Raw genomic sequence first — 72089 nt, forward strand, 5'->3', positions numbered from 1 at the left:
GAAAAATGATTTCCAGAAATCATTTTTCGGGTTTCCAAACACAACCTAAGTGAATATAATGGCTTGTACCACTTGATAAGCTCCAAGCGCATTGCAGCTAGGCCTCATGAGTGTGAAATAAATCCTTCGAGCCCGCACGGGCTTAGCTTAGTGATTTAGTAGACAATATTTAAGAAAAGAGACTAAGGTTCAAAACACGATAGCGACAGTGAAGGATTATTATGTTTATGGACAGATTCCTTATGCACACCGTTATTTGACTATTTATCTGCTGAGCCACTGAGTTACCATTTGTACTTGCGCATTGCACGTACGCCTTCTTTCGCCTTAGCACTATGAGTGCATGCCTCATCTTTAAATGTTCCCCGCCCACATTGCCATGGCACCTTCCTTGGCAATCATTGTTGCGTGGACTACGAAACACATAAAGTAAAATATGTAAATTATTCTAACACATAAAATACATTATTATAACTCATAAAATACATTATTTTATTTCATTATTCTAACACATATAAAGTACATTATTCTAACTCATAAAATATATTATCTTATTCTAAAATGTTCATTATATTCTAATACGCACACGGAGCAATAAATTTTTATTAACATCAAAATGACGTTAATTAGACCGCGATCCACACATCACAAAATAATTTGCCCTTCCTGGCACTACCTTAGTGCCCTGCACGCCCTTCTATAGTCTTAGAGCATGTTTTGTTGGATGGAAATATTTTTCAAGGAAATCAATTTCTTAAATTTTGAGGAAAATGATATTTTTCTATTTGGTTCATGAGATTCATTTCTCAAACGAAGTACAATTCATCGGATTTGAGGAAAAAGTTTTCTTTGTTAAAGATAGGTATTTTGTTTGTCATTTTTCTTTGTTCTTTTGGTAGGACAATTTTGCCTTCATTAAGTTTTCTTAATTACCATCATCATCATCATCATCATCATCATCATCATCATCATCATCATCATCATCATCATCATCATCATCATCATCATCATCATCATCATCATCATCATTATTTTACACATTTAAATAGTAAACATTATATATAAAAATAATATATCACATACATAGAAATAATGTGTCATATGTATAAAAATAATGTACTCAATGTATAGTCCACACAATTATATTGTACGAATCATGGCCTACTTAATAGTATTGTACGAATCTAAGTAAATCATAACAACGTCGACAACTTTTATATTTCTCAAACAATGACAAGAAAGCTATTGAAACAAGTAACCATTATGATGAAAGTAGTCAACCACAATACTCAAGATGATAAACAAGTTATGTACTACAAATTGGCAAGCTATATATGACAATTAAAGAAAAAAACAAAAAAAATTAATTATCAAAACAAAAACTGAATGTGGATGCATCCCCGGCCTACAACCCCATACTATAATCTTTAAATCATGATAAGAAATAAATTAAAGTTAAAATATTCTAAAAAGTATATAAATGTACAGTGTGAGACAAACCCGGTAATGTAAACTATGATGGCTAAACATCAAAATTGTGCTAAACATTGGCAAGGTTGACCATTAGTGAAGCAAACCATGGAGTGTGAAAAATATCTTGAGAAATAGAAAACAATGAACAGCCCAACAATCTATAAAGAATGAAAGAAGTTTTGAAAAAGTGTATATGATATCTTTTAGCGTGTAAATTAAAGATGAATAAAAAAAAAAAAAAAGAGTCAAATATTGACATAAACGTCTAACAATCAACAAATCCACTAATTCGACGAAGTTACAACTGCTATTTTGAGAAAATGGATAACTCTCAATGGACTTGAAATGTCTTTACTAGTAGCCTAACATCAGGAAAAGGCACCAGTTAAGTAGTTAACTGATGGTGTCAATATTAAAGGCAAAAGAAATAAAAAAAATGTCAAAAAAGAGAGAAAATGGTTTGTAAAAACAAACTTATAAGAAGGTGAAACACATCCTATGTACTAGTTAAATTAGTAAGCTAGTGAGTTGATCACAATAGTAGCAACCCATATATATGTAAACGTAGCCAAATTTAATATATAGCTCTTGTAGCTCAGTTGGTTAGAGCACCCGTTTAGTAAGCGGGAGGTCTTGAGTTCGACTCTCAACAAGAGCATTTCATCATCCCTAATAACACACTTTATATTTTTCTGGACATGAACAATAAGCACTTGGACCCTAGCCTCACACGTGTGCGATTAATAAAAGTATTTTATTTGATTAAAGTTATCGCTTGCTGACAATTAATCTACGCCAAAAATGTTGTTGACATGCATGCTGCCCCTTCAGACTGGATCTGCTCATCTGCAGTATGACTGTTAATGTTTGGTCGCCTTTGGATGTTTTCTAAAAGTTGTGTTGTCAATTCGAAGAAACAACGAAACGTAAAAGAAAAAAACTCACTCCTAATTTCTCTCACACAAGTTGGATCTTTCCCTTTGTGTGCGTGCAGTGGGACAAGGCAAGTGCCTTTAAAACCATTTTCTTTTCAATTTCTACAAAATAACCAAAAAAAAAAAAAAAAAAAAATAGAGCTTTTTTGTCAAAGACAAAAATTTATGTGAGACCGCCTCACGAATTCTTGTTCGTGAGACTGATCGGATAATATTTATACTAGCAAATGTAATACTAAATCAAGAACAAAATGTTTATTATAATATTACTTATATGAGAAAATGTAATACTTTTGAAAAAAAATGTAATACTTTTATAAGTGCAACATTACTTAATATAATACTTTTGATTAAAAAAATAATATTTTTACATCAAATATAAAAGTATTATATTTGTCCTCAAAAGTATTACATTTTCTCTTATAAGTAATAACAATTTGCATATTAACTCGACCCGACCTATCTCACGGATAGATTCGTAAGACAGCTCCACACAAGTGTGACCCTTTGTCAATATTTTTGTCCAACAAAGAAAGAGAAGGGGAGGGTAAAGGAGGGCAAAAAAAGAAAAGGAAATACTTTTTTTTTAAAGTTAATAAATTGATTAACGCAAGTACTCACATTGTGAACTAGTAGGTCTTTTTTTTTTTTAATTTTTTTTTAACAAGACTCACGAAAAACTCATTTCTTGGAACACATTTTCTTCTCTCGATCTCTTTCTTTCTTTTCCCACCAATTCACACTCTCCCCTCACATATACCAAAAAATATAAGAAAAAACATTGTTGCGGATGTTCTTAACATGTATCATAATTTTTAAAGAATAATGATAATTTTACCATCTAAATTTTCTTAATATGTAAATATAAATTACCAAATGTTTAAGTAGTATAGTTGGCTGCCCCTCTAAACTTGAAATCAAATGTGATGGATTCAAGCAACATTGTTATTTATTTAAGTTTCTCAAATTAAACCCTCTATAAGACAAATGTTAAAAAAAAAAAAAAAAAAAAAAAAAAAAAAAAAAAAACAGCTTTTTCAACCCTGAACAAGCCAAATGGTTTTTTAGTCATGACAAATAGTTTTTTATAAGTCTACTTTTTTATGAATCATTTAATTAGTGTATTCTATAAGTTTATATTATACTTCATCATATTTAAATTAAATTTGAAAAAAATAAAATTGATTTAACTAGAAGAAAAAGTAATTTTTTTTAGTCATGACTAATGTTTTTCTAAGTCTACTATTTATGAATCATTTAGTTAATGTTGTCCATAAGTTTATATTATAATTCATCATATTCAAATTAATTAAGAAAAACTTAAAGTTGAGTTGATCTAAATAGAAGAAAAGGTATCTATGAATATACTATCAATAAAGACTGTATGTGGTGCACCAAAATAATAATATGTGATTTATAATGTCTTTTCTATTCAAACTATTTAATCTAATTGATTATGTTTCGCATTTTGTCATAAATATTTTATAGCATTTCAAAGTGTTTTAAAATTTTGCCAATTTCGTAGTCCATAACCACTTTCTGAACCAATAACACCTCCATTGAGACTCAAACTCACAACCTTCCGTATGGGAGTCCAATCCGGGTGTCATCTGTGTACATGGTGTTTGGCACTTATAAATTAATTAGTTTACCTCAAATAAGTTAATAAAAGAGTTTAAAGTTAAATCGGTTTAATTTACATTCTCAAGCTACGTACTAATCCTAGATTTTTCTCTCTAGCGCCAAGTCTAGGGTTTCTCATCATTCTAGGGTTTTCCTAGGGTTCCGGCAGTCTTTTACGGCAATTTTTGCGGGTTTCCGATCGACACACACGGCAGGCGACGGTTTTTTCCGGCCTGTTAACAGAGAAGGATGGAGGCGACAGCAGTAGGTGGTGAGATCGCTGGCTTGGTGGAGCAGTGGAACGAACTCGTCCTGGAGGAGGAAGAAGCTACGCTGGTTCCGGCCGAGGAGGAGGAGGATGAGGCGGAGCAAGCCGTAGAGGAGGACGAGACTTGGGTGTTGATCGGCCGTTTTCTGACGGAGAAGGCGATCAAAGTTGAATTCATGCGCCAGGTGCTTGCTTCCGTTTGGCAACCGGTGCGGGGAGTTCAAATAACTGAGGTTCAACCGAGATTGTTCATGTTTGTCTTCTATCACTATACAGATATGCAGTATGTGTTGGAGGGTGGTCCTTGGGCATTCCAGAATCACACACTAGTATGTAGACAGCTTCCGCAGGGCGCAGTGCCGACCGAGGTGTCTCTTGACACCGTGGAGTTGTGGGTCCAATGCTATGACATACCGTTTGGATATACAACGGACAAAATCCTGGAGTAGATCGGGAATTTTTTGGGGGTTTTCGTTAGATTGGATGATCGGTACCTAGATGCACCATGGATAACGTATTACCGAATAAGAGTTGCAATCCCGGTAGACAAGCCGATTAAACGAAGGATGAGAATGATGAAACGGGATAAGACGTATTGTTGGATTAATTTCAGGTATGAAAGGCTGCACACTTTTTGTTTTTATTGTGGAATGATGGGGCATTCTTATAGATTTTGCCTAAAAGCCCGGAATGCTACGGTGCCGGTGGAACAATTTCCGTACAATGATGAGTTGAGGGCGGGGGGTGTGCGTGGTCCGAGGGAGGTTGGGGATTCATGGTTGGTCCCATTGGGGGGTAAACCGAAAGGGGATGTGGGTGTGACGGTGGAAAGAGGAAGGAGGGGCGGGGTGGGTGTTGGCGGGTTAGAGAAGGAGAGGGGGGTGGACGAAGCAGTGCATGCAGTGGCTAAAAGGAGGAGAGGGATGGATGGGGATGGGAGTGGACGTGGGGTGAATGAGGGAGTAGGGGAAGACGTTGCAATGATGGATGCTCAAAAAAACTTGATGATGGCGGGTGCTGCAGTGCAGACCCGCCCGACCCAATGAGTACGTTGAGTTGGAACTGCCGTGGCTTGGGTAATCCACGGACAGTTCGGGAAATTGAGGACATAGTGTCCCGTAAGAAACCCGATTTTGTATTTCTGATGGAAACCAAGGTTAACCGGGATCATGCTGAGCGACTCCGGATTAAGCTTGGGTTCGATGGTTTATTTAATGTTGATAATTCCGGATTGAGTGGAGGTTTGGCATTGTTGTGGAGGACAAATAATACAGCAAGATTATTAAGTTATTCAGATAATTATGTAGACGTGGAGGTGAGTATGCCCGGGTTTGAAAAATGGAGAATGACAGGTTTCTACGGCTTTTCAAAGCGTCCGCAGAGAAGGGAATCGTGGGACCTTATTCGTACACTAGCGAACAAATCTGATCTACCGTGGGTTATGATAGGAGATTTTAACGATCTCTTATTTCAATATGAGAAACGGGGAGGTAATCCGCACCCTGATGCTTTATTACGGGGTTTTGGTGAGACTATTGAGGAGTGTGGATTGGCGCAGTTACCCATGACAGGATATCCTTTTACTTGGCAGAAGGGGAAGGGTACACCAAATTGGATAGAGGAGCGGTTGGATAAGGTTTTATCCACACAAGGATGGAGGGATCTGGTGCCTGATGCTAGTGTGCATAATATATTGACCCGGAAGTCAGACCATTCTACTCTTTTCCTTGGGATTCTCAATCTTCGGGAAAGGAGAGGTGGCCGAGGAAGGGGTTTTAGATTTGAGATGGCATGGTTGCATGATGAAGGTTGTAGGGGTGTGGTAGAAAAAGCATGGGAAGAAGGAAGGAGTAGGGGGCTGCAGGAATGTGTCACGTTTTGTGGGGAACGGTTAACACGCTGGGGTGGAGACCGTTTTCACAAATTCGGGGAGAGAATACTGAACTTAAAAAAGGACCAGATGCGGCTGAGAGGGCGAATGGATCCGGGATCTCTAGCTGAATTTCAAAGGATAGAGGACAATCTGACTAGTATTGAGTTGCAGGAGGATACGTATTGGAGGCAGAGGGCCAAGCAGCATTGGCTCAAGAACGCAGACGCGAACACCAAATTTTATCACAGGTATGCTTCTCACCGAAAGAAAAAGAATTCTATTATGAAAATTATGGATACTAATGGGGATTGGATTGAGGGAGATGCCATGAGGAATAGTATCTTGCATTATTATCGTGATATCTTCGACTCGAGTTCTCCTAGTATTAACGACAATTTCTTTGAGAGTATACAACCGCGAGTGACTGCCGCGCATAATGAAAGCCTGTTGCGCCCTTTTGAGGAAAGTGAAGTTAAATCTGCGTTGTTTTCAATGTTTCCTGATATGGCGCCAGGGCCGGACGGGATGAACCCTGGATTTTATCAGCATTTCTGGGATGTGGTGGGTACTGATGTTTCTACTTATATTGTCAACTGTCTAAATACTAGCTCGTTTCCTAGTAAGTTGAATGAGACAAATATTGTACTGATCCCGAAGAAGAAAACCCCAGAGATGATTTCTGATTATAGGCCAATTGCATTGAGTAATGTGGTGTACAGAATTATGGCTAAAATAATTACAGCTAGAATGAAGCCTTTGATGGAGAATATCATATCTGAGTCACAAAGTGCATTCATAACTAGGAGATTGATTACAGATAATATATTGATAGCTGCGGAAGTAGGTCATTACTTGAACAGGAAGCAATGTGGACTTATGGGTTGGGGGGCTTTAAAGCTGGATATGGCCAAAGCCTACGACCGTATGGAATGGTCCTTTCTACAAGGAATGTTAATGGCCTTAGGGTTTGATGGCAAATGGGTGGAATTACTGATGACATGTGTAACCACGGTATCTTATAATGTGCTGGTAAATGGGTCACGGAGTGAACAGATAGTCCCGACTCGTGGTCTAAGACAAGGTGATCCCCTGTCACCATATTTGTTCATAATTTGTGCTGAAGGGCTTTCACTATTATTGCAGCAGGCACAGGCAAGAGGAGAAATACATGGGTGTAGGGTTGCTAGAGGAGCACCTCCCATTACCCACCTATTTTTTGCCGATGATAGTTTACTGTTTTTTAAGGCAAATGTACAGGAGGCAGAAGTAATTAAACGATGTTTATCGGAGTATGAGAAGATGTCTGGTCAGGCAGTAAATTACCATAAGTCGAATATTTGTTACAGTAAAAATACACGGGGAGAGATAAGGGACGAGGTTGCCAATATATTAGGGGTGGTGCAGGCTCAGAATTTTGGGAAGTATTTAGGACTTCCATCGTTTGTGGGCAGGAATAGGAGGGCGGCATTTTCTTATATTGAGGATAAGATAAGACAGAGAATCAGCTCATGGAATAAAAAATTGTTGTCACAAGCAGGGAAGGAAGTTTTATTGAAAAGCGTAGCCCAATCTATGCCTACCTTTTCATTGAGCGTTTTTTTGCTACCTATGACTTTATGCACTGCTATTGAGCGAACCATGAATCGATATTGGTGGAGATCCAAGAATGACCAGGGTATACATTGGAAGGCATGGGATAAATTATGTATTCCAAAGAAGTATGGAGGTTTGGGGTTTAAAGACTTGCATGCCTTTAATCTTGCTATGTTGGGGAAGCAAGGGTGGCGTTTTCTGACACAACCACAATCACTAGTTTCGAGAGTGTATAAGGCCAGGTACTATCCCAATAATTCTTTCTATGATGCATGCTTGGGTAATAACCCAAGTTTTTGTTGGCGAAGTATTTTAGCAGCTCAGGAGTTAATTTGTGGGGGTGTCCGGAGAAGAATTGGTAATGGTAGAACAACTTTAATTTGGGACCACCCATGGTTACATGATGAAAACCACCCGAGAATAGAAACGGAAAGACCACCCCTATTGGCACAGGCAAAGGTGATGGGTCTAATGGATCAACAAACAGGAACCTGGGATCCGGATATTCTCACGGATATTTTCATATTGGAGGATGTAGAAAGAATTAAAAAAATACCTGTGTCACCTGATTATGATGATTTGTGGTACTGGTATGGGGATCCAAATGGTGAATATTCAGTCAAGGATGGGTATAGGAAACTAGTCGGTGATTACTCCCAACCACTAGGGACCTTTGATAAATGGAAGGTTTTATGGAAACTCAAGATCCCCCCAAAGTGGAATACATTTATATGGAAAGCTCTGAATAATATTTTACCCACCACAAACAATCTACTTATAAGGAGAGTGGATATTGATCCAACATGTGCTATGTGTGGAACTGCACATGAGGATATTGTGCATTCTTTGATCACATGTGGCTATACAACAAACATTTGGGCACAATCTCACCTTCCAATCCCCAATAGTGTCACAAATGTTTTCAGTGATTGATTTAATGATTTGATGAATATTTTAGATGATAATGAGATTATTTATGCAGTGGCCATTCTATACTACACTTGGCGTGCGAGGAATGGGGCTGTTTGGGACGCATGTTTACCCAGGCCTCAGAAAATATTAGCAATGGCGTCTTCAACTGTACACTCTTGGAAGGTTGCGCACCCCACACATGCACAACCACAGACCAATATGGCCGTAGCGGAGCAAGGTGGAATGCCGACCATAATGCCGCCAACGACAGGGAACGACACTGCTGTGCCGGCAGTGCACGGACTGCCACAAAGCAGTGCTGTGATGCGGCCAGAAGAACAACCAATCGCCTCAGACGTGGAGCCTCTCATGTGCTACTTCGACGCGGCATACAACCCACAAACGAACAAGGCGGCGGCCGGTGCTATTATTCTAGATACGCAAGGAAGATATATTTCCGCAATGACCACCCCTTTGTCAGATTGTTTTACACCACTAATGGCAGAGGCTCTAGCGTGCAAAGAAGTTTTGTCATGGTTGAGGGATCGCGGTATAAACTCTATCCAGCTCTTCACGGATTGTTTAGTACTACAACAATATCTATCATCTTCGACTCGATCATCGCGGTCTTACTTGGGCAACACCATTGATAGCTGCAGGACTAGTATGTTGACTTTTGACAATTGTTTAATTCGTTATGTTCCTAGATTAGAGAATTATTTAGCTCATACTTTAGCATCTTTTGCCTTTACTCAGACAACTGTTATGTATTCGGACTCTAGTCCACCAGCTGCTATTTCTGCATATTTCGAATAAATGCCGTACAGGCTCCTTTCAAAAAAAAAAAAGTTAATAAAAGAGTTTATGTAGTAATTACATAAAAATCAATAGGTAGAAGTGCTAAATAGGTTCATCTACTACCCACAAGTGTTCAATTCAAACCTTGGACTAAAATTTGATCTAATTTAACACATTAACTCTCAAAATTTCTTTCCCAAGCACTTTGTGCTCAGATGACATGTAGTGACCTCTCCCATGTGGGAGGTCATGAGATTGAACCTCAGTGGAGGTGTTTTTGACTCTTTGTACTTAATTAGGTTGAGAAAGTACAATGTTGGTCATGAGATTGAACCTCAGTGGAGGTGTTTTTGACTCTTTGTACTTAATTAGGTTGAGAAAGTACAATGTAATAGAGTCAGTAGCAAAAAAACTCTCAAAATTTCTTTCACTTAGCATGTTTTCAGGTTTCCCCTAGGCAACCCTTTCACAATGCTGACTTGGAATTAAAATGCTGACTTGGAATTAAATAAAAATAACTTTGCTGACTTGGTAATTTGTCAGGAACCTTTATTGTTGACTTTTAAACCCAATCACCCATTGTTGACTCTTCTTTTTTTTTTTTTTTTTTTTTTTTTCCAACAAACGGCACCATGGATCTTCTAGGTTATGAGCTGTTCAAGAACACAGGGAAAACAATGACTCAATCATCAACATTGTTACTGGTTAATCCATTTTTTCATACGCCGTAACAGTTTGGCTAAAGCGAAGGTGGATGATATGAATGCGATACTTACTCTCGTGTTGGGGCTTTCAGCCTTGCCGAGGATGTGACTTATGGGGAGGAGATTAGTTATGATTCGTTGTCTAGTTTTATTTTGTTGATAATGAAGGATTTGTTGGAGGTCAATGGAATTGGATCAAATTAGAGGTGGTGGATTTAAAGAGAGAAAATATTGTTGTTCATGTTATGGACGATAATTTTAGTAAATGAGAATGATTTTTATGTATATTTTTGGCAGATCTTGATTTTTTTTTTTTTTTTTATCAAATTAGCTTCTCATATGATGTATGTCAATGTATTAATCTAAACTTCAACTACCCAATTTTAAACTTCAAAAGTGATGATATTGATAATACCCATGGAAGTGGTACAATCTCCAAATCTCAAGATTGAATTGAGTGTTGTTCAGATAAAAAAAAATAATAAAAAACAAAAACAAAAAGAAAACAGTGAAGAGGAAAGCTGGGGTAATGGATATGGCGGTGGGTAGGTTGGGTCTATGGTAGTGAGATTCATACTTGGCGGTGATAGGATGGTTCAGTGCTCACTTTTCTCATTTTAATTGAAACATTGTAGTTGCAAGTGCTAGCAAGAAAGAGCGAGTGTTGTGCGGAGGTTGAAGATGATAATGAATATTGAGTGTGAAGAGAGAATTGGTTGTAAAGTATTTTGCATTGAAAATAAATACATATCATTTGCCACATCATCTTAACCTAAAGCCAAATCATCAAAACGTACAGAAACCTAAAAAATTTCAAAATGAAAGAAATTTTGGGAGTTAATGTATCAGATTAACCCTTATTTTAGTTCAAGATGTAAATTGAACACTTGAGAGTAGTAGATGAGTCTACTTGATCCTTTTACCAAATTAATATAATAATATTACTGTCAGAAACTAAATATTAAATACTAATTTTAGAGGAGAAATGTAACATTAGTCCGGTAAAAAAAAAAATATAGCAAAGTATAGTCAAATGAATTGGAAAAGTAAATTATATTAATACACTTTGATTTGTTGTCATGTTGAGAGTTGAGACTAGCAAAACATTATTAACAAAACATGATCGTTTGTTTTGGATTATTATTATACATTTGAATATCTGATCTGACCCATATATTTGACAATTCTATCAATGCAAACAATATTTTATTCTGTCCGTATTTATAAATCTATAAATAAATAAAAGGAAGAAAGCAAAAGCAAAAAAAAAAAAAAAAAAAAAAAAAAAAAAAAAAAAAAAAAAGCGTGTGTAATAGATATTTGAGTTAATTCTATTTTTATTCTAAATTTATAGGTGATAATTCACTTTTAGTACTTTTTTTTTAAAACATTCATATGTGGTCCTATTATATTGTGGTATGCCCATTTATGCTCCTCTATCAACAAATTAAAATAATTTTAATGTCATTAAATACAAAGTCATTTTAGTCTTTACTTGCGGATTTTTCAAAAAAATAAACATAAAAATATATCGGGATCAACTCACTTTGTATAAAAATGATTGAAATGCCTTTATATTTAACGACATTTCAACAATTTTGTTGACGAATGATAAAAAAATAATCATGTCAAATGTAGATGCTCTGATAATAAAAAAAAAAAAATTAAAAGTAGACTGTTATCTATCAATCTAAAACAAAAATAAAATTAACTCTATATTTGATAGAATATTATATTTGGTATTTTGGCTGTTCCACAATGACAAGCGTAAACGTTGTCAAACCGCCGTTGTTTTTGGAATTTCCAACAAATACGTTCTTAAAAAATGCAAAATTCATATTTGTATTCCATCCTGCTCTCCATAATTAATCTCCAATTATTAATCCATAACCTTGAACCATGTGCCATGGTTCATGATTAATTTTGGCTTAATTTAAATACTATTATTGTGTTCCATATTCATTATCCAATATTTTATGGTCCCAAAATCTTCTTCAAGATGTTCCAATTGGACATACATAACCATTAAACCACGTGATTAAGTATATCTGGAAAATCTATGCCATTTCAAGAATAATCTAAGCTGGAATATTTATACTTTCAGAAATCTTTTCAACTTATTATATGTAAGAAAAATAGTTAAATAGATCACTAATCTGAATCTGAATACAATAATACAATTAGACTATTGAATTAAAAATACAGAAAAAATAATAATTTACAATTAACCCCTCAAACAAGAAAAATTGTGCAAGCAGATCAAAATGACTAATCTCCAAGTTAATTGAATGTCACTTGCTTACCTCACTTTCTTTCACAATTTTTATTTATTTTTAAAAAATTTATTTTCCAGATCATCCCTTATCCCTTCTCCCTACATTGTCAAGTATTTATACCTTCTAATTAACGTAATCAGCTAACAACTATTTACCAAACATGGCCAATAAAAGAATAGAGAAGAGAGAGCTAGTGAGTCAATATTTTTATAGTGGTTAGGGAACTTCCCACTCCATTCGTAACCTTTAAAACTAAGGAGAATTTCACTAATATGATACAAATACAAGTGAAATATAGCCCTTCACACTAGTTGCAAACAAAGACAACTAGGTTAATTATTAGCTATCTCCTTTGACAGTCTTCTAAACTACTTCACAAAATGCTTGTTTGTTTTTACACTCCAAGACTCATCTACTAAGTTGCCTTGAGCAAAGACTTAAAACATTTTAATTACACACAGAGAGATTTTGTCTTTAAATGTAAATTAATAAATCATATGCCAAAAGTTTAAGTCTGTAACAAAAATATTCAAAATATAAAATAGTACTAATATTAAAAAAAAAAAGTGTTGAGAGAGACAAATTTATTTGAGAAACAATGTTGTTATCTTTCTTAATGCCTTAATGGTGAATAGACAAATTTCTTATATTTGTAAGAGACATCTTAAATTGGCTCCAAATAGAATAAATATGTAATTGAGTAAATTTGGTAGATTCATTATCAACTAAAAAAAATCTACCGATTTACTTTCCTTATTATCCTTATTATCGTGAAATTAGATTCAATTAACTCAAACTTTCCTAGGTTAAAAATTACATTAAATGTGATAATAAAATTTTTACATTTTAAACTCTTAGAAGAATTGAAACTGACTACCAAATACCCTATATTACAATGTATAGTATCTGTTTGTAACTACTTTATCAACCAAATGAAGCACAAAAAGCCAATATTGCATTCACTAAAACTTGATCTACAACATTCCCTATGAAGGGGCAACTTGGTGCCATTGGACCACAAGATCCTTGACAAGCATTAGACGATATAAAATAAAATAAAAATAAGTATAATAAATCTCTAATTCCACGACATTAAAAATCCATTGATTCTTCTCCCAAATCCATTGATTCTCAAATTAGTGATGGATGTGTTATGTGTAGTGTAATTTTTAAAGATTTTGTTTGTCGCAGTCGAAGATGTTACGAATACTGTTGCTCATTTATTTATTATTTATTGTTTTTTTTTTGAAAACTTATTATTTATTGTTGATGACGAACCTAATAAATATTGTGTAGTCATTTTCTGATTATGTGCCCCATCGTCTATTACTTCTTCTACTAAATAAAATCTTATTTGTCAAGATATACTCCACTAATATCAAAATCATAGAATCTTAAACCCACAACAAATAATAATAAAATCGCAATTTATATCGTGGACCAAGTCCACATAGCATTCTAGACACTAAATCAAAACGACATTACCAAAAATATAATTAAGAAGAATATAATTTAGTTTAATATAGTAAAATATATTTAGTTTAATATAGTATTCAATTAAGTGAATTATTTTGGTCCGTACAATTATATATATATATATATATATATATATATATATATATATATATATATATATATGATCGTGTTTCATGTACGAACTGCGCGTCCAGGAGAGAAGTGAGAACCATTCAGCGTTGTCCACGTGTCTAGATCTAAGAGATGAGAAACATTGATTTTTTTTTTAAATGCGGTGGCATTTTCGTAAATAATTGAGCATCGACGTGCAAGTAAAAAATGTACAAGTGCAAGTAAAATGTCTTACAAGTGCAAGTAACAGTTTCATATAGTGCACCTCAATGCTTGTAAAATGTATTACAAAGTGCAGGTAAAATGTATTACAGGTGCAAGTAAAATTTACACCGAGTATCAAAACTAAGTGCACCTAACGTTATAACTAGGTGTAAATATAGTTATAAGTAGTTGCACCTAGGTGCATGAATGTTAACAAGGTAAAAGTACATGCACTTGTAAGTGAAAGTAGGTGCACTTGTAAGAGATTTTACCTGCATTTTTTACTTGCAAAGGTGCACCAGCTACTTGCACTTATAACATATTTACATGCACCAAAGTTTGAGTTATTTATGAAAATGCCACCGCGTCGTTTTTTTAAAAGTACATATGATTCATTTATCTGGACACGTGTACGGCGCTGAATGGTTCTTATTCATCTCCTGGACACAGTTGTTCGCATGAGAACGTGCCCATATATATATATATATATATATATGTGTGTGTGTGTGTGTGTGTGTGTGTGTGTGTGTGTGTGTGTGTGTGTGTGTGTGTGTGTGTGTGTGTGTGTGTGTGTGTGTGTGTGTGTGTGTGTGTGTGTGTGTGTGTGTGTGTGTGTGTGTGTGTGTGTGTGTGTGTGTGTGTGTGTGTGTGTGTGTGTGTGTGTGTGTGTGTGTGTGTGGTGTGAACATAATTTTTGCCTAATTGAACCTTTTTTCATTCGACAGAATGATTTTTTTATTTTATTTTACTTTATTTTTCTTGAATACCAAAACATATAAATCTAAAAAATAATTACAGAAGTCATTTTTAGTTTTTCAAATAGACTATAAATGTATACTATGTTTAAACTAAATATCTACACCAAACCATCCACATACACACACATTGTTCATGTGCGTTAACTTTGTATTTTAGATTGATTTTAAAATTTACTTTTAGTTTCTTTTTTTCCAAATTTTATTTTTTACAGAAAAGTTACACTTATCGCAATTTCTATTGCAACTTCTGTTATATTTCTTATTTGATTTACCACTCATAGCATGTAAATAGATAAAACGAACTTAAACTCAATTTTTTATTTATTTATTTTTTTTTTATAGTTCTAATGTGAATCGTTTTAATGTTAGATATGAATTTTCGCACAAAGTGTTATTGTATAGTTGGATAATGATGGGTACCAAATCCAATGATCTTTCCTTTTCCTTCATTGCTGTCCTTCTGACCAAGGGCGGTCCACTCTAAAGCCAATCCATTTAGATTAATTGGGGAGCCAAGCTACCTTGATTTGAAAATATTAACTGTTTTATCTTAATTAAAAATTTAAATTAATAATTAGACTACAATCTACATATTTATATATTATATGCTCAACACGTTTTACACGTAATCATGTGTGTAAGTCGTTATTTTTAGTGGGCTCCAAGCAAGTTGCATGTGATCGATATACAACTGCATGTAATACTTATACTAGCAAATCATGAATAAAGTGTTTGTTACTAATATGATAAAACGGAATACTTTAAAAAAATAATATTTTTTATTTAAAAGAAAAAATATAATATTTTTGAAGAAAAAAGTAATACTTTTACATCAAAATGTAAAATTATTACATTCTTGTTCAAAAGTATTGCATTTTTTCATATAAGTAATAAATACTTTATTTATAATTTAATATTATATTTACTAGTATATGTATTACATTTACATATTGATTAAACTAAATACACGAATAAAGATCAATAAGAAGGTGTCACACAAATTTTTACCTTTTAAAAATATAGTTAATCAGTAAAATCAATCTTGACGCCCTTCTTTTTAATCTCAAAATAAACAAAGATTACGTACGTACCAACTTATAAATAATAAAATTAAAGAATATTCATACAAAATTACTCCCGGCTCCCAATGTCTAGATGAACCCTTGACATGACTAAAACATTTTTGCTGCTTAAAATATTTAATTTTTTTTTTTTAAAGAATTGAGAGTAATGATTCATAGAATTTTGTCTTCCTAAAATGAGCTATCGATTATCGAAAAATTTCAACGCGTTATTATTATTGTACGAAGTCGGTGTTTTATAGTTGAAATACAGTATTGAATCAAAAAGAGGCAGCTGGAAGAAATAGCTTCCACGGATATGTGACGGCACAATTAGGTGTGATGTTTTCTCTCATCACTCATGTCTTTTTCCTTCAATCTTTTCATATAATTAGGTTGATGAATTTAAATAATAAATTGTAGGAGTAGAAATTGTTAAAAATAATAATAGAAACATTTTCACTAACTATTTTGTGATATTAATTTTAGTGACTATATATGTATATATATACTCATAAATACATACTAGTTATATTGTGCGCATTGCGCGATTAAATTAATGCTGAACAGAAAAATTAAAATAAGTAAATAATTAGTACAATTTAAAATATTAAATAATTAATATAAAATAAAAATAATTATTTTTAATATAATCAAAATAGGTGTTTTCAATTGTAATAAAAGAAGTAATAATAATGAGAATTGTTGTATATAGTTATAATCAATAATAAAATTGATTTCCTAACAATTTTAATATTAAAATAAATTAAGTCTTTTTAATGTGATATTAAAGACTCAGTAAAGCACTAAAATTTAACTTATTTTATGTTAAAAGCGACATGATTATAATAGGCTTATTAATGTTGTCCAATAGTAATTAAAGAGTTATGCACTTATACAAATTAAGTTTTAACATATGAATTTTTAAGTTTTCCTTGTGTATATGATTTTGACCTCAATTACTGTTATATGTGAACTATTCATCTTGTAAACTCTCATTGACATTTTGTAAAAAATGATGTGTTGAAGGAGAGAGGAAAGAGAGGGATGGGGTTATTCTATTATTTAGGGGATTTTGTCTGGGTTTTGGGGTTTGGGGGGGGGGGGGGGGGAGGGTTGGGGGTTGTTCAGTTTTTTATTTTTTCTTTTCACGCATTTCTCTTTCCTAATCACACTTGCAAAATCTGCTCATAATCCTACCACTATTGAGGATGCCCTTAGCAAAATTAATATATATATATATATATATATATATATATATATATATATATATATATATGGTGGGGTTCAGGTGCGGGAATAGCTTCCCGTGCGATTGTGCGGTTAGATCTGAGCCGTTGATCAAATTTAGATCAACGGCTCAAATCAATGAAATTTAAAAAAAAAAAAAAAAAAACGCTTGTCTGGAAGAAAGAAGCATAAGCTAAAAATGGCGCACCTTAAATGATAGAAACATGCACCTTAAGTGTTAGATCTTAAGCACAAACTCATGCACATTAAGTACAAAATCCACACACATTAAGCACAACTTCACACACATTAAGCACAAAACACACGCACTTTAAATATTAACTCACAGACTTTAAATTTCAACAACTACATTAAGCACAAACTCACGCACACTAAGTACAAAACCCACGCACATTAAGTACAACCTCACGCACATTAAGCACAAAACTCACGCACTTTAATTATTAACTCACAGACTTTAAGTTTTAACAACTACTCACATTAAGCACAAACCTCACGCACCTTACGCACAAACCTCACGCACCTTACGCACAAACCTCACGCATCTTATATGCAAAACTCACGCATATTAATCACAGATCCGTTCACCTTAATTTTGAGCTAGATGCAAAAATTACAAAATTGCCACCGCATTTTTTTTTTTTAATTTTGGTAATCCTGGACGTTGATTTAAGCGAGATGAATGGCCAAGATTAAACCGCACAACCGCACCTGGGCACCTTAACCGCACCAGAACCTAATTCTATATATATATATATATATATATATATATATATATATATATATATATATATATTGCTAAGTTATTTTGCATGCGGTTCACCTTACAAAGGATCATAGTACGTATATATTCATGTTGAACATGATTTATGTAATTAATTTTCTCTCATGATAAATATATCATTTAAGATATATCTTATGGAAGTTGAGTTTTTAAACTGCAGTAATTTTTATGTAACTTCTACAAACAACTGTATTTTGCCTCTATAAATATTCGGAGAAACATCTGAAAGATAGACATGCAATAAAATTGCAGAATACTAAGATATTTCACACTTCTACAAGAAATTATTAAACAAAGAAACTTAAGAATTTCATTCATCTTTTTGTATTTCATAAGATTAAAACTTGAACCTTGTTTTATATGATGGAGATTTAAAGCTTATAGGAAAGTAATTACACGTCTGAAGATTTCATTTCCATACTTCCCTTCCCGTTCATATCCCATTTTTCTAACAATATATATATATATATATATATATATATATATATATATATATATATATATATATATATATATATATATATATATATATATATATATATATATTTTGTTGCCCAAAGGTATCCCAGCCGATAGCTAGAAGACTAATTCCCGTCCCTACTGTCAGCACATTAAGTGGTCGGGGACTGGCCAAATGGTTTGCTCCATTCACATGTAATATTATTTTATAAATAATTTAATTTGATTATTATTTTTTGAGAATTTTTAAAATATTTAAATTAAAATTTATAAACTCAGGACTAGTTTTTTTTTTACGCGCTTTGCACGAATGGGATAATGCCCAATGATTATTTTTAAATAATTATTTCAAAGTATATCAATGCAATATTATATAGGAGATGTTTATGCATAGGTAAATAAATGTTGAATTTGTTTATTTAAATCGGTAATTTAAAGTATATAAATTCAAGATAATATATGAGAGATTGATTATAATTGTCACTAAAATAAATGTTTGCAAATTTATAATAACGCTAGTCTAAATACTTGGTCTTAAAGCGATAGTGTAAATAAATACTACTTTTGATTTAAATTTCTTTAATTCTTCTTAATTTACTTTTGGGTAGTATTGTCATTGTTTTCATCTTCAGCACATGTCCCCTCTTTTTTTATTTTTTTTTTATTAGTAGTGTGTCATGTGCATTAGATTACTGGTGGTAGCATAGTGGGATTCATCATGCAATGAGATTATGGTGTAGGAAGCTTTAGATTTGCCTTGCAGATTTTAGTTGTAATATGAACTCTTTATCTTACAAATATCTATTGATATTTAGTAGTGGTAGTTTTACCCTTACATGTTTCATGTGTTGTGAGATGTGATTTATGATAATGATGATAAGATTTGAAACCATATGTTTACAAAATAAAATAACTAATTTTTTTTTATAAAAAATAATGTTAACCAATAGAAATTTGACACATACACCTTTTAAGACCTAGCTTTACTATATAAAAGAATAGGTTTGAAAAAAACATTGGAAAGATATGAGTACAAGTGCGGAATTGAGAAATATGTTGCATATTATATGGTGGATTAAGTAAATAAATTTAGTGGTGGGCAACTGGGCAAGCAAGTAGTTTGTACAAAATTATTAAAGTTTTGGCCTTGATATTTAGCGTGGTTTATCGCCTGATTTAATGTCACAATTAAATGCGATAGAGTTTCAGTCTCACTAGAAACATGAATGAGAAAAAGCTTAATATAATGTACTATTTGCAATTATCTCTACAATAACTCTAGAGGCGAGATTCTAGGTTTCGAGCCTCGTTGTAGACGTAGTTTGTATGGGTATCCCCTTTCCTTTGTAATAAACTCTAGAGGTGAGATTCTATTGACATAAAATTAGTTCCACGAAGTAAGAAGTATAAAAGAAAAAAAAAATTCTAAAAATATAAGCATTAAGCAATGCATTGAAGCAGTCCGTCTTATCTATTCCTCAAATCTTTTGTTTAAAGCAGCCTTGTCTATTCCACAATTAATAACAATAATAAATCTTTTTTTTTTTTTTGACTTGCTTTCTTAAAATAATATTGTTTTCTTGGGACCCATATATCCTAAATGCATGTCAAACAACTTAAATGTTGGTTAATAAAGTCGGCTTGCTGTATTGCTTAAATATCTCGCTTTCATACATTCTCACCATTATCCGATCGATCTTACGGATAAATATTCGTGAGACTGTCTCACATAAATTTTTGCCTGAATGAATAAAAGTAGATTGTCTTAAGAGCTTCTACTAAGCCGTTGGAGAGCCCCCAACTCTGGTCTTGCTTTCATTTTTACTCTTTAATTATTAATTTAAAAAAAATAACTAATTGAATTTAATCTAAAACTACTTTTGATATGTTTTTAGAAGAATTGAAGAATGATGAGGTTGTTGGAGTGATTTAGAACATTTTAAACTAAATTTGAAAATCAATAGGTCAAAAGTGGTTGAATTATTAAGTGAAACAAATTAAAAATTGGAATTCCAATATGTAACTTTTAGCTTACTGAGAAATAAATTTAAGAATTCTAACATTAGAAGCTTAATTATCTTTATCACCCATAGAGCTGTCAAAACGGGCCCAACCCGTCGGGTTGGGCCCGTTTAAGCCGTATTTTACATGGGCTGGGTTGGAGGATTTCCAGCCCGTCCCGTTTCCAACCCGTCCCGTGTAACCCGTGGGGGATACGGGTTGGCCCGTGGGTTACACGGGCTGGCCCGTATAACCCGTATCCCCACCCACCCCACTTCCAAATGTGTTGTATAATTGGGTATTTTATTAATATTTAAAAACATTGTGGCTAACAAGACTTAGGGGTCGTTTACTAACTTGGAGAAATGGAGAAATTGAGAAGTGGAAAAATGAAAAATGAAAAACTTGTTTACTAAAATCATCCTTCCAATTGTCCAACTCTTCTCCATTTTTCAAGTCTATGTATAATTTTGGAGAGATCCAATTTGGACTTCTCCAAATGGAGAAATGAGAGAAGATGCGCGTGAATAGTGCTTATGACCAAGAGGGCGAGTGTTCGATTCCTGCTACATGCATTACTGAGTGGTTGTGTTTGTTCCTTTTGCTTCCTTCTTTTTCCTTTGTTTTCGTTTAACTTATTATTATTATTATTATTATTATTATTATTATTATTATTATTATTATTATTATTATTATTATTATTATTATTATTATTATTATTATATAATTATTATTATTATCTTTTTTTTTCTATTTTCATTTTTCCTCCTCTTTATGCACACAAATTTGTTATTATTATTATTATTATTATTATTATTATTATTATTATTATTAAATTATTGTTATTATTATTACTATGGCTCCTCTGGAGGGAATGTCACTTTGAATGAACTCATGAAATTTGACTAACATTTTATTTTATTTTAAGCATATGTATATATCATAATGGCATAATTGCGATGAATGTGGTTCATATTTTCAATGAGCATGGAAGACAATCATAATAATATACTAGGCTAATTAAAAGAGCACATGTACATTTGAGCGCATAATATGCCTACTAATTTCTGTACAGAAATGAACGCCCCGGAGGGGGGGGGGGGGGGGGGGGTTTGATTCATGCTATATTATCTTTATTATTATTATTATTATTATTATTATTATTATTATTATTATTATTATTAGTACCATTATTATTAATATTATCTTTGTTGTAGAAATGTACAAATTCTATATAGAATGATTGTATTTAACAAAATAGAAAATCTAAGAAATGAAAAATTGGAAGAATGGAGAAATGGAAAACTGGAGAAATGAAAAAGGAAAACTGGAGAAATGGAGAAATGGAAAACTGGAAATGGAAAAACAGAAAAATGAAGTAAACGACCCCTTAAACTCTTGACCTTTTACTTAAATTATCAAATTATTACTATTGAAACGAATTACGCTAAGAACACATATTGAACATTTTAATATAATTATATATTTATTTACATCATTCACAAGCATTACTAAATATATATCTATATTAATTAATACAATTAATTGTATCGTTATATAAATATTAATTTAAAGTTTATTTATTATATAAACTACAAAAGTAATAAATTATATATTTTATAAACTTTATAACTTAATAGTATATATTATAATTACAAATAAAAAATATTACATGTAAAATATATTAGTACTAAATATAAATTAAATAAATTATAATTACATATTAAAAACTAAAATCTAATATTATATGTGTATATGTCATATGTGTATATGTTATATGTGTATATACATATTTGTATATATATAAATATACATATTTGTTAACCATGGCTAATGTGGTTGATTGGAAATAGTCTTGGTTACTAACTTAGATGTCATGAGTTTGAGGGTTTAATTCTTAAGCAATACAACAATAAATATTTTAATCACGTAAATTAAAAAATAAAAAATAAATAAATGGGCTGGCCCGTTTAGCCCGTCCTACATGGGTTGGGTTGGAAAAATTCCAACCCGTGGGAAAACAGGTCGACCCGTCCCATCCCGTTTCCAGTTGAACCCGAGACAGGCAAGCCCATATGGGCCGGGCTGGCCCGTTTTGACAGCTCTAATCACCCCCAGGTAGATAGATATATAGATGGTTTTTTGCCCGCATATGCAGCTCAATTGGTCACAGGGGTGAAGTTTGAAATGAATAATCAGTGATCGAGTCTCACCAACGGCTGTGTGAGAGCAATCTCTCAAAGTGAGGAGCTCCTTGTGCGTAGTAAACAAATGTATAACATTATTTACATATCTCAAATGCTCTGTTGGGTCGGGATGTGGAAGACTCTTAGAGTTGGGATTCAGCTTTTTGGGTAGAATATATAGATGGCTTTTCTTTTAAACACGTACTATGTTTGAAAATTCAAAGCCTCAATTTAACTTGTTTTCTGAATTCCATGGGTTACTTCAATTTAGGACAAGAGATCGTGCAAAAGCTCTCTCAGGTGAAACATGCGAATTAATCATAGTCGTTGATCTTGTCAAAATCAACAGCCCAGAATGAACATAAATTAAAAAAACAAAAAAAAAATGTGATGGCATAATGGTAATTTTGCGTATTGTTGAAAGTTTAATGTGCGTCATTTTAACACTTAAGGTGCACCAGTTCTACACTTGAAAATTTAAGGTGTGTAATTGTAAAGCTTAATGTGCGTCATTTTAACACTTACCTTAAGTGTTAAAATGACGCACCTTAAGTGTTAAAATAACGCACCTTAACAGAACGTTTGGTTTCACGAAATGAATTTGGAGGGAATAGAAATGCTATTCCACAGGGAGTGGAATAGGTAAGGAATAGAATAGGAATTGTATTTTGTTGTATGGTTGGCTAAAGGAATAGACTTTAGTAATTGTATTCCAGTGTTTGGTTGGTTAAAGGAATAGAAATGGAATAGGTTTTAAAGACATAAATATCCTTATACAAAATAATAATAATAATAATAATAATAATAATAATAATAATAATAATAATAATAATAATAATGAATATGATTATGATATACTAAATGTTATATGTGTGTGTCTATATATATATATATATATATATATATATATATATATATATATATATATATAGATTTAGGTTCTCGTGCGGGTGATGGCTTCAGGTGCGGTTGTGCGGTTTAATCTGAGTCATTCATCTCGCTTTAATCAACGTCCAGGATTATCAAAGTTTTTTAAAAAAAATGCGGTGGTAATTTTGTAATTTTTGCATATAGGTCAAAATTAAGGTCAGCGGATCTGTGATTAATGTGCGTGAGTTTTGTGCTTAATGTGCGTGTGTTTTGTGCTTAATGTGCGTGAGGTTTGTGCTTAATGTGCGTAGGGATGTGCTTAACGTGAATAGTTGGTAAAACTTAAAGTCTGTGAGTGAATACTTAAAGTGCGTGAGTTTTGTGCTTAATGTGCGTGATGTTTGTGCTTAATGTGCGTGGGTTTTGTACTTAATATGCGTGCGTTTTGTACTTAATGTCAGTAATTGTTGAAACTTAAAGTCTGTGAGTTAATATTTAAAGTGCGTGGGTTTTGTGTTTAATGTGCGTGAAGTTGTGCTTAATGTGTGTTGGTTTTGTACTTAAAGTGCGTGAGTTTGTGATTAAGATCTAACACTTAAGGTGCACCTTAACTTATACTTCTTTGTTCCAGACAAGCATTTTTTTTTTTTAATTTTCATTGATTTGAGCCGTTAATCTAAATTTGATCAACTGCTCAGATTTAACCGCACAACCGCACGGGAAGCTATACCCGCACCTGAACCCTTCCCTATATATATATATATATATATATATATATATATATATATATATATATATATATATATATATATATATATATATATATATATATATATATATATATATATATATATATATATATATATTTATTTATTTATTTATTTATATTTATATTTATATACATGTATATGCATGTGTGTGTGTGTGAGAATAACAATAATAATAATAATAATAATAATAATAATAATAATAATAATAATTATTATTATTATTATTATTATTATTATTATTATTATTATTATTATTATTATTATTATCATTATAAAAATACATATTTATATTTATATTTATATTCTCACTTATCCCACATCGGTTGGATAAGTAAGGAATGAAGTCTTGAGGCTCCTATTAAAGGAGTCTCAAGGCTCCATAATTTCAATTGCAATGCTCATCCGCTAAGCAAGCTTGCAATGCTCATCTGCTAAGGAGTCTTATACAATTAATTTTTTTATTTACATATATATATATATATATATATATATATATATATATATATATATATATATATATATATATATATATATAGGGTTGAGTTCAAATGAGGACAACAATATATAGAGGATTGTGAGGACAAATAATGGGCACACAACAAATTACTATCATGCACACAATTTAATACATAATGGCATACAAGAATACATGTAAACATCAGGTTTCGAACCCAAGCTCTATTAATTAACAAATGTATGCACGCGACATACAAACTGTGGCACACGAGTACATTCGGCCATGCACACGACATACAGACTAATGGCACACACTACATTTGTCATCACAGTCCTCTATAATATACTTGTCTTCATTTGAATGCAAGTATATATATATATATATATATATATATATATATATATATATATATATATATATATATATATATATATATATATATATATATTGATAGATTGATGGATAAAAATTATAATTAATTAAATATATATATTTATATAATACATTATATTTATTAAATAAATATAAATATTATATAATGTGCAAAAGGTATTTTTGGTATTTGTGATATAAAAGCTATCCCCAAGGGCATGGAAATAGCTAATACCAAGGCCCCCTTAGGAATGGTTATTCCCCTTGCGAAGGTAATATCTCATTCCTAGGCATGTTATTCCCATGACAAGATCCAACCAAACGATGGAATATGTCTATTCTAAGGAATGTTATTCCATTCCTGACCTATTCCATGAACCAAACATGCCATAACATGCTAGCCTCGTGCGGGAGTCACTGTTTGAACGAGGAGTGGTAGGGAGTCCGAGACCCCCACAGTGACACGCTCCGTTCCATAATTTAGTTGTCCCATTGAACCTAGGTGCCAGCTAGGTTGGGTATCCACTATAAAACTTTTTAGTCCAAGGGCATTAGACGCATTCCTCGTGCCAACTTCTCCACAACTTCTTTGCCTAACCCTTTGGTCAGCGGATCCGCTATATTGTCTTTTGACTTTATATAGTCAATCGAGACAACAGCAGTTGTGAGCAGGTGTCTAATGGTATTATGTCTCCGACGCATATGTCTAGACTTACCATTATACATATGACTCTGTACTTTCCCGATTGTGGCTTGACTATCACAATGCACACATATTGGGGGTACTGGTTTTTCCCAATTAGGAATATCCTCTATAAAATGGCGTAGCCATTCAGCCTCTTCACAACCTTTGTCCAAGGCTATCAACTCATATTCCATCGTGGATCTAGCTATCACAGTTTGCTTAGAGGATTTCCATGCAACGGCTGCACCGGCTAGTGTAAACACGTAGCCACTCGTGGACTTAGAGTCCTTAATATCAGATATCCAGTTCGCGTCGCTATACCCTTCAAGTACAGCGGGATATCTCTCGTAGTGCAATCCAAGATCACGAGTATACCTCAAGTATCTCATAACCTTTACTATTGCCTTCCAGTGCATAGCACCGGGGTTACTCGTAGATTTACTGAGTTTACTAACCGCATAGGCAATATCCGGCCTAGTACAACTCATAAGATACATCAAACTACCAATAACCCAAGCATATTCCACTTGTGAAATACCTTCTCCGTGGTTCTTGGTTAGATGAACGTTTGTATCAAACGGTGTTCTAGCCAAATGATCATCATCCTTGTTAAAATTTTCAAGGATTTTGTCAATATAATGTGATTGGCTCAACACAAGACCATCAGGTCTTCTAATGATTCTAATCCAAATGATTAAATCAGCCAAACTCATATCCTTCATGTCAAATCTCGCATTTAACATGTTTTTGGTAGACTTGATCATCCGATCATTACTACCAACAATGAGAATATGATCGACATATAAACAAAGAATGACATAGCCGTCTATCGTTTCTTTAACGTAGACACATTTGCCACTTTCGTTTATTTTAAACCCGTTAGTTAACATCGCATGGTCAAACTTCTCGTGCCACTACTTAGGCGCTTGTTTCAAACCATAGAGCGATTTAACCAACTTACACACTTTCCTTTCTTGGCCTGGAACCACGAACCTTTCGGGTTGTTCCATATAGATTTCCTCATCTAATTCGCCATTTAGGAAAACGGTTTTAGCGTCCATTTGATGAACTTGCAAGTTCCGCAGCGCGGCTATGGCAAGAATCATCCTAATGGAGTTTATTCTCGTCACGGGAGAATACATGTCGAAGTAATCAAGGCCCTCGCGTTGCCTGTAACCCTTGATTACAAGCCTAGCCTTATACTTCTCGATGGAACCATCAGGTTTCATTTTCCTTTTAAAGACCCACTTGGATCCTAAGGGTTTACTTCCCGAAGGAATATCAACAAGTTCCCAAGTGTGATTCTGTAGGCTAGAATCCACTTCACTTTTTATAGCCTCTTTCCACATTGGTACTTCCGTAGAAGTCACGGCTTCTACATACGTTTGAGGCTCGTTCTCTATCAAAAAAGATAGAAACGCGGGTTCATTTTCTAATAAACAAGTTAGAGTACCCGAATCATACTCTAACAAGTAAGTTAGAAAATCAGGACCAAATGATTTTTCAACTCTTGCCCGCTTACTGCGTCTCGGCTCGAGCTCGGGTTCTCTCACAGATTCCCAACTATCATTATTCATAGATTCCTCAAACATTCGTTTTGACGTACTTGGTCCTTCGTTGGACCTAAAAGGAAATACATTTTCAAAGAAATATGCACTTCTTGATTCTATTATCGTGTTCTCATGTATGTCCGGATTATGGGACTCGTGTACTAAGAACCGATAAACACTACTATTATGTGCATAGCCAATAAAGATACAGTCCACCGTCTTAGGACCTATCTTTACTTTCTTAGGTGTTGGCACCAAAACTTTGGCAAGACACCCCCACACTTTCAGGTACTGGTAGGAAGGTTTCCTACCCTTCCACAGCTCATAAGGAGTCTTATCGAGCTTCTTGCGGGGTACCTTATTCAAAAGGTAATTACTTGTCAAAATCGCCTCACCCCACATACCTTGAGGTAGGCCCAAACTTATAAGCATCGCATTCATCATATCTTTCAATGTACGATTCTTTCGTTCGGCAACACCGTTCGATTGAGGTGCGTAAGGTGCCGTACGCTCGTGTATAATACCTACACTTGCACAGAAGTCACCAATAGGTGCTTCGTACTCACCACCTCGATCGCTTCTAACCTTCTTAATTCTCCAATTAAGTTGGTTTTCCACTTCATTCTTATAAAGAATGAATTTATCAACGGCTTCATCTTTGCTTTTAAGCAAATACACATAGCACTATCGTATGGTATCATCGATAAACGTGATAAAATACTTATTAACACCTCTCTTTTGTATCGATCAAAAATCGCACAAATCACTATGAATTAATTATAGTGGTTCAGTTTCCCTTTCAACAGATTTGAAAGGTACTTTCGTTAGTTTTGCCTCAACACAAATTTCGCACTTGTTATTTGTGTTAATTTGAAAGTTAAGAATATGGTCCATGCTAATTAATCTATGTATAGAATTAAAATTAACATGACCTAGTCTACCATGCCACAAATTGGAAGACTCAAGCAAGTAAACAGAATTAACTTTGCTTTTATTGATAACAGGAATTACACTGAGCTTAAAAAGCCCATCAGTTACATATCCTTTACCAACAAACATCCCTAACTTGGACAAAACTACTTTGTCTGACTCGAACACCATGCGAAAGCTATGTTTTTTCAATAGCGAGCCAGACACAAGATTCTTCCTCAGCTCCGGAACATACAGCACGTTGTTCAACATCAGTTCCTTCCCAGAAGTCATCTTCAGAACCACTTTGCACATGTCTTCCACAGCAGACTGATTAGAGTTTCCCATCCACACCTTTTCACCCTCAACGGTCTCAAAGGTGTTGAACATCTCTCGGTTGCAACACAAATGCCTTGTTGCACCAGTGTCGATGAACCACTCACGTGGGTTAGAGCCCACGAGGTTCACCTCGGTCACCATAGCCAAAAGGCTAATCTCGACCTCCTTCTGACTGCTATCTCCAACAACATTGGCTTCAGAACTCTTGTTCTTCTTCCTTGGATCCTTGCATTCAGACGCTCTGTGGCCAGGCTTGCTACAATTGTAGCATGCACCAAGAAACTTGTTTTTGGTCACACCACTTTCGGACCTAGCTTCCTCTTGTCCTTCTTGTTCCTCTTGGAGTTTTTACCGTGCTCCACAACGTTGGCCTTAGCGCCATCAATGACAGGAACTTTCCTATCATTCGTCCTGTTCCCCTCCTGAATTCTGAGTCGATGGATCAGGTCCTCCAGGTTCATCTCCTTTCGCTTATGCTTAAGGTAGTTTTTGAAGTCCTTCTAACCTGGAGGCAACAAGTGGATCACATATCCCACTTGGAAGGATTCACTCACCATGCCCTCGCCATGGATCTCGTCGAAGATTAATTGCAAATCTTCTACCTGACTCAGCACGGTCTTGGAATCAACCATTTTGAAGTCGAGGATTCGGCCAACCACAAATTTCTTTGCACTGGCATCCTCACTTCTATACTTATGATCCAAGGCTTCCCACAATGCTTTCGATGTGCTTATATTTCGATATACATCATATAGCATGTCACACAATTCGTTCAGGATATAGTTCCGGCAAAGGAAGTCCGAATCCTTCCAATAGCCAACTGCCATCACGGATTGTGCATCTTGTTCCTTCAACTCAGGAACACTCTTGGACAAGAACCTTGCCAAGCCGAGAGTTGCTAGGTAGAACAACATCTTTTGTTGCCACCTCTTGAAGTTCGACCCAACACCGGTGAACTTCTCCGGCTTTTCAGCCGATCCGCTCGGTACCGAAGGTACCCGAGTCATGGGAATATATCCCTCGGTGCTCCCACCATCTTGTGAACCAACATTTACTGGTGGTGCTTGGGAATTTGCAACATTGTTTCCGTTCCCACCATTGTTGTTCTCAACAACATTTTCCTTCCCATCGATTGGCAGTACGGGATGCTCCATTTTCTTCAATGAAATTCGGAGAAGACCACCAACGGGAAAACGAAGATATAAGCTTTTAAGATTGTTGGGAAATCCGTTGGTGAAAACAAATAATAATCCAATAAAATAATATTATTATTTTTCTGGAAAAAGGGGAAGGAAAGATGAAGAGATTGGCTAGTGTTTGGTGTAGGGTTTTTAGCAAGAGTCAAGCGATCATTCTTTCCTTAAAACCTTATTTGCCACCTCCCAAAAGTGCTAGGAGCGTTCTGGCCTAGGCTTCCCAGGATAAAACTTGCTGCGATTCAATGTTTGAGCACCCAAACAAGGAATCCGGCGAACAAAGCAAGGTTATGAACACAATAGGCTTAAGAAAGAGTAGAAGCAGAGAGTTTTGAGGCTGAAAATTTTACTTTCTTGTTACTTTCTTGTTGTATAAATCTGCTACTGCTCAACTCCTTCTTATATAGGGGTGAATGTTTTAATAGTTTTTATTACGGCAATTAAAACTGACATTAAAGCTGGCTTTCCAACAGCTACAACAGCAGGCCACTACCTGAGAATTGAATTCAGAATTCAAAATTGAAATTAATAGAAAATTAATTCCGTAATAGATAAATTCAATCTCCACAACAGTCAGAACTTTCGGGTTCCAGACCATTGGCGTACAAGGTTCGGCCTCAACTTTCGACCTCACCCAGTTTCGGCCTCAATGTTTCAACCACAAGGCCGAAACATCTTTCTGGCATAGGCCCGAAACATCTTTCGGCCACAAGGCCGTTGTTGGATGTTTCGGCCACAAGGCCGTGCTGTTCAGTTTCGGCCCCTCAAAGCCGAAACATTCCAGTGGCGTAGTGGAAAAATGATATGTTGAAAAAATGATACCGAAGTTTGGCATAACTTAGCTCGCAAGACCTGCCAATTTTCGGACGACATTCGTGCCGGCGCACACGAGCTCGGGCTTGAATTAAGTCTTTTTCAACATATATATATATATATATATATATATATATATAAAAGATTCCAAGGCAAGTTTGATCCGTACTAGATTTTCATGTTTTGTATTTGCTCTTGGTGTGGAGATTTAGTGAGAAGACTTTGTAGTTGTCTTTATGCAAGAGTTTTAAATTTGATTTAATGAATAAACATATTTTTTGTTAGAAAAATACATAACAAGTTAGTTGAAGATTTTTCATTAGCTTGCAATAGGAGAAAGTTTTCATTAGTATAATAATTGGGCTTAGTCGTAACCGTGTGTATATTTTGTATTGTGCTATATTTGAATTAGCTCACAAGTCACAATAGGAGAGCTTTTAATTAGTTAAATAATAATATTTTGTCCATCCAACCAACAACGTGTGTAAATTTTTTTATTGTGTGATTCCAATTTTTATATCGTGCGTTAGGGTCCATAGTGTACTGTTGATCCTATCCTGTACGACTTTGTTTTTGAATTTTAATTTTAACTGTAACGGTTTGTTATTCAGTTCACGTCATATGTTTTTTTTTTTAACAATAAAGCATGTGTTTGTGTCTTGTTTGTAAGTTTTTGTATCTTGTGTTATGAAATTTTGTATCTTAAGAGTATGAATTATGTACCTGAAATATATAACATGTACATGTATGTGTCTTGTGTTGAGTTTTTGTGTCTTGCATGTATTATGCAATTCTGTGCCTTAAGAGTATGAATTTTGTACCTGAAATAGATTAGTAGTTGTGTAACACACAACATATTGTGTGTTTTATGTTATGAATTTGTCTTGTATTGTGAAAATATGTAGTGCCCATATAACATAAAATTTCTATCTAAATCAGATTTAAAAAATAAGTAAATATATAACATGTGTATGTGTTTTGTATTGTGAATTTTTGTATCTTGTGTATATTCTGCACCTGAAATATATCAGTATTTGTGTAGAAACATAAAAAAATGAAAAACTGCAAAATCTGTTAAAGCCTAAATATCAAAATAACGTAGTTTCGATCTAGGGTCCATAATACTATGTGAACTTTGATTCACGATATAAATTGCCGTGTGATTTGGAAAATACGAATTTATTAAAAAAAATTATATTTATTTATTTTATTTGTGAATTTATCAATGGATAGAAATTAATGAAATCAAACTATTGCTGCGTAAATTTGTTTGCAAAAATATGTTTACATTTAGCATCACAACTTTTTTTTTTTCTTTTTACCTTGAACTTTGGTTACATCATATTTAAAAGAGATCCACTTACTTAACAAAATCTTTTAAATTACTCTCTCCATCACATTTTATATGTCTAATTCAGTTAACAAAGATTTTTTGAAATTATTTTTAATTCAATTTTTCATAATATTAAGTTTAGCATTAATATAAAAAAATTTATATATTTATAAACTAAATTAAAAGTACTATTAAAGATAAAAAAAAATTAAATTTAAAAATAAGTAAAAAAAATATTAAAGAAAATAAGCAAAAAAAAAAAAAAAAAAAAAAAAAAAAAGAGTTAGTTTGACTATTATATAATAAATAAAGCAAGTAAAATTAGACAAATGGATTACAAAAATAAGCTTATTATTTTTTAGGAAAAAAGTTCAAATTAACTACAAACTATAGAAGAAACTACAATTAGACTATTAAATTTTAAAAAGTACAATTGACCCCCTTAACAAGTTAAAAGCGTGCAATTAGACCAAATAACAAGTTTTTTAAGCAACTCAATAGGGTAGCTCAAGTGGTAAATAAATTTTCTTTGTGGAGAAGAATTTTGGGATAATCCCGGTTCAGTTCCCACAAGTGACGATTCCTTTTGGGAACTTATTATTATATAACTGATTATGTATCATATTTTTTTTTGTATTACCATTTCTATTTATATTTACTAAAATTCTTATACATCTAAGCATTTCTTCATTAAAAAACCTCAATCACACTCATCGCCGAGATCAGATAAAATCATGTTTCATCTCAATCAAATACAGAGCTTGTTGCTTCATTCTCAGGATCTCGAAGATGAAACTTGCTTATGTGTTTGTCTCAAATTGACATAAAACGATGATTTCATCTGGACGATAACTGTGAATGAAAATTTTTAATAAAGAGACGCTTAAATATATAATAATTTTAGTAAATATAAATAGAAATGACAAAAAAAATGATACATAATCAGTTATAATAACAAGATTACCATGTTATTTGGTCCTATTGCATGCTGTTTAACTTCTTGAGGGTGTCAATTACTCTTTTTTTTTTTTTTAATTCAACTCCCTAATGCATTTTTTATATCGTTTAGTGGTCAATTTAAACAGTTTTCCTATTCTTTATTTTCTATCGACGATATTTTTAGATGTGACAACAAAAAAATAAAAAATGGTTGTATGATAATAGAAATTAAGGAAAGCTAGGTGGGTTGATGTGCAATTGCATGATATGGGACAAGGGGATTGACTGTATTAGAAAAGATTTATTACCTAATCTGTGAGCTTGATGTGTTTGGCATGCATTTGTAAATCATAGACAACACCACCTTGCATGTGCACCTCATAACAACACAATTGTATGGACCTCATAACAAAACCCCTATAATTCCTTCTTATCAACATTTGCTAAGTAATCCTCTCACAACATGTTTTCTTCTTGTGATTATTGTGAATTGACCCACCTTTAGCCCCCAACTAACTATAAATTCAATTCAATTCTATTCCCAATTTTACCAAATAGAATGTGTAGTCTAAGTCTACCTTAACCAACAACCATGTACCAATTATTTGACCAAATCTTATTAATAAATATTTATTATCTTCAATATATTCAACTACTTCAACTAGTCTTTCAAAAAAACCACTTCAACTAGTTAACTCAGTTATCCTCCCGTAACATAAGACTAATTCGATCAAATCTCAATCGGGCAACATTAAATATAAACGTTAGGAGTTCTTATTATCAATACTTTTCAAATAAATAAAAATTGTATAAATCTTTTTCTATTTAAACTTAGGTGATTCTAGCTTAGCTGGAATAATCTTAAGCCCATAGAATCCCGCCTCTAGAGTTTCTAATTTCTATGGATCGGAGGTAAATTGCAAGTCGCACAATCAGCCCACCGGTCATATTCTAGTCTTTATGTGCGCGTAAGGGATCCAATTCAGACTTTCCAGCATCCAGTGAGATTCGAACCCCACACTGTCGCCTTCCGTCATGACCCCAAGTCAGACGAGAAACCAATTACACTAAACTTTGAGAGCAAAATTGTGTAAATCATCTTACTCCGTGCAAATGGTTTAGCCATCAATTCTCAAATTTTTAATTTTTTTTTTTCAAAATAAGTGTAGTAATATTACAATTTATTTTTGGTTACAAAAGTTTTATCTAACATAACACACTATGGTTAATTATCAAATAAATAATTAATTAGAATGCATTAATATTGTTGGAATAATGTAATTTGGTATTTTAGTTATTTAATTTGGTATAATATAATGAGATTCTTTTATATTTATTTAAAAAATGTAAATACAGAAGCTGCAAGAATTTACATATTATAATAAAACCAATTACAATTATATTATTAGCAGTGCACTTTTGCTAGCTAGTTATTTAATACTCATTTTTCATATTATGTGTAGTCAGAAAAGTACAAATAGTAAAAAGATGGAAAAAAAAATAAAAACAAAAAATCCCCATAAAATAAAACTGAACCAGTCAACCTCTATACAACGGAGAACGCTCTTGAACCACTTTTGCAGCCTTGGACTGCCGGAAAACCTTCATCGGGCTCGGAAAGTGCCACCCTTTACCGGCCTTCTTGGGGTCACCGGGAACTGACGTCATTGCCACGCTTACCGATCTCGATCTCATCATCATCCGCGTAAACTCCTCGATTCTCTCGTCGCCATAACCGTTCCCGGTGAAGTAACTGGATTTGAATTCCTGGTTTTCTTTCTCCTCCACCAATTCCTTCCGGCTCTTGTTCTTGGTGGAAGCAGAACTCGAAGGCCGGAGGATTGACCAGAAGGACGACGGCGTCTTGCTGCTCTTGGCGGTCTCCGGCGGCGGGTTCCACCGGACGGAGCCGGAGAGGGCGTGGCCGCGGGAGCGGAGGAAAGGGATTCCGACGGATCTCGATCGCTGGAAGGCGGGCTCGCCGCGGGAGGAGGAGGAGGAGAAGAGGGAGAAGGAGGAGGAAGCGGAGGAAGAAGAGGAGGTGGCGGCGGCGGCGGCGGCGCAACAGGCGCAGGGGCGCACGTTAGCGCAGTCAGGGCAGAGGGTGACGAGGCGATCCTTGAGGCAGACGGGGCAGATGCCGTTCCTCCGACGCTTGGAGGGGTGTTTTGGACATTTCCACACCTCCTCTTCTTCCATGTAGAACGCCATAAACAAACAAACAGAGTAAAAGAAAAGGCTGCTCTGATCTTCTCTTCTTTTCTCTTCGAATTTGGGTCTGATAAATAGATTGATTTCTTCCGTTTGTTTGTGTCGTGTATGGGTATCTAATGTTGTGAGGTAAGGCCTTTAAAAAGAATGAAGAGGATAAGTAACCATGGTTAACTTCAACAATCAATCAATCACCTAACCATGGTTAAACCCACGCCTGGCGTCTTTTGTAGTCATTATATTTAACCAAACTATTTCTTAATTATCAGCTCCATGCTATTTAGAATCGCAATTTTTTTTTAGGCAATCCAACTAAAAAATGCAATTAGGATTGTATAAAATCACAAATAAAATTTTAAAATTTATTATATTTGTATAAAATACTTGGTAAATAAATACATAACATATTTTTTTATTATAACTTTGATATTTAATTACAAGATAGTATAAAAAGAAGACAATGGACAATGTAGTGAATATAATTAATTAATTAATTTGAAGGTAAGGAATCTTTGAATTGTAGAAAATAAAGATAATATAACTAATGAAATTATATCTTTTTTAAACATTTGTATAATGAATAATTTTTTTTAAATAAAGGCATTATAGGCATTATAGACATCTAATTCTAATAAGTTTTCCCTAGTGGATCGGTCGAATCGCGTTCGTTTCACCAAAGCGCTTAGCTCGCTCGCCGGTCGAATCGCAGTCGTTTCGCCAAAGCGCATCGCGAGTAGACCGAGTCGTTCATCAATAGGTCAAATCGCATTCATTTCACCAAAGCGCTTAGCTTGCTCGTCGGTCGAATCGCATTCGTTTCACCAAAAGCACTTCCCGAGTAGACCGACTTAGCTCGTTTACCGAAACTCTTCTTAAGTTGACCGACTTTCCCGGCCTCGTCATCAATTCTCGATCAAAAATGACCTCCGTGGTCTCTTCATCGTTAGACCTTCGGGTCTCTTAGCGGCCCCATTCTTAGTGTCCCTCCGCTTGGGACTTTCGATTCATAAACCGAGTGCGAAAAAGGGGAAGCGCCTGACCAAGTAACTCGTAGTTCTCAAGAGCAAGCCGTAGTTATTAACGCGGTAATCAAAACCGACACATGTCACGGACCGTGTAACCAGTTTTTCCAGCCCGAACCCTTCCTCGTTAGCTCATCATCAGGGCACGGGCTAGGGGGGATTCTTGATAAGTTATATACCCCGGGTCCGTATTTCCGCTTATAGTCGGGTCGGGATCAAACGGTTTGATCCCGGTCTAAGGGTCAAGGTCAAAGGTGACGGGTCAAACCCGCCACCTCCTTGCGCCTATAAAAGGGCTTCTAGCCCTCCAACTTAGGGGCTTCCCCCTTGGTCACTCTCTCTCTCTATATAAACCTTAGTACTCTCCTCCTTCTCTCTATTGATACATGCAAGAGAACAACATGAATAAAAGAGTACTTGGTTCTACATCTTCTTGTCTATCATATTGTTCATACATATACATACAGTACATACATCCTATACGAGCGGGGGGAATTAGTACTATCATCACTCGAATAATGCAAAAACGTAATTAAAATATTGAGTCTTGTTCTAAATATAATCAATAAAAGATTAATTAAACGAAAAAAAAAACTTAACATAATTTTTTTTAAAGGCAAGAAAATGATTTTCATGGTTCCTGATTTATAATCTTTGATGCTCAACTTCGAATGCTATGTATTTAGTCGGGTTAATTATTTGACCAAAGTTTATGTTAAATTTTATATTGTATTTTTAATACATTTTAATATATTAGTAGTATATGTTTAACAATTATGTCAATTCTGATTGGGGTGGGATTCGAACAATCGAACCTAAAAACCTTCTTATAGAAATTAATGAGTAAGTTAAGAATAAAAAATAGTTAACGGGATATTTCATTACTAAAGATTATACTACTGAAATGCAGAGTTATTTAAGGGAAGAAAATAATATAATAGAGGGTAAATAAGAAAAATCATAAAAATACTCAAATTAAAATAATATGAACCATTCATTTTAAGATTTTCAACAAAAAATTACACCAACATTTTTTCGTTCCCGTTAAGGGCCTAACTTTATTGACTTTTATTAGATTTGTAGATTTGTAGATAATAATAATAATAATAATAATAATAATAATAATAATAATAATAATAATAATAATAATAATAATAATAATAATAATAATAATGATTTATTATTATTATTATTATTATTATTATTATTATTATTATTATTTAGTGTACAAATGCTATATGGGTTGATTGTATTTAATGAGGTTTTGCGTATTTTGATGTGTAATCAATGTAATCAAACTACGTACTTAAATGATTGAAATAATTGTAATTTATTTAATAATTTTGTTACCTTTTTACATTTATTATTAGTGTATTGAACCTTTTTTATGTTTTGAAACTAATTATAAAATTATTTTTAAGAAAATTATATATATATATATATATATATATATATATATATATATATATATATATATATATATATATATATATATATATATATAGAGAGAGAGAGAGAGAGAGAGAGATCAAAAAATAAAAAATTGGAGGAATAATGTGGAATGAACATTATAAATTAAAACTGGAGAAATGGAAAACTGAAGGAATAGAGAAGAAAATTGAAAAATTGGAGAAATAGAAAAACAGATAAATGAAGTAAATGACTCTAGGCCAGAGAGGAAAACAAGACATGGAGGGGTGGATTTTTTTTCCTTTTTTATTATCTTTTATTGAATTTTATTTAAATTATTAAAATAAATTTAAAAATAATAATTATTTTAATATGATAACTGCCACATAAGCGATGACCTGAAGAACAAGTAAAATTTTTTCAATATTACATAATTTTGGGTAATTTAGAGATCTAATTGCACTTCAATTTCACTTTTATGTATAATTCAGTGACTAATTTGAAATTTTTTCTTTAAATTTATATCATTGAATTAATATTCTTTACACAAAAGACCTATTTCACTAGCTTAATTGATGGTTTGGCCTTATATTAGTTAATGGTGGAAAATTATATTAGCGTGCAATCTTTAATTAATATAATTAAAATGTATATTTATAATTATGAGATGCATTTAACTCAATATTTATTCATGTTGTTGATTTAAAAGTTATTATAGTTGAATTAAAAGGAGTTTACTTTGCTTTCGATTATAACAACATTTTAATATTTTTCTTTTTCATCAAATGTAATCACATCTATTTTTAATTCTTGTCATTAAAAAATATTTTAATTTTAGTCTAATATATACTGTCTGCAATGCCTTCAAATGTAGTCGTCGATCGGTTGACACATTGTAAACGATTTACAAGTTAAGGGCCTTTTGGACATTTTATTTTAAATTGAAAATGAAAACATTATTTTTAGTGTAATGTACTAAAACTCTAATGACACCTTTGTTTCACGAAATATAATGAATTTAGAGGGAATAAAATAGGTAACGAATAAAATATAAATTGTATTCTATTATTTGGTTCGCTGAAGGAATGGACTTTAGGAATTGTATTCCAACATTTGATTGGTTAAAGAAATAAAAATGTAATATATGTTTAAAGACATAAATTTAATTCTATAAAATATATTATTATTATTATTATTATTATTACAAAAGATTTATAAATAATATATTGAATACAAATTACAATATTGTAAACCCTCCCAAGCCTTAGTAATCTCTGTCTTCTCCCAAGCCTTCGCCGTGAGGTCCCAACCACCCGCCGTCGAGCCAACCGCCATAGCTAAGCAGAACCCTAGCGACGGCGAAACTGACTCCGCAACTTCAGGACGCCGGCGATCTTCAATCTGAGTTGGGGGAACTGTTCGCCGCTCAGCCGCGACCCCGCCACCACCCTCCGATTGCCCTTGCACAGTTTCCATCGTCGGAAAAAACTCGGAGGACGAAAAAAGTCGCGGCCCACCCGACGTCGCAACCGGGGCCGATCATCAATCCGATCCTGCCGGTCGCTTTGTTGAGTCCCCGCGATGATCCCTGGGAGTTGATAGAAGTCGTCGCCAGCCGGAATGGTCAATGGAGCTGCCGATGACGAGACAGCGTCGTGATCACGAACTTTCTCCGATGGCGGCCGATCTCCAGTCTGCGGACGTCGCACACTCTGGGAAGGACGGACGAAGGCTCGTGAAGGCCTGGGCAGAGGAGCGCCAGTCCGGAAGCACTCAATCACCTCGTCGGAGAGGACGAAGCCTTCGCGTAGCAAAACCCCCAGCTGACTTCGGACGTTGTGGATGATCTCCTCAATAGAGATGAGTTGCCGGCCTCTCATCCCCGTGACCGCCTCGACGAGGCAGAGAAAACTTCCGGTTCCGATCGTCGGAACAGTGCACGCCGGTGCCGAAAATCGGCGGTTTTATTTTTTCGAACGAAAAGTCACCTTTTTTTGTCTCTAATCGCCAGAGCAAAATTTCCTAAGTGCCACGGAGTCAACAACTTCGACCCAGAGAGACGTATCTTGAACCATGGAGTCATGTATTTTGAGTGGTTCAGTTGTTTCCCAGGGTTGCAGCAGTTCAGCAATGGCGGAGACTGGCTAGAGAAAAATCCTATTGAAAGAGATGCAAAACAGAGAGAAAGGGAGGAAGGGTAAAATAAGAAATAAAATATAAAATCTATTCATGAGGACTTGGGAATAGGTTAATACCGGGGGCCTTAATAATAGCTATTCCCCTTGTAAGGGGAATAGAATAGGTCATTTCCAGGAAGAATGTTCCTGGAAATAAAAATTTTTACCAAACAAAGGAATATGCCTATTACTAAAAATATTATGTCATTTCAGGCCTATTCCGCGAACCAAACATGACATAAAAGTAGAAAGTCAAAACCAAAAAGAGTTAATACCCAAAATCGTCCTCGACTATAGTGGTTTTTCTCAATTTCGTCCTAAACGACTTTGGTGACCTAATATCGTCCCAGACTTTTGTGTTTCGCTCAATTTAGTCATCCATTTGTTATTCCGTCAAATTGGTGTTAAATAAAGGGACAATTCAGTAATGTCAATATTGATCTCTCTTTACTTTCAACTTGTGAAGTGCGAAATTCCTCTTTCTTGTACGAATTACACCCAGAATTACTCCCGGACCTGCAAATCAAATTTTATATTCGCAGTTTTAGGAGTAATTCGTAAAAAAAAAAGGATTTCGCAGTTCACATGTCTATGAGTAAAGAGATGCCAATATTAAAATTACTGAATTGTCTATTTATTTAACACCAAATAGACAGAATAACAAATGAGGGACTAAATTGAGCAAAAACACAAAAGTCTGGGACTAAATTGAGCGAAACACAAAAGTCTGGGACGATATTAGGTCATCAAAGTCGTTTAGGACGAAATTGAGAAAAACCACTATAGTCGAGGACGATTTTGGGTATTAACTCTTACCAAAAATCTTAATTCTCGACTTTAAAAATTATTTCAATTTTAGTATAAAATGGCTTTAAATGTAGTTGGTTGAAACTTTGTAAACGTTTTAAAAATTATGGGCATTTTAGACATTTTAAACTAAAAGTATATATTATTAAAATAAATTTTTGGGTGCCGAGGGAGACCCACAAACACTACTTGAGGGAGGGTATGAACTTGGGTAAACTCGACCTGTCCAACAAAAAAGTAACTTATATAACTTTATGGTTATTAGGTTAATAATCTAATCGATCCAATTGGGTTGCCCTTATTATAAATATATTATTGTATATTATTGAAGTTGTTTTAAAGAATACAAATGTATCGGAGTTCACCACTATCCAACCACCACTACAAAAGAAGGCAACTTTTTGTTGCCGACTATGATCTACACAACTTTGTGAACCATTAATACAAAATACATTTTAATATATTAAAAGTATACATTATTTGTGTATTTAATGTGTCTTATTTGATAGTATATAAAATAATGTATTTTTAATGAATACAAGATACATTTTCAATATACTAAAAGTACACTATTTGTATATTGAATGTACATTATTTGGCAGTAAATATTCAAAATAATATATTTTCAGTATTCAAATAATATACTTTCAAATAAGAGAAAATTTCACTTTTGGTCCTATGATTATTGGGGTGTTGTTAATTGCAGTCCACAAATTTTAAAACTGTCAAGTTAGTACTGTAACTATTTAATTTTTTTCAATTTAGTTCGTCCAGTTAAATTACAGGTGAAAAGTAGCCAAAAAATTTTAATGGGTAAAATAATGAGGGCAATTTAATTATTTTTCCCCTCTTTTCTTTCTTCTCAACTCGGTCGGAGTTTTTTTTTTTCTCTTCTCTTTCTTCTCAATTTCACAGCCGAAACCGATAGCTGTGCAAACATTGGTCCAAAGTTAAGATTAGAATAGTTACAATACTAAATTCACGGTTTTAAAACTCTTGAACTACAATTAAGAACACCCCAATAGTCATAGAACCAAAAGTGGAATTTTCTCTTTCAAATAACATATTTTATGTACATAAATAAATATAATTTTTATTTGGTGATCCATACTGCTATGTGGACCATGGTCCATAAAATAATGACTCAAAGAAAAACAATTCAAATGCAATTCTTACCAAACTTGTGACATGCAAAAAGATGGAATCGCCACCGCAGGCGCCCTACACCCGACCTATAAATTTGTGAAGTGGTAAATCATAATGACTCAACTAATTAATAAAGGTTAGATTTTTGCTCATGGCATACCATCTTGAAAGTAAACAGTCTCACCAGCGGCAGTGTGTGAGCAACCTCTCAAAGTGAGGGGAGTTCCTTATGCGCAGTGAGCACCGGTCTAGCCTCTGTGGTTCATGTTTAGTTGAGTTACCATGATTTACATCCTTCCAAATGCTCTGTCGAGTCGGGGTGTGGGGGCTCCTTAGGGTTGGGGTTCAACTTTTGGAAGAAGAAAGTAAAAAGACAATATCAGGCAGCGCAGCTCAGGTTCAATCCTGTAATCCTACTTAGTTGGAAAGTGCAACTGAACAACACCTAATATAAAAGGCACGTTTGGATGCCGAATATTTGGGACACCTAAGATTCTAATTCTAATCTCATAATCTTAGGTTGGAGATTCTCTTTTGATTCTTATATACAAAACTAGTGGAAGCTAAGGACAAGCTAAGGGTTATAATTCATTAAATTGTCATTTTACTTACACTTTTTTCTTAAAATACTCTCACTCTTTGTTTGTTGAATATTCATAATTTGATTGGCTTCACTATAAGTTCATCTAATAAAGAATGTCATTAAAAAATTTATATAATAGTAAAATAAAATAAAAAAGATTTTGTGATAATAACATATGCTTCACTATAAGTTAATCTAATAAAGAATGTCAAAAAACAATTTACATAAGAGTGCCTGTGAAACTATCTCACGGATTATTATTATGTGTGAAAAGTGTCGAGTAATGATGGAAATATAATATTTATGTTGAAAAATATAATACTAATGAAGAATAAATTGTTTAATTTGTTACTTGTATGGTAAAATGAAATACTTTTGAAAAAAAATATAATATTTTAAAATCAAAATGTAATATTTAGATTTGAATAGTTACTTATGAGATAAAATGTAATACTCGTGGATAAATTTCTTAATTGTTCCTTATGAGAGAAAGTGTAATACTTATGAAAAAATGTGATATTTTTGATAAAAAAAAAGTGTAATACTTTTAAATCAAAATGTAATATTAAAAGTTGAAAAGTTATTTATGATGAAAATTACAATATTTATGTGAAAAAATGTAATATGTATAAAAAAAAAAATGACCCGTCTCACGGGTCTCATAAGAGAATTTGCTACATAATAGTAAAAAAACAATTGTACAATAATAGCATATTAAGGAGTAATTTTTAAGGGTAAATGTAACCTAATTCTAGGATGAAATTTAACAGTATTAATAATTAAAATATGGAACTTACATAACCAATTCAAATTCAATCTCAAAAAAAAAAAAAAAAAAAAAAAAAAAAAGGAAGAACAGTGATTGACAACCAAACATGGAGTCAATACAACTAAGATATTCCACTTTTAATTTGTAAAAAACACATGTGATGTTTACTAATGTATAAAAGTTTAAAATACAAAAAGATAGCAAAATAGTGCTTAATTTAATTGTCTACCAAGAGGCTGACCAAGTTGCGCATTTCTTGGCTAGTCAAAGCTTTAGCTTTGTACCACCCTTAGCTTGTCTTTTCTTTTTCTTATTATGGGAGCTTTCCTTTGACTGCTTCCGCCATCAGCTGGATTATTTTTACTCCAATTACATATTTACAATCTTGTGTCAAATTAATATATAGCCTTAAATCGGTGGGCCCAGTGTGAAAGGAAATTAATCCGAGTATAATACGAGTTTAAATGTGTCTCTTAATAAATTACTTTGTGATTAAAGAGTGGGTGTTAATGTAATGTAATGCCCCTATCACTTTGCAAAAAGTTAAATTTTCGGGAGCCAATTTAAAGCTTGTGCAATTCATACTTCAATTTGCTTGCAAGTTGACCAAAAGTTTTAGAGTTAATACCCAAAATCGTCCTCGACTATAGTGGTTTTTCTCAATTTCGTCCTAAACGACTTTGGTGACCTAATATCGTCCCAGACTTTTGTGTTTCGCTCAATTTAGTCCTCCATTTGTTATTCCGTCAAATTGGTGTTAAATAAAGGGACAATTCAGTAACGTCAATATTGATCTCTCTTTACTTTCAACTTGTGAAGTGCGAAATTCCTCTTTCTTGTACGAATTACACCCAGAATTACTCTCGGACCTACAAATCAAATTTTATATTCGCAGTTTTAGGAGTAATTCGTAAAAAAAAAAAAAGGATTTCGCAGTTCACATGTCTATGGGTAAAGAGATGCCAATATTAAAATTACTGAATTGTCTATTTATTTAACACCAAATGGACAGAATAACAAATGAGGGACTAAATTGAGCAAAAACACAAAAGTCTGGGACTAAATTGAGCGAAATACAAAAGTCTGTGACGATATTAGGTCACTAAAGTCGTTTAGGACAAAATTGAGAAAAACCACTGACGGTAATAACGTTACCGGTAAACAATAATATAATAATGCTAAAAGAGGGTAACAATAGTTGTATTGCTTCTTCTCTCAGTATAGAAAGTTCAGTGTGTCCCCTGCTCAGCTGAGGGAAGTTCTATTTATGCTAGGTCCTAACGGTAACAACATGAAGAGACATCTTTTGGGAGCTGAGCTAACGGCAAGAATATGAAGAGTCATGAATGAGGCGTTGAGGCTTTAACTCTCTCTCATCAATGGTGGGCCGGTGGCATCAAAGGTGGCATCAATGACAATAAATGTGACACCTGTTGGATTCTAACCGTTGGAGTTCTGCCCGTTGGGTTCCCATGTGATGCTGAGTCAGATGCTCATTTGTGATCCGGGTCGGGTGCCAGCCCTATTATCCTGTCACTAGTCCCCCCTACTCCTGAGTCAACGGATGTGTTTGAGTTGACTTGGGAGTAAGGCTGAATCTATCTTGATCCTGTGTAGAATCCTGCTTGATTTAGGATATGCGATTTTATTTGATCCTGTGTATGTGATTTTATATTTTTTTTCTTTTTTTTTTAATCACATATGATTTTATTTTATTTCTTATGCTAGCCGAGATAGGCTTTGGCCTAGGTTGGCAGAGGTGCGTGCCTCCGGCCGAGGCGTCGCCTCGACCGATCGTGGCCGAGGCGTGCGCCTCGACTGATCGTGGCCGAGGCGTGCGCCTCAACTGATCGTGGCCGAGGCGTCGCCTCGACTGATCGTGGCCGAGGCGTCGCCTCGACTGATCGCGTGGCCGAGGCGTCGCCTCGACCGGTCGTGGCCGAGGCGTGCGCCTCGACCGATCGTGGCCGAGGCGTGCGCCTCGACCGATCGTGGCCGAGGCGTCGCCTCGACCGATCGTGGCCGAGGCGTGCGCCTCGACTGATCGTGGCCGAGGCGTCGCCTCGACCGATCGTGGCCGAGGCGTCGCCTCGGCTGATCGTGGCCGAGGCGTCGCCTCGACCGATCGTGGCCGAGGCGTCGCCTCGACTGATCGTGGCCGAGGCGTCGCCTCGACCGACCGTGGCCGAGGCGTCGCCTCGGCCGACCGTGGCCGAGGCGTCGCCTCGGCCGACCGTGGCCGAGGCGTCGCCTCGACCGATCGTGGCCGAGGCGTCGCCTCGACCGATCGTGGCCGAGGCGTCGCCTCGACCGATCGTGGCCGAGGAGTCGCCTCGACCGACCGTGGCCGAGGCGTGCGCCTCGGCCGATCGTGGCCGAGGCGTCGCCTCGACCGATCGTGGCCGAGGCGTCGCCTCGACCGACCGTGGCCGAGGCGTGCGCCTCGGCCGATCGTGGCCGAGGCGTCGCCTCGACCGATCGTGGCCGAGGCGTCGCCTCGACTGACCAGGGCCGAGGCGTGCGCCTCGGCCGATCGTGGCCGAGGTGGCTGAGGCGTCGCCTCGACCGATCGTGGCCGAGGTGTCGCCTCCGGCCGATCGTGGCCGAGGCGTCGCCTCGACCACTCGTGGCTGGGGCCGGCGTAGCCTTTTTTTTTTTTTTTTTTTTTTTTTTTTTCTTTGGCCGAGACGGACTTCGGCGTTGGCCGAGGCAGGTGCCTCGGCCAAACTGTGGCCGAGGCGTGCCTCGGTCAGACTGTGGCCGAGGCGGGCTCCTCGGCCGAACTTTGGCCGAGGCTTGCCTCGGCCATCCGAGTCGAGTCACGTCTCGGCCAACCTGTGGCCGAGGCGTGCGACTCGTTCCTTTTTTTTTTTTTTTTTATTTGGAAACAACATGGGCGCACCACAAGCACGAGATATTATTCCAAAAGATTTTAGAATGCAAAGCGGGCGGACCGCGATTACCAAACACTAGTCCCAAACGACTACTAGAATATTAAGGAAAATACTTAATCAAATGTTCCTAGCTCCATACCCGATCGATTATCTTTATAGATGGTTTGGACTTATGGATCATTTCTGCCAATCTTTTTGCATGCTTTAACGTAACAACTGCGGGCCGCTCGCTGGTCTCCTCTGACGACCCCTATCCCGCTCGGAGTGGGGAACTTCATACACAAGTGTTCCACCGACACTATGGCCTAGAGGTTCTCCAGTGCCGGTCTCCCTAATATGATGTTGTGTGCACAAGTGAGTCTTACCACGATGAATTCCAAGTCAAGTTTGCGAATGTTAGGGCTCGTGCCTATCTCCACTGGTAAGACCACTGACCCCTCCGTCTCCACTGAATCACCCGTAAATCCAGACAGTGGGGTACGTACTTCTTTGAGCTGGTTCCTAAGTATCCTTAACTTGGTGAAGGCATCGTAATACATCACATTGACTGAGCTTCCCGTGTCGACTAAGATGCGGCGGACAATGACGTCGTTGACGTCCATCTCAATTACCAGGGCGTCACGATGGGGTAACGGGCCCTCTGGGAGGTCATCATCAGAGAAGGTGATGGCCTCCTGTCTCTGTTTCTTTTCTCTGGGAAGACTCGCCACTTCTCCCACGTATAGCCGCCGGCTCCACTTCTTTCTTTCCGCGGGCGTGTCGCCCCCTGCAGGTCCACCATAGATAAAGTGTATGGTGTGCTTCTTTTGTCGTCTAGGAACCACCTCGGTTTCTTTCTCGCTATCACTCTGCTAAGATATTTGGTCGTGCTCTCTTTTTTTCAAGGTGGACGGCTCGGTGACATCCTCATTTCTCCAGACATTTTTTGGTGGATTTTTTGATGGATCGCGCTGCGGCTGCTGCTGCTGCTTGGATCGCTTGACAAAATGCCGAAAGTAGCCCTGCTGGATGAGTTCTTCTATTTGTCTCTTCAAAACGTGACACTCATCTGTATCGTGGCCGGCTTGACTATGAAACCTGCAGTACTTTGTTTGGTCTGCCTTTGGGGAGACCTTCATGCACTCCTCGGGGAATTCTACCATTCCCATCTCCTCAGCTTGCTGTAGAATGACACTGACGGGATGGGTAAGAGGAGTTAGATTACGCAAGGGGACCAGGTGAGGTCGTTCATTGTCTCGGCCTTTCCCTGCGGTCGGGTGGTTCGAGGGTGGTGCCTGGCTGGGCGGACCCGCTTTCCCAGGCTTCCCACCTTTCCTTCCATCCTCTTCGTCCTTCTTCTTTCTGTCGACGTCCTCTGCTTCGGCATAGCGGCTAGCCGTCCTTATCAGATCTTCGTAAGAGCGGGGGTGGTGGGCATTCAACTGCTTGTGGAAATACAAGAACGCTCGGCACATGATGGCGTCCCCTTCCCCGATCATTACCATAGCGGCCTTGTACCTCGTCATGTGGACGAGTGGGTCAGTGACCCCCGTGTACTCCTTGATGGCGGGCAACCTAAAGTCCCTCGGCAAAGGTACGTCCATGATGCTTGGGGAGAATGGTGCTGCCATTCGTACCTCGGGTTCCGGCGACTGCTCCCGTGCCTCCACCCTTCTTGCTAACTCCTCGATTCTTCTCTGCAGCCTCTCGACCAGGGCCGACTCATCAGGGTGCCGGCGCAGGGCCGGCTGCCGCTCCTCCAAGTGTCGGTGTGGAGCCCGCTCATCAACGCGTCGCTTCCCCGCCGAGTGCCATCGCGGAGCCGGCTCTTCGACGCGTCGCTCCTCCAAGTGTCGACGTAAGGCCGACTCATCAACATGTTGGCGTGGGGTCGGCTCCCGAGACTCGCCCACCTCCTCTGTGGGTGATCTCTCGGCTTCTCTGTTTTTGTGTTGGCGAGGACCACTAGTAGAGGATCCCTCGGCCCGTGGTCCTAATCTTTGCCGCACGGGCGCCCTTTGTCCCAATCGTTCTGGTGCAGATTGGGAAGGGCCTGGTTGTCGTCTGGCTGGTCCACTTCTTTGGGTCTCCACCCTTATTTCCTGGGGCCGTGGCGGGGGCACTTGGCCTTGCAGTCCCACCGCCACCTGATTTAGCGCCGCCGTCACTGCTTGCTGAATGACATCGGCAGTCGCCTGGAGGTTCACGGCTTGGTTCACCCCTCCATTGTTGAGTTGGTCTCGAAGGTCCCCTCTGCGATTGTTGGTGAGTTGGTTCCGGAGGTCTCCTGAGGCATTGCCATTGTTCACGTTGCGGGAACCATGGGAGCTGCGGGACACCATTCTTTCAAGCTTGCTGTTGAAAGAGGAATGAGTTGTGTGTGTCGTAGCCTGCTTGAGTATTGGACTCAGGCTCTCAATGAAAGCACCAATGACGGTAATAACGTTACCGGTAAACAATAATATAATAATGCTAAAAGAGGGTAACAATAGTTGTATTGCTTCTTCTCTCAGTATAGAAAGTACAGTGTGTCCCCTGCTCAGCTGAGGGAAGTTCTATTTATGCTAGGTCCTAACGGTAACAACATGAAGAGACATCTTTTGGGAGCTGAGCTAACGGCAAGAATATGAAGAGTCATGAATGAGGCGTTGAGGCTTTAACTCTCTCTCATCAATGGTGGGCCGGTGGCATCAAAGGTGGCATCAATGACAATAAATGTGACACCTGTTGGATTCTAACCGTTGGAGTTCTGCCCGTTGGGTTCCCATGTGATGCTGAGTCAGATGCTCATTTGTGATCCGGGTCGGGTGCCAGCCCTATTATCCTGTCACCGGTCCCCCCTACTCCTGAGTCAACGGATGTGTTTCAGTCAATGTGATGTATTACGATGCCTTCACCAAATTAGGGATACCTAGAAACCAGCTCAAAGAAGTACGTACCCCACTCTCTGGATTTACGGGTGATTCAGTGGAGACGGAGGGGTTAGTGGTCTTACTAGTAGAGATAGGCACGAGCCCTAACATTCGCAAACATGACGTGGAATTCATCGTGGTAAGAATCACTTGTGTGCACAACATCATTTTAGGGAGACCGGCACTAGAGGACCTCAAGGCCATAGTGTCGGTGGAACACTTGTGTATGAAGTTCCCTACTCCGAGTGGGTTAGGAGTCGTAAGAGGAGACCAGCGAGCAGCACACAGTTGTTACGTAAAAGCATGCAAAAAGATTAGCGGAAAGGACCTTCAAGTCCACAACATCTGCAAGGATGATCGATAGGGTATGGAACACAGAACATTTAATTAGATATTATAAGTAAAATTTTGTAGTCGTGGTCCGCCCAGATCTGTAAACAATATTTTGTAATCATGGTCTGCCCAGGTTACTACGCTCAAATAAAAGGTTCTCAGCACCACCTTCGATCAACCAAAAGCCGGCCGACGCCACATTGTAAAAAAAAAAAAAAAAAAAAAAAAAAAACCAAGGTCGAGGCGCACGCCTCGGCCCAAGGCACGACTGAGGCGGCGCCTCAAGCCGAGCCGCAAAAAGGCCTGAGGCGCGCGCCTCGGTCACTAGCCAAGGCACGCGTCTCGGCCAGCGCCCACGGCTGAGGAGACGCCTCGGCCAAACACGGCTAAAGCGATGCCTCAGCCGAAAAAAAAAAAAAGAAAAAAAAAATAAAAAAAAAAAATAAAAGCCCCCAGGCGCACGCCTAGGCCAGGCCGAGGCGCAGCACCTCGGCCTAGGGCCTGAGGCACGCGTCTCGGCCATTGGCCGAGGCGCAGCACCTCGGCCTAGAGCCTGAGGCGCACGCCTCGGCCGGAGCCTGAGGCGCACACCTCGGCCGGGCCGAGGCGCAGCACCTCGGCCTAGGGCCTGAGGCGCATACCTCGGCCGAGGGCCTGCACGCCTCCGCCAGGCCGAGGTGCAGTACCTCGGCCTAGGGCCTGAGGCGCACGCCTCGGCCAGGTCGAGGCCCACGTCTCAGCCACTGGCCAAGGCGGCGTCTCAGCCTGTCCGTTAAAAAAAAAAAAAAAAAAAAAAAAAAAAAAAAAGAGGGGTCGGAGCTCGCCTCGACCACTATCGGTCGAGGCGACGCCTCGACCACGATCGGCCAAGGCGCACGCCTCGGCCACGGTTGGTCGAGGCGACGCCTCAACCATGACCGGCCAAGGCGACGCCTCGGCCATGATCGACCGAGGTGCACGCCTCGGCCACGAGCGGTCGAGGCGACACCTCGACCACGAACGATCGGCCTGGGTGCACGCCTCGGCTACGATCGGTCGAGGCGACGCCTCGGCCGTGATCGGCCGGAGGCACGCTCCTCGGCCAGCCTAAGCCGCAGCCCGTCTCGGCCAGCGAAAAAAAAAAAAAAAAAAAAAAGAGGGGCCGGAGCTCGCCTCGGCCACGATCGGTCGAGGCGACGCCTCGACCACGATCGGCCAAGGCGCACGCCTCAACCATGATCGGCCAAGGCGACGCCTCAACCATGATCGGCCAAGGCGACGCCTCGGCCACGAGCGGTCGAGGCGACGCCTCGACCACGAACGATCGGCCGGGGTGCACGCCTCGGCCGTGATCGGCCGGAGGCACGCTCCTCGGCCAGCCTAAGCCGCAGCTCGGCCAGCGAAAAAAAAAAAAAAAAAAGGCCGCCAGGCCGTGGCACGCGTCTCGGCCATTGGCCGAGGCGCAGCACCTCGGCCTAGAGCCTGAGGCACGCGTCTCGGCCATTGGCCGAGGCGCAGCACCTCGGCCTAGAGCCTGAGGCGCACGCCTCGGCCGGAGCCTGAGGCGCACGCCTCGGCCGGGCCGAGGCGCAGCACCTCGGCCTAGTGCCTGAGGTGCATGCCTCGGCCAGGCCGAGGCGCAGTACCTCGGCCTACGGCCTGAGGCGCACGCCTCGGCCAGGCCGAGGCCCGCGTCTCAGCCAGGCCGAGGCCCGCGTTTCGGCCACTGGCCGAGGTGGCGTCTCAGCCTGTCCGAAAAAAAAAAAAAAAAAAAAGGGGGGCCGGAGCTCGCCTCGGCCACGATCGGTCGAGGCGACGCCTCGACCACGATCGGCCAAGGTTGGTCGAGGCGACGCCTCAACCATGATCGCCTAAGGCGACGCCTCGGCCACGAACGATCGGCCGGGGTGCACGCCTCGGCCACGATCGGTCGAGGCGACGCCTCAGCCAGCCTAAGCCGCAGGCCGTCCCGGCCAGCATAAAAAAAAATAAAAAAATTCATGTGTGATTTGGAAAATAAAATCACATACTCGGGATCAACCGGGATTCTGCACGATATCAAGCAAATTCAGTCTTACTCCCTAGTCAACTCAAACACATCTGTAGACTCGGGAGTAGGGGAGACTGGTGACAGGATAATGGTGCTGGCACCCTTCCCGGATCATAAGCAGCATCTGACCCGACACCACATGGAAACCCAACGGGCAGAATTCAAACGGCTGTCACCTTTACTGCCATTGAAGCCACCATTGATGTCACCATTGATGAGAGAGAATTAAAGGCTTAGCTCCCCATTTATGCTCATGTTGTTACCGTTAGCAGCTTTTGTATAAGTAGGGACTCCCCTCAGCTTGGAGGGGGACGTTCAATACTCTGGACAAAGACACTGTACTTTCTATACTGAGAGAAGAAGCAATACAACTATTGTTACCCTCTTTTAGCATTATTATATTATTGTTTACCGGTAACGTTATTACCGTCAACCACTATAGTCGAGGACGATTTTGGGTATTAACTCAAAAGTTTTATTGAAATTCTAAGAATGTCTAGATCCAGGTGAACAAGTATTTTGTGCCTTGTGATTTTATTCTAATGAATATTAGAGAGAATTCCTACATTCCAATCATATTGGGCTGACCTTTCTTGGCTACAAGAGGTATAATTGATGTGAAGAAAGGGTCATTAATTTTTTTTTTTTTTTTTTTTTTTTTTTTACTTTTTGGAGAATAAAAAGTTGCATTTAGGGTGTTTGAATTGGTTGGATTAATTGGAATTCTTTTCTCACTTTATTCCATTGCAAGACAAATTACAGTGTTTAATTTGGTTAGAGGGAATTGCAATTTCACGGAATTGCAATTCCCTCCTTTTGCTGAATTGCAATTCATGGGTACCCACATGAATTGCAATTCAATGCTTGTGGGAAAGGAAAAAATGGATGAAATGACAAAAGAACTTATTGCACTTAAACATTTTAGTCTTTATATCACTTTATTCATTCCCATTTTCAATAATTCTATTTCTCCATACCAAACAATGTAATTTAAATTCCTACATTATTCTCACCTTATGTTTTTTCCCACCAAATTGCAATTCCTTTCCTTCATAATTCCTTCATCCTAACCAAACACCCCATTAGTGCCTGTTTGGTTGGAAGTAGTTTAGCTGTAGTTGAATTGCAATTCAATGGGAGGAACAATTACACCGTTTGGTTGGAGAGAATTGCAACTCCACCAAAGAATTGCAATTCGGTGGTCAATGGGAGAAAAAAAGAGAGAGTGAAGACAATTATATCCCTCTTAAATTATTATAATTATTATTATTATTATTATTATTATTATTATTATTATTATTATTATTATTATTATTATTATTATTATTATTATATAAGGACATTTAAGTCATTGTATTACTTATTCCCTTTCAATTTCATGTTTTATTCCTGCATACCAAACACGGTAATTTGAATTCCTACTTTATTCCCATCTGCATACCAAATACTGTAATTTGAATTCCTATTTTATTCCCACATTATTCTTTCCCCACCAAATTACAATTCCTTTCTCCCCTAATTCCTTCCTTCTAACCAAATGTCCGTTAATATTCTTGATTAGCCCAAACTTCCCATGGTTGAAGATTGTTATAGGGTTGATATGACTGGTAGCAAGACCTTTGAGGAAGAGAATTATCCCCGATCACTATGATGAAAGAGGGCATAATGAAGGTAAAAAGTTGAATTTCTTGAGTGATAGAATTGTTAATGTTGCACCTGAGAAGAAGAGTCCCAAGGTGAATAAGAGTGAAGAAAAATTTGAATTACCTGCATTTTTTATTTTTCTTGCCTATTTTTGTTGATGGATGGAATATTTGACTTGGGTGGTGATTGCATGATTTTTGTTATCTGAAGTTGATAAATTGGTTTTTTAAATAATTCTTGAGTGTTAATATTTGATATTTATTTGTTACAGAGTTAAAAATTTAGCTTTGTTTGATGGTTTTAACTTTTAGAGTTAGTTGAGTTTGTTTAAACTGAAAATAGTGAAATATTGAAACAAGTTCTAGCAAGTTATCAAATGTCGGAATCCACATAAACTTTCATTAGTATGCACTAACCATTAGATTTAGAAATATATAGTTCAATTATTATATGGTTAACAAAAATATTGACAAAAAAAGTAACTCAATTTTATGCTACACTTTGATTTCATCATCATACATTGAAATGTAACAAGTTCAACCAAAACAATCCACAAATTAACAAGAAAGAGTAATTGCAACTAAATGCTAGCACAAATAATTTAGTCACAACAAGAACATGCATCATCCAAGCAAAACATACAATATTTAAGAAGAAGAAAAAAAAAAAAAAAAAAAAAAAAAAAAAACCCAAGTGGGGAACAATCAAAATTATGAGTATACTTTCTAACTTCTCAAAATATTTTCATCAATAAAGATTCAATATTTAAGCACAAAAACATAAACCCAAAAATAAGAAGTAAAGTGAGAGATTTTTTAAAATTAGTCCAAAAAGAAGTCAAAAGTAACAAAATTAATCTAAGATAAATAATAAAGCAAAGACAAATACAAGAAAAGAAAAAGGAAATTCAATATAACCACCCCCCCACACACACACTTTAAAGAACTTCATTGTCCTCAATGTTCAAAAATAAGGTTAAAAATTATGCATATAATGGTAGAAAATCTCACTTAGACATTTTATTAAACACCTTATAAGCATGATTTTAAACATACGAAATTAAAGCACTTTAGAGTGCCAATCCATCCCATTTTATCACAACAAAGACCCAACATCATACAACCCACATAATGTGTTCACAAGCAAATTTCTTACCAAAAATCATGTGCACTGTGATGTAAACGCATAATATTATTTACCAAAGTAAATGCAAGCATTTAAACACTACCCCATAGCAATTCAATACACAAAAATCAAAGGAAAGCATAAATTCATGGGTTAGAGGCCATGCTCAAATAATTTGAAATATGGAGAAAAAATTTATGGATTTGATGGAGAAATGGGGTGAAAATGATACCTTGAAGTCTTAGGAAGAGTTTGGAGTGGATTTGGAGTGATTTTTGAAGAGAAGAAGAGAGCGGCAAATTAGGAGAGAGAAGTTGAATTTTAAACAGGTCAAACCCATACTAAAATAAGAGGCTCATCGCAACAAGAAATTCTAGAATGCTCAAAAAACATTATGAACACACTCTTCACATGAGTTTCCCGAGGTGAGAAGCTCCAGATTGGGAAAGATGATAAGTAGCGGAGCGGTTCTATAAATATAATCTAGAAATACGAGGAATCCTTATTGCATATTTGAGACGTTGGCGCATTATTTAAGATAGATATTTTTCTTTTCTGGAAAAGTTGCTTTGAAAGATGTGAAAGCCAAATTTTGGGAACAAGTTGCACACAACAGTTGGGCAAATTATCTACACTTATCAAATCATGCCATATTATTTTATTTGCAAGTTTGCAACTCAAATTTGTTTCCATCCAATTGACGAATTCTAAATCTGGCTATATATGTCAATATGTGTGTGTGGTATATATGCTCAAGAAAAAAACATGAGATATACATAAGAGATATTATCAAGCATTTTGTAAAGAGCTTTCATACATCATCCAATTGTCAAAGAGACTTCAAACTAGCTCAAAGAAGAACAAATTCATCAAGTCTCATCTAGCTAGCTGGAGAGCATTTGACCTTTGTGTTACGTTGAAGTTTGTTGATCTCTACAAAATATTGTAGATAAAAGTAGAGTAACAGTACAAGCACTTAGTTCCTTGTTAAAACTTGATGAACAAACAGTGTTGGCTTTATGATCAAATTACTCATTTGGCTTTCACTTGTAAATTGTTGGGTGAACAAATTTGATAGTGAATTACCTAATGGAAAATGTTTAAAAAAAAATAGTGAGTTAAGGAATTACTCCATTCAACCACTAAAAAATCAATGGTCCAATAAGTGTTTGTTTAATTAGCTTTTTGTAACTCCAAAATGCTAAAATTCAAAAAGATGTTCAAAGTAACTTTTTCAATTAAAGATTTGAGAAAAGAAGTTATACCAAATAACTATTAGCTAACAGCTAATTTACCAAACATCTTTCAGCAATCAGCTAATGTTACCAACTAATTATACCCTCTAACCCATTTAACTAACAGTTAACAACTATAAGCTAACAATTTTTTCAAATATAATTTTGCATACAACGTACTAATGCTACTCATGATTAAAACAACTAACATATACGGTCCACTACCAACCATCCCCTATTAGGCAAATTATATCGTGCACCGTGGTATAATCGATTATGCACCACACGTCAGACACTACAGTGTGTTTAAATCGACACTGTTAAAACGACGTCGTTTTATTTAATGAAAAGAAACAGAATCTTTGCAAAAAATAACTCTGTTCTTCAGTTTCATTTTGTATACACTGTAGTTGCAGTTCAACACAACTACAGTTTCATTTCGATATAACTACAGTTTCATTCAATTTTTATACACTCAAATATGTGAAAATGTTATTTAATTTTATTTTATATACACTATAATTTCATTAAAACACAACTACATGATCATTTGAATATAATTACAGCTTCATTGTACAATATACACTCAAATATGTGAAATGTTATTCAGTTTCATTTTACATTTACTGTAGTTTCATTTCACCACAACTACATTATCATTTTGATATAATTGTAGTTTCATTTAATAATATAAAAAAAATACGTGAGGCAGTGTCGATTTAGACACACTGTAATGTCTGACGCGCAGCGCATAATCAATTATGCACCGTGGTGCACGATATAACGATCTCCTATTGTGTTTCCCAGAGGTAATTCACGTAAAGAAAGGAAATGGGAATATTTTCTCCATTTCTATTTTCTAGTATAGGACAACGAACGCTGCCTTAATTACAGTAGTACAGTACATTACGTTAAATTGATTTTTAATTTATACATAAGTACATAACCCTTCTAATCTCTAGTACTAACCTCAACCTCTCAATAATTTAATTTGATGAATCAAATGATATCAAGCTATAATATTCCGATCAAATCATAGGGTATAATCCAGTTGGGTGAAGTCAAATAATTGAATACAGTAGATTTGTTGCTTTCAAAAAGAATACAGTAGATTTCTTTGTTAACTTGGGCGTCAAGTATCACAATCCACAATATTACTTTGGCAATAAAAACCCACGGGTGTAATTGAATGGAAGAGACTCAGTCATCATTAACTAAAGGTCAAGAGTTCGATCTTTGCCTTTGGGTATGGAGTAACCTTAAATCACTGCTGGAAATTATGGAATTTTAGACCACCTGAAAGTGATCTTAAATCAAGTTGAAAGCCTTGTTCAGACCACTTTTGGTATCCGGAAAAACCTTTGTTGCTATTTTCGATAACTTTTTTACTTTCGACTTGATTTAAGATCACTTTCAAGTGGTCGAAAATTCCATAATTTCCAACAGTGAATCTTCAAGTCAAATGTCCTACCCAATAGAGGTGCCTACAATTAAACGGGGAATTAGTTATTTTGTTCAGCGGTGGAAACTCTGAAGTACACTCACAAGAAATACTTTGACAATAAAATAATTTGCATTGATAACTTCAAATCTCGAGTAATAATATATTCACCTACATTTTTTTTTTTTTGAATAAGAAATATGTGTGTGTGTATATATATATATATATTAACACAATTTTTTCCTCCGATCCATTAAAATCAAAATATATGATAAAAGTTTTACCTTTAAATATTACATTTATGGTAATCCTTTATTGTTAAAGTGTAAATTAACAATGTACAAAGTGCAGTGATATTGACAAAGAAAAGCATGCGAGTGAAGATAGAAATGTAGCCCAAGAATTTAAACAAGGAATATAAAAGATGGATCAAATCATACTTTTCCAGGAAATCGATCAACTGTGGTGGTGTGCGATTTTTGGAATTTTTAACAGGCTAACCCAATCGTTATGCGTTAGACCCGTGTCCAGCATGCATGCTGGACACGGGTAACAGTGCGTTAGGCGCTGTTATCTCTTTTTTTTTTTTTTTTTTTTAATAATTTCAGACCGCTTCGTTATAGGAGTATATGTTCATAATTTTATTACTATATGTTAATAACTGTACATTCATAACTCCATAACTGTACGTTCATAACTCTATAACTGTAAATTCATAACTCCATAACTATACATTCATAACTCCATAACTGTACATTCATAACTCCATAACTGTACATTCATAATTTTCGAAGCTCTATTTCACAATTTTAGAGCTCTATGTTCATAATTTTATCACTATATGTTCATAATTGTAAGTTCATAATGTCAGAGCTCTTTGTTCATAATTCGATCAATAACTGTACATTCATAATTCCATAACTGTAGATTCATAATTTCATAACTGTAGATTCATAACTCCATAACTGTAGATTCATAACTCTATAACTGTACATTCATAATCTTCGAAGCTCTATATTCACAATTTTAAAGCTCCATGGTCATAATTTTATCACTATATGTTCATAATTGTAAGTTCATAATGTTAGAGTTCTGTGCTCATAATTTCATAATTGCATAACTGTACATTCATAATGGCATAACTGTACATTCATAACGGCCCAGAAAAGTGTCAAATAGGCCCCTAAACATTTCGCTAAAAGTCAATTAGCCCCACAAACTTTTAAAAAGTTCAATTGAACACATGAACATATGATTTTTGGTCAGTTAACCCCATTAGCCGGTAACTTCTCCGGTAAAAACCGATAATTGCCCCCGTGTCACGCCACATAAGCGTTGGAGTGGGTACTTGGTTGCCACATAAGCATAAATACAAAAAATTAAATTAAAGAATTAGAATTTAGAGTTGAATCGTGATTTTAAAACTTTTTTTTTTATTTCTTTAATTTAATTTTTCTTTAGTTTTATGCTCATGTGGTAGCCAAGTATGCAATCCAACGCTTATGTGGTGCGCCATGTGGGCAATTACCGACTTTTACCCGAGAGGTTACTGGCTAATGGGGTCAACTGACCAAAAATCGTGTGTTCATGTGTTTAATTGAACTTTTTAAAAGTTCATGGCGCTAATTGACTTTTAGCAAAATGTTTAGGGGCCTATTTGACCCTTCTCTCAAAAAAAAAAAAAAAAAAAACGTCGTTAATGCTGTTAACGGCAAAACACATGCAATTTTTTTTTTTTTATACTAAATGACGCGTTTTTTTAAAAAACGATGTCGTTTTTGGCCCGTGTCCACAATTCATTGTGGACACGGGTCCAGGGCATAATTTGCCCAGGCTAATCAATGTGGGGTATGAAATGGATATATTTCGGCCCAATAGGATAAGTAAATGGATTTATCCAAATTGGACTAACGCCTACAACTTTTAGACAATACTGGGCTATGCGAGGCTGGCAAATAGTTTTGATGTGATTTCGGTTCCGTTTTCTAGATTGTATTCCGGGTTATAGTGTGTATTTTTTGTATTGCGATGTGAATGTTTTGATTGAAGTTAAATCGAATTTTCCAATTGATGTTGATCGGCAAATTATATCGTGCACTGCAGTGCATAATCGATTATGTACCACGTATCAAAACGACGTCGTTTCATTTAATGACAAGAAATGGAACCTGTTTTGCGCCGTTCCGCAAAAAAATAACTCAGTTATTCAGTTTCAATTTGTATACACTACAGTTTCATTTCGATATAACTACAGTTTCATTCAATTTTTATACACTCAAATATGTGAAAATGTTATTTAATTTTATTTTATATACAGTATAGTTTCATTAAAACACAACTACATGACCATTTCAATATGATTACAGCTTCAATGTACAATATACACTCAAATATGTGAAATGTTATTCAGTTTCATTTTATATATACTGCAGTTTCATTTCACCACAACTACAGTATCATTTTTATATAACTGTAGTTTCATTTGATAATATAAAAATAATACGTGAGGCAGTGTCGTTTTAGATACACTGTAGTGTCACTTCGTTAACACTAATAGCGCGTCGTTTCTTTACTTAAAGAAACGACGCCGTTTTAATGCGCGATGCATAATCGATTATGCACCGCGGTCCACGATATAACGACTGTTGTTGATCATAGTTATGCAATTATAGGTTGTTGCATAGTGTATTCCTTTGGTTTTTGGATTTGATCGTTAAATTAACAAATATTGCAATATATTTATTGTTTGTAGGGTTTGATTATTCATATACAGAGTTTTTACCCATTTTGGTCCCTTGACTATGGCTCATTCTCAATTTTGCATTCCGACTATTAATTGCACCTAATGTGGTTTCTTGACTTTTGAAAATTACCCCAATTTGGTCCTCCGTTACTTTTTCCATCAACCAACCGTTAAATTTAGGGGTATTTTGGTCCATTCATCTGCTCCACGCCTAATATACCTGTGTGTCCTCTCTTTGTTAACACGGCCTCTGATTACACCGCCACTCTTTGTTGCCACGTCATCCCCCAGTGCAGGATCGAGAAGTGTAACAATGAAAACGTCAGATGGAGTCGCGAAGGGGCTCTATTTTCTCCACCACGACATGAAATCCAACAATGTCCTCTTAGACCAAGAACTCGACCCTCGGGTCTCCGATTTCGGCATGGCCAGACTGATCAGCGCACTCGACACCCATCTCAGCGTCAACACCCTCACCGGCACGCCGAGATAAGTCCCGCCGGAGTATTACCAGAGCTTCCACTGCACCGCCAATGGCGACGTTTACTCCTTCGACGGCGTCCTCCTCGAGCTCCGACTAGATCATCTCTTCGGGGTTTTTATTTTATAATGACAACATTTTTTTATATTTTATTTAATTATTTTTAGTTGTGTATTACATGATCTTGTTGTACTCTGTGCTTTTCTGATCTTGGAGTAAAGTAGTGCTTATTTGTAACTTGTAGTATTTAGAAAATTAACTAGGTGTGTTTAGGAACTGAACTTTTAGTGTTCAAATAATGAAATTAGGTCAGGTAGTTTAACTTTTGATCTAACATTGAAAGAGTTAATTCCAGCAATGGTCTCCCGAGTATGATTATTTCCCTTGCTAATAAAGGATTACCGATGCTTGGAAGCTACCTGCTTAGCCGCGGAGAAAGAATGAACCGATGACCACCACCATCTGTCATCATTATCGCCCAGCCACGCGGTCTGCTCTACTACACCGTCGACGAAGAGAAGACGGAAGAGGGAGGTAATATGGAAAGGATGCTTTTACCCTTCAAATTGACGTCCATTTACTAGGATTTGACGAAAGGATCATAATTGAAAAGATTTTGATGGTCAGGTGGTTAAATTGTTGAAGATCAATTGTGAAAAATTACCATACTTGAGGATCCATTGCTGGAATTAACCCAACATTGAAATAATGAACCTTATGTATACAATAATGTACTTTATGCATGCAAATAATGAAAATTTCAATATTAAATAATGAACGTTCAATGTTGTTATATTGTATCTACATTTTATTATAGTTGTAGTGTTTAAAAAAATATAATTAATTAGGAATTGTTGGGGCTTTTAGTTCACTTGAAAAAGCGTATGATTTGTATAATGATTATGCATTTAGATTGGGATTTATATCTGGGAAGGGTAATCAATGTTATGTTTGTCAAAGTGTGAAAATGACGAAGTTTTATTGTGCAAAGGCTAGTTTCAAAGCAAAATCAGAGAAATCCTATAGGTCCCATGTAAAGGTAGATACACGGACAGGATGTACTGCGTTTTGTCAATTTGATGTGGGTCTAAAGGGTAGTGGTTTGTCACAAAACATTTAAAGGAGCACAATCATGAGTTGTGTCCACCTTGTAAAAGTTATCTCCTTCGATCAAACTAAAATGTTTTTGGTAACCAATTGTCAGTATTATTTTCATGTTGAATAAAGTATGCATTGTTTGTGGCTTTATTGGGATGTGATGTTTATTTGATTGCAGTTGAACTATCAAAATAACAAGAATGATCGGGTTCATTTGATCTCAATTTTGAGTCAGTTCACTCAATCAAATTTCACATAATAGTTTGTTCTCTTCGATCTCTCTATAAACATTTCATTATGATGTACTGCTAAGTTTATTTTCTAACCCATGAATAATTGAAGTTTTGGTTCTTCTAGAATTGTGAGATCTAATTTAATTATCTTTTGTGCTACACTATTTATATATTTTCTATTATCTTGATATTACTGTTTTGATTAATTGTACAAAAGCATCTGTTGTTCAATTTTCAATCCAGTAAATTGCCACTTAGAATTCTTAAATCCGTAATTGTTTAAGAGTTCTAAACATCAGTGGTAAAGTAACATAGTTGATTTTAAAAGGGATTTTCAATATATGTTATGGATATTTATAATCTAGTTTAAATGGACCAAGCTTGCGATTCTGTTGGCTAGAATTGGTAGTCTTTCTAATTCTTAATGTTGATAGTAAATTAAATCCTTAGAGCTTGTTTAAAATTGTTTATTAGCAAGGGAAATAATCAAAGATCCTGTTTTGATTATCTAGAAACTAAGGAAAGATAGGTTGTTAGATCTTGTTAATAACCATAACCAATTTGGCGTAGGATAAAAGGATTTACACTTTATTTCAATGATCACTCCTTTGAATCAATTATGATATTATGCCTTGGGTTGGATACTAGTTTTCCATTGATTCATTTCATTTGATACTCCGTACTTGATATTATTTTTCATTTTATTATTGCTTTTTGAACTTGAATCACCATTCCATTATTTATTTTAATTTTGGGATAAAATTAAATCGAATCAATCTCTGTGGGTACGACCGTACTCATCACTATTGCAATTTATAGAGTAAGTAATTTATTATTTGTTGAATTCTACACCCACCAACGACCCACTTCATCCCAATTACATTTTGGTGCGAAGGTCTAGAAACTAGCTCCCACACATTATTTCTTTCGAATTGATAGAGCTCTTCTTGCATGGCTTGAATCCAATCTAGATCACTTAGAGCTTTTCCACCACCTTAGGTTTGATTCGTGAAAGAAAGCAAGCCATCATGCTTTCAAGAATGGATGACTGTGTCCTTACTCCTTATCTTACATCTCCAATGATTTAATCCCTTAACCACCTTAAGTCTAGTTGAAAATTTGTTGGAGGAGCTTGTTCATCTACTTCATGGACATTTGCTGTAGCTTCTTCAGACTGTTCGAGTAGTTGCAATTGGCTGGGCAACCGAATGATAAGATCTTCTGACTATTCGGAATCCACTGTTCGAACTATCACTTCGAACTGTCAGATCATTTGATCTGACAGTTCGAAGTCACGTTTCGGTTCTGATTGATCAACTGTTCAGACTTCTAACTTCTCGAGCCTTTTGGATAGCCTTCTTACTTCTCGGTTGATGATGCCTTCGTCAAACACTACATGAATGGATTATTCTACCACCATGGTTATCTTGTTTAGCACTCTGAAGGCTTTGTTGACTGTTAAATAACCCAAAAATAATCCTTCATCAGCTTTCTCATCGAATGACTGAAGATTCGTCTTTCTGTTGTTTTAATAAAATATTTGCTACCGAATGTGTAGAAGTAGCTCACAATTGGTTTCTTGCCTATCCATAGTTTGTAGGGTGTCTTCCCATGAACTTTGTTGATTATGGAATGATTTTGGGTGTAACATGTTATTTAAAAGCCTCAGCCCAAAATCTCTTAGAAAAGTCGGAAAATGCAATCATTGACCTTGCAGTTTCTTTGAGTGTTTGGTTCCTCCTTTCGGCAACACCACTTTGATATGGTGTCCTTGCAGCTGAAAGTTGGTGGAGAATATCGAATTGTCCACAAAATTTCTTGATAACTTGATTTACGAACTCTATACCCTGATTTGACCGAATCTTCATGATGTTTGTTTACTTCTCAATCTACAATTGCTTTAACAACTAGGGTAGCATCCTCTTGGTCTCACTCTTTTTCTTCAAGAATATCGTCCAAGTATACCTAGTGTAGTCATCTACTACCACTAGAGTATATATCCGTCAACTTAAATTGATTGGATCCACTAGACCAAACAAATCCATCTAGAGTAGACTCAACGATTTAGTAGTTAACTCCATATATTTGGATTTAAACGAAAATTTTATTTGCTTCCCTTTTTGACAAGCATCACAAACCCTATCATTGTTATAAGTCACATTTGGTAGTCCCTCTACCAAATCTCCTCTAGCTAGCTTATTTATTGCCTTAAAGTTGAGATAGTTTAACTTGTTATGCCATTCCCAACTAAGATCGGAATTTCCTTTAGCTACCAGGCAAACATTCAGTCTAGCCAAATCCCAATCAACCACATACATGTTCTTTCTTCTCCTGGCTGAAAAAACAACCACTCTGGATTCCTCATTGATGACACAACACTGGTCTTTAGAAAATTCAACTTTATAACCCTTGTCACAGAATTGACTTGTGCTTAGAAGGTTGAACTTCAAGCTTTCAACATACGAAACGTCTTTGATAGTCATTCCTTTCCTCGAAATGTCACCAATCCCTTTGGTTTTACCATTCGTCTCACCACCAAATATAACTTTCGGACCACTGATTGTTCGGTAGTTGCACAAATTTGACATATCTCCGGTCATGTGCCTTGAGCATCTACTATCTACATACCAAACAGCCATGTTGGCCTGAATTAAAAAAAAAAATTAATTTGATTTAGGTACCCATACCTTATTGGGTCCTTGCTGGTTAGTGAGTTTTGACATCCATTTGTACCTAGAACCCATTAGTCCAAGCCTAGGTGGAATGTATCCATTGAAAGAATTATAATCATAAGGGATATTTTGGTAAACTTTAGGCTTTTTAGATGCATAATATTTTTGAAAATAGGGTCTAATCACATTGCTATGCACCCTAGAATAAAATTGTTGCTTATGTCGATGGAACCACTCGAATTGTGCTTTCGGCATAGGTTCGTGGACCATAATCCAGTCCTCGTTAGAAGGATATAACCTTCCAACACCCCTCACTGGCCTTCTAGTGAACCTATGGATTTGTTGAACCTTTTGAGTTTACCATTTGAAGAATGATTCATTCTTCTTCTCGAATGGTTGTGTCCTCTTAGGCTGACCATTCATAGGTTGACCATTCGGTCTACTACTACTTGGTCTATTCAGTATAGTACTTTGAGTACTTTTCGGGTTTCCTTTCGAAGATGTACCTTTCAAAGATTCCACAACCTTTCGAATAGTTTCAGCTTTCAGTTGACTATTCGTTTGTGGCGCCTTACCTTTATCAACTACTTTTGTTAGTCCAGCCACTATGTCTTGACCTTTAACAAAAAAACAAATTTTAGACCTCCACTGTTTGAAGGATCTGTTGGTTTGGTTAACTTTAAATGTGAGTGAGAGCTAGGATCAAAACTTAGTCCGACTTTATCACCAATTGGTATTTGCCCACCAACCATTTGATCTATCATTTTGGATGAATTAGTGAAAGTAGCTATGACCTCACACAATTTTCGCTCTCGGGCCTTTCTTGCTTTACACTCCTCTTTCATTTGGGAAACTAAGGTCTCGAACTGACTAGGTTTGCAAATCATTTCAGAGTTTTTATCAATAATCTTTTTGAATGCTTCGCGTTCAACCATGAGTCAAGAGTTTTTCTCTTTAAGATTTGAGTGAGTGTTTTTCACAGATTTGAACTCCTTCATCCGTTTGACACTCGAATCCATATAATCTTCATTAGAACTGAAATCCGAATCACATCTGGATGAGGTTTGAAAGGTTACCTAATCGTCCTTTGCCATTAGGCACAATTCTTCATCTGATTTTTCTTGGCTAAAGAGGCAATGGTCACCAAGGATTCCTCTGTATGTCACTGTTCGAGTTAGTTTTCGAATGGTTTTGTGAACCTCTACGACTCGACTCTCCAAGAGTATTCCTCGAGTCGTTTTGATTACTTCTTAACTGCTCTTGCCTTTTAGTCATGATTGGATACGGGCAGTCGACTTTGTAATTTCCCGACTTCCGACAGTTATAACACAAAACTTGCAATTCTTTGGAGATTGTACTCTTCGGGGTGTTTGACCTCTCGAAGTGTTTTCGGTTTGAGGAAGATGGTGTGGATGGACTTCATTGTATGTTGTTCTTCCTCATAAACCTTTTAAATTTCCTGACAGGCATAGCAAACTGTTCGTTAGTTAAGAAATTAGAGGGATTAGAAATTGACTTGGATGATGTAGAGGGTTGTTGATCAGCAATCAATGTGGAACTCTTCGGTTCATCATCCTCTCTTCTAGGTTTTCTTTCGAACTCATAGGCCTTAAAGTCGCTAAAGATTTGAGATGTCTAAATAGCTTTGAGGTAGCGATGATCCCTCATCACATTCACCTTCATCTCCCAAGACTTTGACAATCCACGGAGAATCTTTAAGTTGATCTCCTTCAGGGATAACTCCTTTCCCATATTTATAATCTCACTAAGGAGCTTCATAAACCGAGTCTCCATCTCTGTTATGGACTCTTCGGTAACCATTCGGAAGTCTTCCAATTTCTTCATGGCTATTGTGAGTTTATTCTCCTTCTCTTGCTCGTCACCCTCACCAATCTACATGAGGATGTTCCAAATTTCCCTAGCAGATTGGCATTTCCTTATCCTCTGGAAGAGAGTCTCGTCAACCGTCTTGAACAATATATCATTCGCTATATTGTCTAGGTTATTTCTTGTCTTGTCCTTGGATGTCCATACATGTCTAGGCATTGGAACGTATTTGGGAGCATCTGGCCCTTGTGTGGCTGCATGGGCGTTGACTATCATTATTTGCACATGCCCTTCAGTGATTGCTTCTCACATCCCATCGTGTAGGGCCGAGAGGTGTGCCTACATGCGCACCTTCTAATCATCAAACTTATTTAAATTAAACATGAGTTTTTGGACATATGATGATCCATTTTATACTAAAAATTGAAGTGCAAAAAAAAAAAAAAAAAAAAGATTTTTCGCTTTGAAAAGATATCACCAGGCAGTATACATAGAATGTTTACCGATCAAGGTAACTTGTTCTTATGCTACTTGTTGGTCCTGGTGGGTAGGGTTTCAAGTCTATATGGGAGGGATGAGTGAATAGACTTGAACAAACTTTTGAAAATAACTATTCAACTGAAGATGCTCTGAAGGGGTACTTCTTTGAAACCTCAATGATTCAAAAGTTTTATGTAGCGGAAATAAGTTATACCCCTTATTAGTTAGTTCTGCACGCAGTTTGTTCTTGAAAGTTTAATGTTTACATGAATGATATCCAATAAGTAAAGCAATAATGTAAAAGATAGAGAGAGAAGGAGAGAGAGATTTATAGTGGTTCGGCCTACTCAGCCTACTCCACTCTTCTCCTTAAACTCCTAAGGAGGTTTGCACTATCACGTTAGTGCAAAAAGGGACATTCAAGCCTTGAACTCCACATGTTTTTCAACTCCTCAATGAGTTTACTCCGCTTCTTTCTATTTCTACTGAGTAGAGATACAAAGGGTTGAAGATAAGATTTCTTCAGCCTCAAACTAAGAGCTTGGCTTCTTGAATTTGGATCTGAACTTCTTTCGTAGCACAAGTCTATTGAATCTGGATAAGTATCTTTGAGCTTTCTCTCTCTCTCTCTCTCTGGTCTTGCTAGAGTATTGTTTTAAACGTTTTTAACACATATAAAATTTCTTGAATAGACCGGCACCTTCTTTTGTCTTAAGTGAAGGTATTTATAGGCTTTTAGAAATGTGTCTGTTGGAGGGAAACCCATTTCAAATGCCTATTGACCAGTGGGTAGAAACCGTCGTATAATCCGGAAGCTATGTAGACTTGTTAGACTTTCCAACCGTTAGACCACTTAATTTGCGCTGAACATATATTTTTGTTCTGCAAAAAATGTCTAGGCTTTTCTAAGAAAATATTCCTTTGGATCTATACCTAGGACTCTCTTTTCCTTGGTCACATTCTATCATAAAGCACTAGTGCTTTAAGATTTAGAACTGTTAGTTTAGAGAATGTCTCGAAAAGTTCTTTTCGAATGGTTAACTGTCACTATTCAAGTTAACGTTTCAAACCTTAACACTTTACTACCTCTTGATTATGAATGGTTGTCCTTACCATTCATTTCTTTCTTTTACTCGAAAGGTAGGCCCTTCCACCATTCGGCATTTGCAACCTTTCGGTCTTGAAATCTTTTACTATTGAAATCTTCTTCTCGAACTCTTCTGATCTTCAACTCTTCGAGGTCTTCATCTTCAAGATATTCGAAGGGTAACCATTTGAGTTACTATTCGAATTGTTTTGTCCATCTGAAACGTAACTTTTCGAGTTAACATTCAGACTATTCGAATTAGAGAAAAGAGTTTCTAAGTCTAAAAGATAAAATAAGTTGGGGACTAAAATTCCTAACTTTTGGTATCAGTAAAATATAAATTACAAATGTTCCTAACAAGTAATGAATACATGTGGGTTGACTACTACCAACTAAGGTTGTGTTGGACCTCCCTGGGCCCAAAAACTCGAAAAGTATTATTATGAAAGGTGAATCCACCAACTAAGGTCCTCCCTGGGCCCAAAAACCCTAAAACCAACACTGGCGCCATCTATGGGGATGTGACAAAAAGGGTCGCGTTTACCTCTTTGTCTGAGCTAGTCGGAAAGGCGTTAACCTGAGATCGTTCACAGAGAATAGTAGACCAAGAAAGATGGCTGGAGGAGAATCAAGCCAATTCAGGAAGACTGCATGTCGACGTCCAAAAGAGGTAACCATTATTATATAAGTGAGATGCAATATTCAAATTTAAAGTACTCAATAGTTGTTAGCAAAAGTGGTCAGTCCATCACACTGAGGGACTCGACTGAGAGGGTTAAAGAGTCGGCCGTAGAGATACGGTCGGCGAAGAGGTAAATAGGCGAGTGGCGCTAAACGAGCAGCCATCGAGTGGCGCTCAATAAGCGGTTCCCCTATCCCAACTTTAGCGATAGACACTACGGTCACAATTATTTTTTGCTTCAAAGGTTCGCCTTGAACCAAAATGATAAATTAATCGAGGAACATTGTTGCATTTCTTGTATTTGTACTTGACACGTGCTGCAAGGAAAGCATGAGTGTATGCCTTTGTGTCCATGAAATTTTGCTGCCAGGCAAGGATCAAAATTATATATGTGGTGTGCGTGACATCATCACTAACTTCTATTATCGGATCAAAATTAAATATGTGGTGTGCGTGACATCATCACTAACTTCTATTATCTTGTCTGCCACATGCATGAGTTTCTCACCAGCGTACATGTTTGCGGCTTAATCTCAATATGGAAGAGATCGTGGTGGAATACCCTTCCCCATAATCAGCAGCCTATACACAATTCTATTTAACAGTTTGATCCGAGAAAACCTTCAGTGATCCAGTGCGTCAAAATACAACATTTATTCGAGTACAACTACGACCTCTAGAGCTGGTCTCAAACACTTTGTTTAAATATAAGTCATGTCTCTCATTCATTCTCGGTAGATATTAACTCCCCGGACCGAGCGACATTCTCTCTAATCCTGCCGGCGGGAATGCTCAGTATCCTTGACAAACAGCTACAGTCGGAAAATTTTCCCAGAATAAATGATCGTGATTCGTGAAGATATTGAAAAAGGGCGATCGGCGAACTTCGAAAAAAAATGAGCTTGTTTCATTAGATTCTGGGTTCTTCAATTTTTCTAAAAGCTCTGACGCTTTACTTTCCATAGAGTTCTGAAGTTATTCACAGCAAAAATCTTCCGTGTGCACATATAAGCGTTCATTGTTGTTCTGTCAAGTCCACAGTTGTCCGTGATGGGGTGAGGACCCCGGCCCAAGAAAGATTGGCCCAAAGAAGAGAGCCCAAGACAAGAAAGGTGGGCTAGCATCGGGAGAAGCCCGGAGAGTGCTTGGGCCGAGTCCAGGGATCGGCCCAGGCCCAAGTACGGGGACCTAGCTCAGGATTGCTAAGAAGGGCCCAGCAAGAGCTTGGGTCGAGGGCGAGGAGTCGGCCAGGCCCCAAGCCCAGAGAAAGACTCGGCTCAAGGAGCCGTTGAGATCATCAAAGAGACTCTTAAACAGGGAACCGTTAGGGCATTAAAAGGCCAGACTTGGTCCGGCTGTTACGAGCTTGAAAGAGCCGTTGGCCGACTCAGTAAAGGCGAACAACGGCTCTATACTTTAATTAGTCTTGAAGTCGGCTATTAAGGGCCTTCAAGTCAGTAGGGGAAGAGCCGCTATATAAAGGCTCCTCCACTCTTGTAGAGGGAACAGAGAAAGGAGGACCCGGAGAGGGGATAGAAGAGATTCTAAACAAAAGCATTTTCTTTCTTTCGAGACACACATTTTATTGAAAGGTGTATCCTCCAGCTAAAGGTTGTGTTGGACCTCCTTAGGCCCGAAAACCCAAAACCATCACTGGCGCCGTCTGTGGGGATCGGAACTAAGAGTAGCGTGTCCTCCTGAGCGAGGCGAGTTCGAGAAACGACGAGAGGAATTTTGGTCATAAGACGTAAGGAATCAGAAAAGCTCCTAACATGACCGGGAGTCAGGAACAGTTAAGCCGACATGATAGCGGACTGGGGGCGGACTTGAGAAACCAATTGAATCGGAGAAACACTCGGAGCCGGGAAAACGAGACAACGCCGCCGCCCACACCACCGATAAATCAACAGCCACCTCAGGTACAGCTCACCTACATGCGATCGGGCGTGCCTTCGCCGAGGCGAGTCGAGGAGTAAGAGAACAGTCTGCCACTCATTTACCGCAGCGCAATCAGCAGCCGTCTCATGAGCCCGATGACCGGCAACAGAACCGCCGAGCCGAGAGCCAGCCGGTACAGTCCGTTCATTCTCGGCTAGGTCCGAGCGCCGGACGCCGGTCGGTGAGAGAACAACTAGGTCGGAGGGAACCCAGTCGTGCCCCATTGGCTGCTCGCGATCGGCAGACTGCACGCGAAGAGAATCGTACCAAAAGAACCAGGACTGAGGCTCGCCGTGTAGAGCAGCCCGTCCGCAACCGCAACGAACTGGCCGAGTCGGAGGTCGGTGAGAGCACGGAATCAACAGGAAATCATACCCGGGAGAGGGTCGAGGTGGCAAACTTAGTCCAAAAAGTGCGAAATCTGAGAGAGCAGGTAGAGGGAAAAGCCAAATCCCTAGGACGTACGTTATTAACCGCCTTGCCCTTCTCGGACAAGATCATGGCCTTTAAAATACCGGGTGATTTCAAATTCCCGGAGCAAGCCACGTTCGATGGATCCGGCGACCCTCGAGAGCATTTGCTGAGCTACCAAGCCAAGATCCGGCGACCCTCGAGAGCATGCAGGTTTTGGGAGTTCAAGACCCGGTCATGTGCCGCGCTTTTCTGCCCACATTAAAAGGCCCAGCACAAAGGTGGCTGGTGGCACAGCCGCCGGGGTCGATTCGTAGCTTCGAAGAGTTAGCGGACCGCTTTATGAGCCATTATGCCGCTAATATCAAGCCACAAAAAGACTTAACACACCTAGGCGACATTCATCAGGATGAGGGCGAGTCCTTAAAAACCTATCTGGCCCGTTGGCAGAAAGAAATCCAGTCTATAGAGGAGGTCGAGGACCAGACGGCACTCACCTTCTTCATCGAGTCCTTGCGGTCCGGCCAGCTATACCGAGATCTGCGGGACAACCGCCCGGCTACCTACGCGGAAGCCATCCATATGGCCAACAAGAGGGCCAACACAGAGCAGGCTATAAAACACAAATGGCAGCGCGAAGTCGGCGGGTCCGCCAATGGAAAGAGAACGCGAGCCGAAACCATGGAAAGGCGCCCGGACGCGACCCGACGATCCGAAATCAGGCGACCATATGACAGGCCCGCCGTACACCCCTACCGGCCGGTGCATGAAATACAAGCGGTCGCCCCGCCTCCGCCTCAGCCGATTGATGACCGCATCACTAGCGAAGAGACGGGTAAGACTTCTAAATATTGTCGTTACCATAAATCTTATACCCACAGCACAGAAGAATGCTTTTACCTGAAGAAGATCATGGAGGGTATCATCCAGCAAGGAACCACGCCTCCTAATCAATGGAGACGGAGGTCCGCCAATCGAGGGGACGAAGATCCCGCCGTCGCCGCCGAGAGTAATCGAGGCAAGCAGCCTGCTTCTGAAGAAGATGAGGCTCAGTGGCGTCAAAAGCCGGTTATCAACATGATAGTCGACCGGCCGGAAGGTGGTGACTCAGCGAACACTCGAAAGGCCTGGGCCCGACAGCTGTACGTCGGGACAGTGTATGGGCGCGAGGAGAATTCTAAGAAGGCGTGCCGAGAGCCCATCATCTTCACCGATAGAGATTTACCGACTAGTGAGACGCCGCATCGAGATGCGTTAGTTATAGCCATGGACATCAAGGGGGTAGTCGTTCACCGAATCCTGGTCGATACCGGGAACAGTGTTAATGTGTTATACCTGGAAACCTTCATGAAAATGGGGTTAGCCCGAGACCAGCTGAATCCCGTCAAAACTCCACTCGCCGGTTTCACAGGGGATTCGGTAGAAGTCGAAGGATCCATCACTCTGCCAGTTGAAATTGGCAGTTACCCAGACGTACAAAGACTCAGTATGAAATTCATCGTGGTAAATCTGGCCTGCTCACATAATGCTATACTCGGCCGACCGGGTCTAGAGGATCTAGGAGCTCTGATTTCAACCGAGCATCTCTGCCTGAAATTCTGCACGCCAAACGGAATAGGTACCGTGCGCTGCGACCGGAAGGTCGCCCGCGACTGCTACCTGCAAGCCTGTCGAGGAATGGGCAAGCAAGGGATGCAGGTCCATGAGATCACAGAAAGGCCCCCGAAGAAGACAATGATAC

The 72089-nt window shown here is 37.1% G+C and overlaps 1 protein-coding gene and 1 non-coding gene across 2 annotated transcripts; one reads left to right on the forward strand and one right to left on the reverse strand.

Moving 5' to 3' along the window:
- Positions 1-2057: 2057 nt before the first annotated feature.
- On the forward strand, positions 2058-2131 carry TRNAT-AGU. The gene has a single exon. It is a non-coding gene; the product is annotated as a tRNA-Thr (tRNA).
- Positions 2132-34518: 32387 nt separating this feature from the next.
- On the reverse strand, positions 34519-35190 carry LOC109185283. Its single transcript, XM_019335262.1, has one exon. It carries the CDS (start codon positions 35188-35190, stop codon positions 34519-34521), a length of 672 nt encoding a protein of 223 aa, XP_019190807.1.
- Between the last annotated feature and the right edge of the window lie 36899 nt (positions 35191-72089).

The sequence above is a fragment of the Ipomoea nil genome, unplaced genomic scaffold, assembly GCF_001879475.1.
Source record: "Ipomoea nil cultivar Tokyo-kokei standard unplaced genomic scaffold, Asagao_1.1 scaffold1317, whole genome shotgun sequence".
Classification (NCBI taxonomy): domain Eukaryota; kingdom Viridiplantae; phylum Streptophyta; class Magnoliopsida; order Solanales; family Convolvulaceae; genus Ipomoea; species Ipomoea nil.

Bases quoted from the DNA above. Each gene is read 5' to 3' on its own strand.
- LOC109185283 (XM_019335262.1), bottom strand. From the start codon at position 35,190: ATGGCGTTCTACATGGAAGAAGAGGAGGTGTGGAAATGTCCAAAACAC.